Source organism: Euphorbia lathyris, chromosome 9 (assembly GCF_963576675.1).
Source record: "Euphorbia lathyris chromosome 9, ddEupLath1.1, whole genome shotgun sequence".
Classification (NCBI taxonomy): domain Eukaryota; kingdom Viridiplantae; phylum Streptophyta; class Magnoliopsida; order Malpighiales; family Euphorbiaceae; genus Euphorbia; species Euphorbia lathyris.
In genome coordinates, this window is record NC_088918.1 from 27,780,045 (window position 1) to 27,852,133 (window position 72,089).

At 37.4% G+C, this 72,089-nt stretch overlaps 1 protein-coding gene and 1 long non-coding RNA gene across 2 annotated transcripts; one reads left to right on the forward strand and one right to left on the reverse strand.

Moving 5' to 3' along the window:
• Window positions 1-17,473: 17,473 nt before the first annotated feature.
• LOC136206465 (myosin-11) lies at window positions 17,474-28,998 on the forward strand. The gene is made up of 38 exons (XM_065997523.1): window positions 17,474-18,072; window positions 19,138-19,266; window positions 19,448-19,591; window positions 19,729-19,874; window positions 19,959-20,115; window positions 20,222-20,280; window positions 20,528-20,687; window positions 20,773-20,922; window positions 21,010-21,146; window positions 21,238-21,384; window positions 21,496-21,597; window positions 21,708-21,765; window positions 21,844-21,945; window positions 22,142-22,179; window positions 22,488-22,614; window positions 22,697-22,867; window positions 22,987-23,118; window positions 23,205-23,314; window positions 23,445-23,505; window positions 23,642-23,819; window positions 23,951-24,156; window positions 24,257-24,376; window positions 24,480-24,578; window positions 24,992-25,213; window positions 25,828-25,967; window positions 26,143-26,254; window positions 26,346-26,387; window positions 26,505-26,756; window positions 26,844-26,999; window positions 27,091-27,297; window positions 27,421-27,561; window positions 27,674-27,744; window positions 27,833-27,932; window positions 28,014-28,070; window positions 28,167-28,223; window positions 28,316-28,396; window positions 28,477-28,559; window positions 28,641-28,998. Exons 1-38 carry the CDS (start codon window positions 18,070-18,072, stop codon window positions 28,762-28,764), a joined length of 4,581 nt encoding a protein of 1,526 aa, XP_065853595.1. The 5' UTR covers window positions 17,474-18,069; the 3' UTR covers window positions 28,765-28,998.
• Window positions 28,999-48,046: 19,048 nt separating this feature from the next.
• Window positions 48,047-48,624, reverse strand: LOC136206466 (uncharacterized). The gene is made up of 2 exons (XR_010676283.1): window positions 48,397-48,624; window positions 48,047-48,227 (listed from the first exon to the last, which is right to left on the reverse strand). It is a non-coding gene; the product is annotated as an uncharacterized lncRNA (long non-coding RNA).
• Between the last annotated feature and the right edge of the window lie 23,465 nt (window positions 48,625-72,089).

Below are 72,089 nucleotides of genomic sequence, written 5' to 3' on the forward strand. Positions count from 1 at the left end.
AATAATAAAATTGCCCATAGCTATAAATGTTAGAGGTATTTTTGCACTTTATCTTATTATAAAATAAAAAATATGTTACACAAATTAATAAAAATAATCTATATAAAAAATTTAAAAATAAAAAAATAAAAAAAATTATTGAATGCAACAACAAACCTTTATTCTTCCGGTAATTATGTTGTAGAAATATAAATAATGTTAAAGAAAACATATTTTATGAAAATAAGAAGAATAATTTTATCAATACATACACTTTTCAATAAAATATATAGATATAAAATGTTTATTAAAAAAATTAAAATTCACAACTTTAATTGAATTAAAGATGTTTTTTACGGTTGTTGTGAGAAAAGAAACATGAAGTCAACGATAGTTTATGTAGAAGTCAACGATAGTGACTAATCCTCTAACCTTTCCAAAGAGAATTCGTGGTTAAGTGTGAGATGATCTCCATATATATTTTTGGGTAAAGTTTAAATAAAACCCTTGTGGTTGCATTAATTTTCAGATAAAGAACTGTGCTTTATTTTTTATCAAAACGAGGACTGAGGTTTTCAACTTTAGCAAAATAAGGATTTTTTCGATTGATACTATTAAAATCACCTTTAACAACTTCAAAAATGACATATTTTAAGAACTACTAATATTCTAAGCAACTTTAATTCTTCAACTTTTTTATTTCGAGATTATTTAGATGATGTTTGGTAAAGAGAGAGAAAATTAATGTTTAGAGAGAGAAAGTTCTAAAAAAGATGATTTTCTAAAATTGAAAATGTAGTTCCATAGAAAATATGACATTAAACAACTTTAATTCTTGAAAATTTTCATTTTCAGGTCGTTAAAGATAGTTTTAATAGTATTATTAAAAGTGCAAAACCTCAGTCATCGTTTTGACAAAAAGTAAACCACAGTCCTTTATCTGAAAATTAGTAAAACTACAGGGGTTTTATTTGAACTTTCCCTATATTTTTTTAACATTAAAATTCAAGTTTGTGAAAATAAAACATAGCTTTTCTTTTTCTACATTTGTGGTCAATTTATGCACTTTAATATACTAATTTTTATACATCACGTGCAACCAGTCTAGCCAAGTTCCACGGAACCTCTACAACTAGTATAATTTTATTTTTTTTTGTTACAACTAGTATAGTATAGTTTATTAATATTGATATTGCATAGATATATACAATTGATCAATTATTGAAATTAAAGATATTTATCAATTTGCTATAAAATAAATATATTTATCAAATTGATTAAACATATATATCAAAGGCATATTCCAAGATCAAAAGGTAAGACAACTAAAATAATTTCTAAAATAAAATAAGGTGTACACACTTCTTTAACATTGCTAGTAAAAAAAAATTAAGTCATAAATAATATAATTGAGTTGATAGGTCTCAATTCACACAGGATGAATGTTGTTGCTTCTTCTATGTACATGTCCTGTGGAATAAAGAGAAATTGCAAGGTTTCACCACTTCTAGAGGATTTCGTCAAGAGAGTCTCTATTGCCTTATTTATTTGAGCTTTGCCTTAGTCATCTGATCAAAGATCTACTCACAACCAAGTATGCTAGTGTTCTTTTAGAGGCTAGTATTGATCAGGTTTTTTCATTCGAAATGTTATTGATAAGTTTTGTGACCGTTCTATACATCGAGTGAGTCGCTCTGAGTCTAAGTTGTACTGTTCGCTTAATGTTTCTGATATTATCATTAGGGGATCTATGATGTTCTTGGCTTTGAGATACCGGAAGACCTGGAAGTTTACTTAGGTACGCCTTTGTTACATAATCGGGTCAATAGTGATACATCTAATTTCATGGTTGATACAGTCTCTTCTCACATGGCGGGATGCAAAGCTAAATGTCTTTTGTTTGTTGGTAGAGTTACTCTTATCAAATTTATTGTGTCGGTCATTCCTAGCTATTTTAAGCAAACTATTGTTTTGCCTTTGAGTATTTATAAAAGATTAGATGCTTGTAATCAGGACCAAAGGCCCAAAATTTACTAATATGTATATATATTGAAAAAAAAGTTATACATCTCTAAATAAATACTCTTCGCTTTAATTAGACATATTCATTTAATTGTTATTTTATACTTTACTTAAAGGGATTAATTATAAAACTGGCTTAATTGATATACATGTTTACATATTTAGACCTATTACAACATGGCTTACCAAACTAAATATTTTCAAAGTTAACTTTCCCGAAATAGTCTTAATACTATATATATTATCACTTAACACAGAATCGTAAATTGCAAAGCACAAGCCTCCACAGTTAGGTTTAGGGTTTATGAGAATAACATTCACAGTTAATTTAATTGTGAAACAATTTGACTTTGCTGCTACATTAATTGCAAAGAGAATTTCTTTCACAGTTTTTTTTTTTTTTGCGATACAGTTGTTTGAACTATGAAGCAATTTTTTTTTACTAGTTTTATTTAATTTTGTTTTAACAATGTTTTTGTTTCTCAACAATTGAACGACCAATAGAAACAGAGGGAAAAGTCATGACATACGTGGGTGGTGTGTTATAATTCCCCTCCTCTTCCGGTTCCTGATCAGATGGCGAGTGGTGTGTTATAATGCTCGCTCCAAAATTTTGCATAAGAGGTTGAATGTTTAGTGGCACTGTCAAGGGTGTGGGGTATGCGTTGGGATGCGGTTGTGCTTTGCAACCTGTCTATCTGCTGGTCAAATTCCAGAATGCTCAATCCTACTGTTTCCTCCCAGAGCCATCGTTCGCCTCCAAATGAAAGTTGTCTGCGACCTGTGGCTCCTAGCAAAACATCCCAAGCTTGTTGAATTTCCTCCTCAGAGAGTTGAACAAATTTCTCACAGTGCCTATCGAGGTGGTTGATCCTTCCACAAATGGAGCAAAAAGTGGGTAGCTTCTCATATTTAAATAGATATGTTAGCAAATCTACCTCTAATTTGTGAACTTTCTTCTCCCATTTTAAGGGTTGATGGATGTCGATTAAAACCTAGAGTCTCACGTAAACGCGATCAAATGGCTGCTAATTATTGGGATCATAAGCCAGTAATTGTACTATATAATTACCCAATGCTTGACCCACTGTCTCCGAGTATAAAACTGAAGTTAGACCGTGAACCTGAATCCATAACGCAACCTGATGTAGTGGGACGTTGAGCAGGTGTTCTCTAGGTCTAATTGCTTACAACACAAGCAGACTATTATCAAATGTCCACAGACCCCTTCCTGAACCCATTTGATATCATGCGGATGAAAGAAACGAAACAACAACAGCCTATTGCCTAACTCAGTGATCGTCAAACCTCTTCGGGACGCCAGAGGCTGGCCATTCTGTGTTTAAATACATTGAAGTTGTAGTTGTTGAAACACCTTTCCACATGATTTTGATTTGACAAAATTATTTAAGTAAATGATAAAAAATATTCTAACACATTAAATTTAAATGCTTTGATTTATTCACACTAATGTGTTTGTTCAATGTTGAGTTTAATGATTTATAAGACATTAAGATAAAAAGTCTAAAGGCCCATAAGAGGAAGTCAAGTCCAAGTCAGCAGATCAAGACCTCACGGCCCAAGAAGATAAAACGCAGTCGTATCAAGTAAAACGACGACTCAACATGGAGAAGGATCGAGAAGCCTTCTAACAAAAGCTTCAAGATGAAGCTGCTGAGTTGAATGACAAGAAGTACAAGTCAGCGGCAGAACAGAATCAACTTGGAGACAAAGTATTTCTACTTTGGGTAAAGTTCAGAAGGCGCAGGAAGCTGTCTGGAAGACTTTGCCATAAATGTCGAAATATTCTGTTTATCTGACGAAAAGCTGCTGAGCACTGCCGTAGACAGAAGATGCAAGAATCTCATTGGCCAATGACATTGAGCACATCCTGAGTGACAACGACAGGAAGCCGTTAGCCTCCAACGGTTATTTTGAAATTCGAAATTACCGGTGCTTGAAATGTCACTATATAAAGGCCTCTCAATTGCTTCATTCGATGCAGATCTTCAATTAGTCGAAACGCTGACCAAATTCATACTTGAAGTTCTGTGAGAAAAGCAAAGCAAAATCTTACACCAATTTCCAATCATTGTGTAAAAGTCTAGAGTGATTTCATTCATCTAAAGTGTCTTAGCAATTGTTGTTTAGGACAAACACTTTATCATTTCTAGAAGAATAGAAAGGAGAAGTTGAGTACTCGGTTATAGTACTCAGCGGTAGTTATAGGAGTGAGTAGAGGTATAGAGGAAGGTACTCTTGTATACTCAGCTTCTATTGTAAAAGGTTTCGTGCTCTACCTTTAAAGAGCTCAGTAGAGAATTCAAAAAGCTCGGAACGCGTTCCGGGGACTGGACGTAGGCGGAGAGGCCGAACCAGGATATATCTGCTGAGTAACATATTTCTAACCCTTAAACTCCTTTATATATTGATTGCTATAAAACTGACTAAGTAACGAACTCACGCTGAGTTGAGTGCACTAAGAAGCTGAGTTCAGGAATAGACTCAAAGTGCTATCTACTGACTCAAAGAAAGAAACAGTCTTAGTCACCAGTTGACTAAGCTTGTGTCTTAAAACTACTTAGCGCCGCTGTGTAAACCTTTTCTTGAGAAAAGAAGTCAGCCTTAACGGACACAATTTTAAATAGTTCCTATCCCCCCTTGGAACTAACCTTGTCACGTTATACGGGACCAACAAGTGGTATCGGAGCTTAAAAGCTCACTGAGCAAGATATAACTATCTTGAGCTGATCCCCACAATGGCTGAGAACATCACTCGTTTCCTCCCAGGAAATCAGACAACTCAGATTTTACCTGAGGGACTGTCCATTACTCGGCCTCCTCTGTTCTTCGGGTCTAACTATACCTTTTGGAAGAACAGAATGAAAAATTTCATTCAGGCAACAAATATGAGTGCATGTCTTTCTATAGTCCAAGGCCCATTTGTTCCTGTTGAAACCATTGACGGCCAAACGGTTGTTAAAGCTGAGACTAAGTGGACAGAAGATGATCTCAAGAAGCTACAAAATCATGATTCGGCTATAAACATGCTTCACTGTGCGTTAGATGCTGTAGAGTACAACAAGATTTCAGGTTGTGAGTCAGCGCAGGAGATCTGGAAGAAACTGGAGGTCACCTACGAAGGAACCAACAAAGTTAAGGAGTCCAGGGTGAACCAGCACATGAGGTTGTACGAGCTGTTTGAAATGAATGATGATGAAGGAATCTCTGAAATGAACTCAAGATTCACAAACATTATCAACGAGCTCAAAAGACTTGGCAAGATCTTTACTGAGGAGGAGCAAGTCAAGAAGATACTGAGGAGTCTTCCTAAAAGCTGGCAAGCCAAGAAAACTGCTGTTGAGGAAGCTCAAGACTTAACCACCTATAAGTATGATGAACTCATTGGCTCCCTGCTGACCCATGAGATCTCAATGAAGAACTTTGATGTGAAGGAGAAGTCTGAGGACAAGAAGCAAAAGTCTCTTGTCATGAAAGCTGACTCCACTGATGGGAGCTCCACAGACGATGAAGAAATGACAATGTTCACTAGAAAGATGAAAAGGCTGTTCAGAAAGAATGATAAATATTCCAAGAAGCCTTACAAGGAGTTTGACAAGTACAAAGCTGAGTCCAACGACAACAAGTACAAGAAGGACAACTCAAAGCCCATCACATGCTTTGAATGTCATCAAACTGGCCATATCAAATCAAGTTGTCCTACCTTGAGGAAGGAAAAGAAGAACGGCAAGAAGGCAATAGTGGCAACCTGGAGTGATAGTGATGAGTCATCATCATCAGAAGTTGATGCCACTGAGTCAGCAAAGATCTGCTTCATGGCAGATGAGCTTGCTGAGCCTTGTATTTCTGAGCATGCTGACCCCTCCATTGCATCTGACGATGAGGCACACTCAACTGAGGTAATATCACTACCCTTGCTCAGAAATGAAATGATTAATGCCCTGAGTGACCTCTACACACTTGTCAAAAAGTGTAACAAGAAGGTTAGAACACTCAGCAGGCGATGTGACGAGATTGAAGAGGTCAAACTGAGTGACCTTCGATATCTTCTCCAAGACAACTCAACTTTGCATAGCAACGTAGAAATTATGCATAAGTTTGTCTCTGAGGTCCAATCAGATTCTAAGAAACTGAGAAAGGACGTCACATCCATTCAGAACCAATTCAAAGTTCCGAATAAAAGAAATATTACTCTAAACACTCAGTACCGAAGTACTAGTTAGCAGAGATGGAATCCTCAGCGGAATGTCCAATGTGACTTCTGTGGGAAGAAAGGACACACCACAAAGGTGTGTTGGTATGCTCAGCACCAGGGTGCTGACTAGTCAGTGAGATATCCTAAACGGAAGGTCAGCTGTGACTTTTGTGGGAAAAATGGACACACTGTCCAAGTGTGTCGTCATAAGATTAAATATGATGCTTTACCTACTGAGCCTAACAAACAAGGACCCAAAAGACTTGGGTACCTAAAGATAACTAGCTATATTGCAGGTAAGCCTGAGGTGTGCTGAGAAGTCAAAGATGTGGTACATTGACAGCGCATGTTTGAGGCATATGACTGGTGATGAAACTCAGTTCATCACATTTGTGCGTAAACGAGGTGGAAGCGTAAGTTTCGGAGACAACAAAAAGGGTAAGATAGTAGGGTCAGGAACCGTTGGTGGTAATCCTGCTATTGAGTCAATCTCCCTAGTCAGCGGACTCAAATATAACTTACTCAGCGTAGCTCAACTATGTGATAATGGGAGAAAAGTTATATTTGATGACACTGGATGTAAAATACTCGAGGGTAAAACAAATGAGTTGATTTTAACTGCCCCTCGTATTGATAATGTCTTTATGCTGAATTTGGAAAAGAAATTTTCAAAAAATGTATGCTTAGTGTCAAAGGAAGAAAATTCCTGTCTATGGCACAGGAGACTTGGTCATGTAAGCATGGACCTCCTGGCCAAATTAGCAAGAAAGCAATTAGTTGAGGGACTGCCAGAACTTAAGTTCGAAAAAGATCAATTATGCAACCCTTGTCAGGCTGGAAAACAAACCAAACAATCTTTTCATAGTAAAAACATCGTCTCAACTAAGCGTCCATTAGAGTTGCTACACTTGGATCTCTTCGGACCAGTCCAGCCGTTGAGCCTGGGTGGTAGGAGATTTTCCTTGGTCATTGTAGATGACTTTTCTCAGTACACTTGGATCATCTTGCTGAGTAGCAAGGATGAAACCTTTGAGACGTTCTCAACTTTAGTAAGAAAACTTGAAAATGATAAAGACCTAAAGTTAGCTCACATCCGAAGTGATAATGGTGGAGAATTAAAAAACCGACAGTTTGTTGAATTCTGTGAAGCTAGCGACATTGACCATAATTTTTCTGCTCCTAGAACGCCTCAACAGAATGGGGTCGTTGAGAGGAAGAACAGAACCTTGATTGAAATAGCCAAGACAATGCTGAGTGAGCATAGGCTTCCAAAGTACTTTTGGGGAGAAGCTGTCAACACAGCTTGCTACATACTTAATAGGGCTCTAGTCAGACCTATATTAAAGAAGACTCCTTACGAACTTTGGAAAGGACGAAAGCCCAACATTGGATACTTTCGTGCCTTTGGTTGTAAATGTTTTATTCTAAATACTAAAGACAGCCTTGCTAAGCTTGATTCAAAAGCTGATGAAGCTATCTTTTTAGGCTACTCAACAAACAGCAAAGCATATAGAGTTTTCAATAAACGAACTCAGGTCTTAGAAGAGTCAGTACACGTTGAGTTCGATGAAACTAATCTTGCAGGAAAAGACAAGCAGCTGACTGAGGATGATCCATACTCAGCACCCGCTGACCACGAAACAGCCGCTGAGTCACTACCTCAAGGGCTGACCAAAGGTAAAAGTGAAACTCAAATTGTTTTCACTGACTAATCTACACCTGCAGAGATTGTTGAAACACAACCAGCTCAAGACATCACTCTACCAAAAGAAATCAGAATAGCAAGAGGTCACTCAGAGAGTGCCATTCTTGATGATGCTGAAAACACCCTGATGACAAGAAATCAACTCAGGAGATACCTCAGCAACGTAGCATTCGTCTCAGTTCAGGAACCAAAGAACTTCGCTGAAGCTGAGAACGATGAGTTCTAGATGAGTGCAATGCAAGAAGAACTTGATCAATTCAGAAGGAATGAAGTATGGGACTTAATGCCAAATCCAAGAAGCCAGAAGACCATAGGAACAAGATGGGTATTCCGCAACAAGCTGGATGAACAAGGGAACATGGTCAGGAACAAAGCAAGACTTGTAGCTCAGGGCTACAGTCAGTAAGAAGGTGTTGACTACGGTGAGACCTTCGCCCCAGTGGCAAGGCTAGAGGCTATAAGAATTTTATGTGCATATGCAAGTTATATGAATTTTAAATTATTCCAAATGAATATTAAGAGTGCATTCCTTAATGGAGTTATAAACGAGGAAGTTTATGTTAATCAGCCTCCAGGGTTTGAGGATCCTAAATTCCCAAACCACGTTTATAAACTCAAAAAGGCTCTGTATGGTCTCAAGCAAGCACCACGTGCTTGTTATGAGAGCTGACCAGTTTCCTGCTGACTAGAAATTATGTCAGAGGTAAAGCTGATACAACCTTATTCATTAAGAGGAAGGTTAAATATACCCTACTGGCTCAGATATATGTTGATGACATTATTTTTGGTGCCACTAACGAGTCAATGTGCAAGGAATTTAGTAAGCAGATGCAGACTGAGTTTGAAATGTCAATGATGGGAGAACTCAACTTCTTCCTTGGACTTCAAATCAAACAAGGGAAAATGGCATCTTCATCAGTCAAACTAAATATGCTAAGGAGATATTGAAGAAGTATGAACTTGATAATTGCAAGCCAATATCTACCCCTATGGGCACTGACACTGTCCTTTGCGCTGACGAAAATGGTAAGTCAGTAGATAGCAAGTTGTACCGAGGTATGATGGTCTCTCTACTCTACTTAACTGCTAGTAGGCCGGACATTCAGTTCTCAGTATGTTATTGTGCTAGATATCAATCTAACCCTAAGGAATCTCATTACATAGCTGTAAAAAGAATCCTTAGATATTTGCAAGGCTCAGTGAATGCAGGTTTATGGTATCCCAATACTTATGATTTCACACTCATTGGATACACTGACGCTGACTATGGACGAGACAAACTTGAACGAAAAAGCACCTCATGAGGATGTCATTTTCTCAGGAGCTGTCTTGTGTCTTGGTTCAGTAAGAAGCAGTCGTCAGTAGCTCTGTCAACCACTGAAGTTGAATACATTGCTGCTGGAAGCTGTGTTGCTCAAGTCCTCTGGATTAAGCAACAGCTAGAAGATTATGGTATTCAGACTAAAACAATTGAAGTCAAATGTGACAACAAAAGTGCCATTGACCTATCAAAGAACCCAATCCAGCACAACAGGATGAAGCATGTCAGCATAAGACATCGCTTCATTAGAGACCATGTACTCAAGGGAGAGATCAAGCTGACCTATGTCCCAACGGATGAGCAGCTTACGGATATCTTCACAAAGCCACTGGCTCGTGAGCAATTCAACATACTTAGAGAAGCCATTAGTATGTTTAATCCTCTTCAATAAATTCCAAAGTATAATATGTGATATATGCATGCTGAGCTGATTACCATGCTGAGTGATTTATGCTAAATATATAACTATCACATGCTGAGTAGACATACACGCTGAGCGGTTATCTTAAACTGAGTGACTAATCACACGAATTATACCTTTGCGTAGAACTGACTACTCAGAACATTAAACGTTTAGAATTCTTAACACTGAGTAAAAGATCCGTTGCACAAATTAATGCTAAAACACGCGAATTAAATAGCCACCTAGGATGATGTAAGCGCAATAATTAGAAAATACATGCGCCGATTATGTCATAAATGACAGAATCTTTGTCGGTTGAATATCCCAAGGTCAAACTGCCACCTCAACGCTTCAGATCAACTCGACACCTCTATAAATAGTGGATGAATTCCCACTTGTAACTCTTTACGCTTTGAAATCTCTAGTATTCATATCTTCTCTTTTCTAAAAATCCCAAACTTCTCAAATCTCTCTAAGAATCACGTCTAACGATTCTCAGAACGTCTCCGGTGCCGGTTACTATGATAACCGATCCGATGAAAACCCTCCATCTCCTGCTCAGCAGGAATATAGCGAGACTCCCACCAAGTCTCAAGAACCTAGTCAGTGTGATCACTCTAAAGTCACTACACCGAGCAAGAAAACTCAAGCTGACCAAGCTACCTCTTCGAAAGGGAAACAGAAGTAGGATAAGGGAAAGAAACCAATGGAATGTACCTACTCCTTGGTATACAACAGCGTAAGAGGATATAAGGTTGACCACTCCCGCTGGTTCTCACAGGGATTTGTGAAAGCTGAGAAACCCTTCTGTGAGTGGATCTCAAAGAACGGCTGGACCGAGCTGTTCTCGACTCGAGAAGCTACCTACCCTGAGTTAGTGAAGGAATTCTACGCTAACCTAAGAGCCACTGATGATAACCGGGACTATATGGTCACCAAGGCTTAAGGGAAGGATATCTTCATCAACCCTTCTTACCTTGCCTCACTGCTAAAACTCAAAAACGAAGGAGCTAAACTTAGAAAATCGGGTGACCAGGATAAAATTAATTATCCCACTGAGTTTTGCAAACCTGCCGGTCATGTTGGGGAAATCTCGAGCACCTCCATGGGTCAGAATCAAAAGATGGCCCACTACATACTGACCAACTTCCTCTTCCCCAAGATCAACGGCACCTCCTCAGCGTCGAACTTCGAGCAATGCTTCATTTGGCATATGCTGACCTACTAGCCGCTCAACATGCCAGTCTTCCTCATAGGTGCCTTTCAACGCAGTACTGGAACTCTTAGATTAGGCTCCCTAATCACCAGGATCCTCAAAGATCACCAGGTGAGTTTGGTGGAGAAAATCCACACCTGGGGTACAGAAATTACTGCGGCTGCATTGTTCGGCTTGGTCTACGACCAACCGATTGTCTCTAAGAAAGGAAAAGGGGCAGCTGTTCAGGAAACCGAGGGGATGCTTACCAGAGAAGGAAAGAAAGGGAAGAGAGCTCAAGCTGACAAGCACGACAGAAAAAGGAAAGCTGTTCAGAGCTCTTCCAAAGACGCTAACGCTCCACCGAAAAAGATTCGGTTTGTATCCAAGGGAACTAAGCCTCAACAGATCGGACCTAAGTCAGCAGAAAACCTCAAAAGGAAAGCTGAGCCTGAGGAAGAAGAAAAAGAGGACACTCCTGAGCAACCACTGAGAAAGAAGAAGAAGATCTCTTCTGGGTTAAGTCCTATCAATGCACCTCCACTTGACGTCTTAATCTCTGAAGACTCACATTATGTGAGAAGTCTTGGCATTGATATTGAGCAACCACCAGTTGAACAGGAAGAAGAAGAACTTGGTAATCTCGGAGGTCAGTTTAACACTGAGGAGATAGTGGACGATGAGCAACATGAGACAGCAAATGTTGAGCAACATGAACCAATCAACACTGAGCTTGTTGAAGAAGAAACTGAGCCAACAGCAAATGATCAAGCTGATCAAAGGGCAACTTCACCTACTGACTCAATTGAGTCCATTCCTGCTGACCCCTCTCCTCAAAAGACTAAGAGATTAAGGAGACTTAAGAAGAAGGCACATAAATCCCCTGTCATTGATCTTATGGATGACTCACCACTGCGGGATCCGATCACTGACCTTTTAGATATGCAGTTCAAATTCTTCTCAAATCCCACTGAGTCTCCACCAGAGCAATAGGAAAAGCAAGCCTCTGTTTCTAACCCTAAGGAACATGCCGACTCAATTGCTACTCTAAGCCAAGGTGATACCGAGCAAGTACTCGATATTCCTGCTCCTCAACATACTGAGCTAGCTAAGGAAACACCTGCTCAGGTCAGTGCTGAAATTCCTTAACTTCCCAAATCCAGTCAGCTTCAGCCTGAGTCTGAGCAAGTACAAAATTCTGCTGATCAACCACTTACACAATCACAAGTGCAGAATATCAATTCAAGTCCAGCCGCTGATCATGCCGGCACTTCTAATATTGAGCAGAACCAAACACCTCCACCATCCGATTCTACTCGTACTCCGGCAACTGGGCCAAATAATGATGGATCCTACTCTTATCTGAATGCCTTTGAGTCTGGTCGAAGAATCATTGACTCAGCTCAAGCTCTTCTTCAGGATCTTCATCAAACCAACGCCGACGCCGCTGGGTCAGTTCCTGTTGAGCCAACTAAACTTTCGTCTGTCACTCAGCTTCTCACAGAAATCAAAGGTCTTAAGGATCTTCTGAGTGTCATGACTTCTTTACAGTCTCAACAACCCAGGCAGGAATCAATAACAAAGCTGGCCGAACTCCAGCTGACTATGGTCAATCACTTGAACTCTCTACATGGTCAATTTCATACTCTGTCAGCTGCGAACACTATGTATGCAACTTCTGCTGAAGTTCATCAACTCTTCAACCAGCTTCACTCTGAGCAAGCCAAAACCAACCACCAACTCTCTTCCTTAGGGATGTAAACGGGGCGGGGTGGGGCGGGGATTTGGTTTCCCATCCCCGTCCCCGCCAACTAAATGGGGACAAAAAGTGTCCCCGTCTCCGCCCCACGAGGATCCCCGCGGGTACGGGGAATCCCTGTTTACCCATTTAGTACAAAATTATCAATTATAAATTCAAAATCACCTAAAAATTGAAATGTACCAATACCATATTCATAATTCCATTTTAAAAAATACCAAATCACACAATCACCTAAAAATACCAACAAAATTATCCATAATTCATAATTCCATAATTACCTAAAAATACCAACAAAATTATCTACAATTCCATTAAAAAGAAGTACCAAATTACATAAAAAAAAACATTCCTTCATAACTTCGTTTTTTCTTGATCATTCCGTTGGGTTTGAAGATGTCGTTGCTTGTGCCACCTCAAAGGTTCATTTTGCTCCATGGATTTATCAATATCTAAGGAACACTTTGAACCTTTATTGAAAATATGATCTCTGGCAAATTGATAATAAATGTAAAACACAGAGACGATGAACCAAACAAAAATTAAAATCCAAGGAAAAGTCTACTATAAATGTATAACACCAATTTTTTTCACAACCTCAAATTACCTTTAACATGAAAAATTTAACAAAAAAAAAATGTTTAAACATCCAGTGCTGTGCCAAGCCGCTTGAAATTGTAAAGAGATACAAAAGCAAACTCATAAATGGATCATTAACAATATAATAAAAAATTCTAAGATTGATAACCTGAATAACTGTATCTGATGCATAATTAATAACGTTTAAGAATGGTACAAAGTTTAAGAATGATTGCAAATCAACGGCATAAAGCAATAGATCAAACTTCCCAATTATTATTTTTATCTTGGCTCACCAGCAGCAGGTCTGGACAACAAAGAGTTTCTAATCCAACTATTATATTTGACAACATAAACAACTATTGACAATTAAAATAGAGCCTATGAACCAAACAAAAATTAAAATCCCTCGACTGTCTATTGACAATAGTATTTCGAGGTTAACCTTGTATAGTCTACGACTCCTTATTAAGCAAAATAGAATAATTTACACCACAGATTACATCACTACCTATGTACACATTGATAAACAAAATTATATTGTGGTTCTTCTCAGTTAACTTCATATATGCAAGAGATGGATTATGTATAGCACATACAAGCCATTTTCTATAAGCATATCAGGCAATTAAACTTTTTCCATTTGATACCCATTGGTTGGAACTAAAATAAAACTAAACCAAAGATATGAAAATAGACATTACAGTCATAAGTCATCAAAATAGGATTTAAACGGGGTTTAATAAAGGGGTTTAAACGGGGAATCCCCGTCGGGGCATTACTGGTACGGGTACGGGGATCCCCACGGGGCGGGGATACCATTTCCCGTCCCCGCCCCGTACCCGCCTACGGGGACCATATTGGTCCCCGTCCCCGTCCTTGCCAAAAAAACCGGGGGGGGGGGGGGGGCCCGACGGGTACCGGTATTCCCCGCCCCAGTTGCATCCCTACTCTTCCTCCTCCCAATGCTCCATTGAGCAAATTAGTGAGGTTGTCCGTCTACTCAACTTGAGTAAGGAAGAGATGGAAATTAACCAACTTAAGACAAATGAGCTTCTGCAACACTCCCAATCCATCTTCAAACACGTGCATCATTCAAATGCTCAACGTCAGTATTATGACTCGGCACTGCTTAAAATGTTTCATCAAGCCTTTGCCATGCTGACTGACAGTATCACTTGGGTTGGGAAGTCTTAAGAATACATTCTAAGTATGCTCAGTGCCTCGGTCAGGGTTCCCCGAGATATATTGGATGATGGTATTCCTGTTTTTGATGGTATAAATGAAAGCACGCGCAAGCTTAAGGAATTCTCTGTACGGTTAACTCGTGCTGCCCTCAATGATACCTTCATTCCTCCTCCACCAGATGCTGGCAAAACGGGGGAGAAAGAACAAGCTGAAAGAACTCAGCATACAGGAGAAGCATCTGGACGTCAGCAAAAACAAAAGGGAAAAGCCAAAGAGTATCCTGTCCAGATCAACTACAAGAAAAAATAGCTTGACTAAGATTGCTAGACTTTGATTTTAAAACTTATAGTCTTTTCCTGATGTATTTTGTTGTGCTGACCATTAATCCAAAACTATGCATGCATCTACCTTTTTCATATTGACCAATCTTATGCGATGCTTACTTATGTTTTGTGATAAACTTTAACGCATCTTCATTAAATCAACTGTGTTAATTGTCTACATTGCTTTATGATTGTCTGCTGTGTTGATCAATATGTTGACCTCTTTTTATATGTCCTTTTAACTAAAACTCATTGAACAAAGATATACTCAGCGCTCTCTGATATCTAAATCTTCCGCATAAACTGAGTTAAAAAGAATATGTTCCATGAGCTGACCTATTTCTGAAAACTGACCTTAGACTTACTTGATTAAACCTTGAAATGTTTAAAGTAAAACTAAGTCAGTAGCTCAATGCTTACGGGGGAGTATCTTGAGTAATATAAGGTCAACTATCATGGGGGAGCTCAACACTGAGTTCTTCACTGCATATTTTTGCCAACATCAAAATGAGGGAGTTTGTTGAAACTCCTTTCCACATGATTTTGATTTGACAAAATTATTTAAGTAAATGATAAAAAATATTCTAACACATTAAATTTAAATGTTTTGATTTATTCACACTAATGTGTTTGTTCAATGTTGAGTTTATTGATTTATAAGACATTAAGATAAAAAGCCTAAAGGCCCATAAGAGGAAGTCAAGCCCAAGTCAACAGATCAAGACCTCACGGCCCAAGAAGATAAAACGCAGTCGTATTAAGTAAAACGACGACTCAGCATGGAGAAGGATCGAGAAGCCTTCTAACAAAAGCTTCAAGATGAAGCTGCTGAGTTGAACGACAAGAAGTACAAGTCAGTGGCAGAATAGAATCAACTTGGAGACAAAGTATTTCTATTTTGGGTAAAGTTCAGAAGGCGGAGGAAGCTGTCTGGAAGACTTTGCCATAAATGTCGAAACATTCTGTTTATCTGACGAAAAGCTGCTGAGCACTGCCGTAGACAGAAGATGCAAGAATCTCATTGGCCAACGACACTGAGCACGTCCTGAGTGACAATGACAGGAAGCCGTTAGCCTCCAACGGTTATTTCGAAATTTGAAATTACCGGTGCTTGAAGTGTCACTATATAAAGGCCTCTCAATTGCTTCATTCGATGCAGATCTTCAATTAGTCGAAACGCTGACCAAATTCATACTTGAAGTTCTGTGAGAAAAGCAAAGCAAAATCTTACACCAATTTCCAATCATTGTGTAAAAGTCTAGAGTGATTTCATTCATCTAAAGTGTCTTAGCAATTGTTGTTTAGGACAAACACTTTATCATTTCTAGAAGAATAGAAAGGAGAAGCCGAGTACTCGGTTATAGTACTCAGCGGTAGTTATAGGAGTGAGTAGAGGTATAGATGAAGGTACTCTTGTATACTCAGCTTCTATTGTAAAAGGTTTCGTGCTCTACCTTTAAAGAGCTCAGTAGAGAATTCAAAAAGCTCGGAACGCGTTTCGGGGACTGGACGTAGGCAGAGAGGCCGAACCAGGATATGTCTGCTGAGTAACATATTTCTAACCTTTAAACTCCTTTATATATTGCTTGCTATAAAACTGACTAAGTAACGAACTCACGCTGAGTTGAGTGCACTAAGAAGCTGAGTTCAGGAATAGACTCAAAGTGCTATCTCCTGACTCAAAGAAAGAAACAGTCTTAGTCACCAGTTGACTAAGCTTGTGTCTTAAAACTACTTAGCGCCGCTGTGGAAACCTTTTCTTGAGAAAAGAAGTCAGCCTTAACGGACAAAATTTTAAATAGTTCCTATCCCCCCCTTGGAACTAACTTTGTCACGTTATACGGGACCAACAGTAGTTATAGTCGGTGAGCAGAGTTCTGGCAACACATAATCCAAAATCCTTATTAGGTGCCCTCTCATCAATTCCTTCAAATAGCAATCCCCCGTCGTGAAGCACTAAATTCTCAAGTTTTCCCTCCATTGACGCTATTTGAATCATTAATCTTAGCCGATGAAAAATAGATGAAAACCTAGAAGGAATCTAGGAAAACCTCAAGAGAAGGAAACAACTCTATAAAGGAAGGAGCGATAGACAGAGAAGTTTAGAATGCTCCCCCGAATCGAGAGGCTATCCTCCTTCACCCTTTATCATAGTCATTTTACGAGAATCTTTGGCTGTAGGAAAAAAATGAAGACATCCAACCCGTAATCGCAATGATCCAATTGCAAGAGTGAAGCTCTACCAACTGAGCTATATCCCCCGATCGGGTTGTCCTCCCAGGTCTCACCGGTGTAGCATGTAGGTCGTGATGTGCCTCGAGACGGCCGTCTCCTGTCCCCCTACCGGCGGGAATCCGCTCCCGGGTTGTCTCTCTGCTGCGTCTAGCCCGTTGAGAAACCTTGTTGAGGTCTCGATAGTCTACACAGACCCTTACTCTGCCGTCTTTCTTCGCCATAGGGATGACTCTCGTAAGGAGCAAAAACCCTATCATTCTATTATGTTCAATGTTAAAATTTATTTTGTTTATATTATTTTTAGAAAGTAAATTAAGAGTCTTTAGAGATACGTCTACGATATATTTGGCCAATTTTTTTTTTTTTTAAATTCCAACTTCATTGTCTCTTTTATTTAAACTTTATTGTTAATATAATATAAAATTTAATTAACAACCTTTATATCACCAAGTTATATTTGAGGTGCCATGGATATATTTTACCTTTTATTTATGACAAAAATGTGAGAATATATCGATCCACCGGATGAGGTCCATGAAAGTAGAGTAATATGATATGAGTGACAGAAAGTGAAGAAATTTCCGTGGAGAGAGGAAGAGAGTAGTGAAAGAGGAGACCTGGTATACTGAAATAGTAACCACGAATTGGCGCGAAACCAAAGGGATGAAAACCGAACTCAAAGGCCCTTTCACAGAATCTCCTCTTTCTCCTTTCAATCAATGCCATTCTCTTCGGCCCCAACTCGTACCCACAAAAAAACACAACTCTTTCCACTCTCCAATCTTTCCTCTTCCTTTCCTTCCCTTCAATCATTCACCATTTTCATTTTCTTGCACCATACTCCATTATTATTCATCTTACTCCTTTTTTTTTCTTTTCTATTCCAATTTGGGAAACTGGGTATCATTTCTGCACTTGTTTTTCCAATCTGCAGTAGCCAATGGCTACTGGGTCGTTTTTGTTTTTAATCCGTGTGATCCAGTTTTCATGAAGTTTTGTTTTTTAATTCATTCATGTTGGTTTCGAAACTGTATGGGCTTTTTATTATTTTGTGGCCTTGGGATCTTTGTGATCAAGGTGTAATTTTGAGTTAGGGGATTTGATGCAAGTTGCTTAGTCAGGTGATTCATTCAAAGGCTTAAATATGGTAAGTGAAAGAATTATTATTTTGCTTTTGGTAGAGTAATTCAATTATCTCTACCTGACACCTCGTTATTGGAGTTTATCATGCTTTAATTATGTGAATAACGATCGTTTTCCCTTTATCCAAGTTCATAAATCCCAATTTTTTACTGAAAAATATAAGATATAGGTTCATTGCTAAATTCATATGTGCATGTCCTAAGGTTCTTTAATTAGTGTGTTGGATACTAAGATGTTTTAGCTTAGGAAAAATAAATCACTAGTTGTAGGGATGAGAAGAAAATGGGAAGATGAATTGGAAGGGTGACTTAATAATGCAACATGATTCTGGTGACCACTGAATAATGTTAAATATGGGAAAGTACTTGTGATGAACTTTGTTGCACGGATGCTCCTCTTTAATAGTGTTTCTGTGTTTCGTGTCCGATTTCATTTGAAGGCTATTTTATGAAGGTTATGTTTTAGAAATAATGTTTCCTGGTGTCCGTGTCCCTGCAACATAGGTGATGAAGAATGCTTGTGATCTGATTAATGTAGTGGATTTCAACATTAAGTCTTAGTGGTACATGGGAAAGTTTCTATGGTTCTTAGTAAGAAAATGTTCATAATAGCGGTTCAAAGTACTAATTTGGTTTCTCATGGAGAGAAATCTGCTTGCAGCCAAATGAGCTATTTTTTTTTAACTGTAGTCTTTAGGCTAAAGATGCCACATGGACAAGCATGGAAGATCATCATAAATTTTCATAAATAAATGAAATATTAAGCCCAACAATACTACAATAAATACTTACATCTAGAGGTTGTTCAATGACAATTTGCATCAATTCAAATGAAAGAGAAACATCAAGAAGTTTAGGGTTCGAGATAGATAGGTAAGGACTGATGGAATTAGACATCATTAAGAGCTCAAAAAGAAAAAGCTGAGTCTAGAACATTGTTTTTCTATGGATAGGTCATATTAGTTTTGATAAGAGTGTTAAAAATCCTAAGACTAGTGATGGTGTTTTAGATTGATTTATTTCCCAGTTGATGCATAGAAGGTTCATAATTCAAAGCATATATGCTGCAGGCAACTACTGTGAATATAATTGAAGGCTCTCATTGCTGGGTTGAAGACTCAGAAGACGCTTGGATTGATGGACTAGTATTAAAGATTACTGGAAAAAATGTCGAAATCGAAACATCAGGTGGAAAGAAGGTAAATATATGCTTACAAATTGAGATAAAGAGGAAATATAATTTTGTTTTCCAGATTTCACATGTTTATAATGCTAACAGATTAGTTGAAATAAAAGGAGTCTTCTCTTCTTTTTTTTTTTGGGTCTTTTTCTTCCTTGTGGTTTTCTGATATAGTCTTTCCTACGTTTGATAATTTTAAGATTACGGCAAACTTGTCGAAAATATACCCAAAAGATACGGAAGCTCCTGCTGGTGGAGTTGATGACATGACAAAGCTTTCTTATTTGCATGAGCCTGGAGTTTTGGAAAATCTAAAAACAAGATATGAACTGAATGAAATCTATGTAAGTTCTTACTGTCCCTTGATATCAATCAAGAGAAATGATTATAATGGATATTGAGAGAAGGGAAAAGAAGAAAACTCTTTCTGTCTGCAATCACTGATCTGTGAAATAATGTAACTTTTCTGCTTCCCTTCCAGACTTACACTGGGAATATTCTTATTGCTATTAATCCATTTCAAAGACTGCCTCATATTTACGATTCTCACATGATGCAACAATACAAGGGAGCACCATTTGGGGAGCTAAGTCCTCATGTTTTTGCAGTTGCTGATGTTGCATACAGGTTATTATTGTCAACATTTTGTGTAATTCAAATTAGTTTCTTTACCTCTAATGTGCTAAATAGGCATTTTTTTGCTAAAATCAGGGCAATGATCAATGAGGGAAAAAGCAATTCGATTTTGGTCAGCGGTGAAAGTGGTGCAGGAAAAACTGAGACCACAAAAATGCTTATGAGGTACCTTGCCTTTTTAGGTGGTCGAGTAGCTACTGAAGGAAGGACAGTTGAACAGCAAGTTCTTGAAGTATGTCTGGAAGCTTTGCTTAATTTTGATGAACTTTTGCCATTGTGATTGTCTCTATTTGATAATATTCTTTTGGTTTCTTATAATACTTCTGCACTATCTGCAGTCAAATCCAGTCCTTGAAGCTTTTGGGAATGCTAAAACTGTTAGAAACAATAATTCCAGGTCTGAAACTTCTCCGCTAACAGAAAACATGATGTGATTACATCCGCTTCATATCCACGACATGCAATACAAAAGATAATATCAGAAAACTCATTGCATAAACTTTATAAGATCTTTAACTATGATAGATAATTTAAGTGGCAATTGATCTCTTATCATTAACATCTAATGTTTCGTTAAAAGGTTTTAGACTTGAATGTGTTGGTCACTTGACATTGATGTTCTCCTACAATTAATACTGGTGCAGCCGTTTTGGTAAATTTGTTGAGATCCAGTTTGATAAGCATGGAAGAATCTCAGGAGCTGCCATCAGAACTTACCTTTTGGAGAGATCCCGTGTTTGCCAAGTTTCTGATCCTGAGCGAAACTATCACTGCTTTTACCTTCTTTGTGCCGCACCACAGGAGGTAATCATTATGATTCTGAAGTTAGTGCGGTTTTAATTTGTTTTCATTTCATAAAACTTCCAGCTAAAGTTCTTGTCATTAACAGGAAATTGAAAAGTACAAGTTGGGGAATCCAAAATCGTTTCACTATCTTAACCAATCAAAATGTTATGAGTTGGTTGGCATAAGTGATGCTCATGACTACCTTGCCACAAGAAGAGCTATGGACATTGTTGGAATAAGTGCAAAGGAACAGGTGTGGCTCGTGAACATGCATTCTTACAATTACAGCTACCAGTTGGACGCGCATCTTACTGTTTAGCACTCTTTCTCTATATCTCAGGAAGCAATTTTCAGAGTTGTTGCTGCAATCCTTCACCTTGGAAATATCGATTTTACTAAGGGAAAGGAAGCTGATTCATCAGTTCCAAAAGATGAGCAATCCAAATTTCATCTTAAAATGGCAGCAGAGCTACTAATGTATGACTTCCATTTTTCATATCACCTAAAGAGCTGGTTTTTTAGATTTGAACACTTTCAAAGAGACTTAATGTATGAACACCATTTTCAGGTGTGATATTAAGGGCTTGGAAGATGCACTATGTAAGCGTGTTATGATCACCCCTGAGGAGGTTATCAAGCGAAGTCTGGATCCTCAAAGTGCAGCTATAAGCAGGGATGGTTTAGCTAAGACAGTTTATTGCCGCTTGTTTGACTGGTAAAACAATTACTGTATGAGGTATCTGTGCCTCATATAACCATGAGATACATCAAGCGAGATGAAAACTGTATAATCCTAATTTTCCTTCTTTTGTCTGGTAATGGACAGGTTAGTGGATAAAATTAATACGTCGATTGGACAAGATGCTACTTCAAAATGTCTGATTGGGGTCCTTGACATCTATGGTTTTGAAAGCTTTAAAGCTAACAGGTAACCACTAATCAGAAATAACATAACCTAGTAACTCTCATGCATTATATTAGGTACTGCAGGAAATTGCTTGCAAGTTTTGGATAATAATTTACTACCCGGTTGTGCAGTTTTGAGCAATTCTGTATTAACTTTACGAACGAGAAGTTGCAGCAACATTTCAACCAGGTAATGATTACATAGCATTATAGCCACTCAGATTTATCAGTTTCTTTTACCTGATGAAGGATCGGTAATGGCTTTCAGCACGTCTTTAAAATGGAACAAGAAGAGTACACTAAAGAGCAGATCGATTGGAGCTACATTGAGTTTGTTGATAATCAAGATGTCTTGGATCTCATTGAGAAGGTTATTCCTTCACACAATTTTAAATATCATTTTTAATTTTAACAAATTTTCTCATTTGTCATAACCTAAAATCAGACAATGCATTACTATTTATCTTTTCCCTCCAAATGCTTAACTGGTTTGTGAGCTTATTCTATACTTTTTACATTTGAATTACCATCTTAAGTATGTAATCTTTTATTTTGGTATCTTGCAGAAACCTGGGGGAATCATTGCCCTCCTTGATGAAGCTTGGTATGTGTAAAGAACAATTGAGAGATTAGAAAATGTTCTTCTATAGATTATTAATGAATAGTTATAGGTATTTATACACGAGGTAAAAAGCTAAACAAGGAACGCTAATAAAAGCTAATAAATTTACACCTATTGACTATTGACTATTTATATCTATTCACACTGTAACAACTCTTTTATTTGATTTTCGGTCTTAAAAATCTTGGGTCTTATAAATTGTTTTTCTATCTACTGATTAAACCTTGTAAGAAGTTTTATGTTGCTCATATCTGCTGCATGTAAATTCTTCCTTTATCTTTGTTTTTCAGCATGTTTCCAAAGTCAACACATGAAACATTTTCGAATAAGCTATATCAGACGTTTAAAAGTCACAAGCGTTTCATCAAGCCGAAATTGTCTCGAACAGATTTCACCGTCGCTCATTACGCAGGAGAGGCATGGCTCCTGGATCTTGGTTTTTCTGTAGTGTAATCTGCTGTTGAATTACTATAACTTTCTCAGAGATCTTTTTTCTCAGGTGCTCTATCAATCTGATCACTTTTTGGACAAGAACAAGGACTATGTGGTTCCTGAACACCAGGATTTGTTGGGTGTTTCCAAATGTTCATTTGTAGCAGGCCTTTTCCCTGCACTTCCAGATGAGACGAGCAAATCTTCGAAGTTCTCTTCCATTGGCTCCCGTTTCAAGGTAATGTTGCTTCTGTAATCTTTGTGACTGCAAATAGTTTTTACCTTACAAAAAAACAACTAATGCAATTTTATGGACCATATAATGTCATTTCTCATACTGCAATACAAATGATGCAGCTACAACTACAATCACTAATGGAAACTTTAAATTCAACTGAACCGCACTATATCAGATGTGTAAAACCAAACAACTTACTCAAGCCTGCCATATTCGAGAACATTAATATCATGCAACAGTTGCGGTGTGGTGTAAGTTTAATTTTGGTATTTGTTTATCTGAAGATTATTCTTGGGCCAATGCATCTGATTTTTATAACCTCTGGTTGTCCCATTAGGGAGTTCTGGAAGCAATCAGAATCAGTTGTGCTGGATACCCTACTCGCAAACCTTTCTTTGAATTCGTAAACCGATTTGGGCTTCTTGCTCCAGAGGCTTTGGAAGGAAAGTAAGTACCTAGTTTAGGGTAATCTTCAGCTTTCAGGACAATAATTCCTGTAAAATATAAAAGATTATAACTTATTGCTGGCTAAGCATGAATATAGTGGATTTATTTGTTATAAATTCATTGTGAGCAGCTACGATGAAAAGGTTGCCTGCCGAAAGATTCTGGAAAAGAAGGGACTTCAAGGATTTCAGGTAATAGTTAGTGTCCTTTATATGATTGTTTGTATCTATCTATCCGTGACAAAATAATGACGGTCCACTCATCCATATTTTATGTTCTTTGATTAAAGATATGCTTATTCAATTCGCCTCAAAAAAAAAAATTCAGGTAGGAAAAACAAAGGTATTCTTAAGAGCTGGTCAGATGGCTGAATTAGATGCAAGGAGAACCGAGGTACTCAGTAATGCAGCAAAAACCATCCAACGGCGAGTACGAACTCATTGTGCTCGTAAACGGTTTATTGCACTGCGGAAGGCTGCTATATACATACAGGCATTGTGGAGAGGTGATTCATCTTAAAACCATACTCTGTGTGTATATATACATATGTCGCTCATACTTTTTCTGTTCTGTTCCCACCGTCTTCTATTTTGTACTCATTTTTTTTTTATAAAAAAATAAATTTGTGTTTTCTAGGAAGACTTGCATGCAAAATTTTTGAAGGCATGAAAAGGGAGGCGGGTGCTATAAAAATTCAGAAGCATGTCCGCAGGTATGAAGCCAGAAAAGCCTACAAGAACCTACATGTCTCTGCACTTCTCTTGCAAACGGGTTTGAGAGCAATGGCTGCTCACAAGGAATACAGATTTAAGTTGCAAACTAAAGCTGCAATTATTATTCAGGTTATACCTGCAATAAGTTTACATTGTTTGGAGGCTTTACTTTGTGGCATATCTGATTTGTCAAAAATGTTACTCTTTTACTTGGAATAACAAAATGCAGACCCGTTGGCGTTGTCATAGAGCCTTTTTGTACTATAAGAGGCTGAAGAGAGGAGCAATTGTGTCCCAAACCCGATGGAGGGGAACAATCGCCAGGAGGGAGCTTCGGAAGCTCAAAATGGTCTGTATGCTGGTTTTCTGCAAATGAGTAGTTGGAAAAACTTTCAATTCCTGCAACTTTCAACTTAAACTGGAATACTTGCATAAACGTTCAATTCCTGCAGGAAGCAAGGGAAACTGGTGCGTTAAAAGAAGCAAAGAATAAACTTGAAAAACAAGTAGAGGAACTCACTTGGCGGCTACAATTGGAAAAACGTTTAAGGGTGAGCTTTCTACTTTACAGATGGACATTATTAGTGAGCAGGATAAAGGGGCGGCCCGGTGCACTACGCGTCCCCGCTAAGCGAGGGTCCGGGGAGGGGTCCCACCACAAGGGTGTACTGGGGGCAAGCCTTCCCTTGTCAATTTTTTGACAAGAGGCCGCTCCTAGGACTCGAACCCGTGACCTTCGGTCACACGACAACAACGTCTTACTGTTGCACGAGGATATTTATAAAAATTATTTTTATGCTTCTTTTTCTACAACTGCATTGAAAACAAGACATCAATTTAGAATCTAAAAGAATGGTATTCACTCTTTGGAGCCCTTCTGATTTTGAACCTGAAGAATTGACTGCCGTTTATTGATAATGTTTGATGATCACAATGCTTATGCTAGTCTTTTAACCTCGTGCAGACTGACTTAGAGGAAGCAAAAGCACAGGAGGCAACAAAACTTCAGCATACCATGGAAGAAATGCAAAAGAAGATAGATGATGCAAATGCATTGATAGTAAAGGAACGAGATGATGCGATGAAGGCTATTGAAGAAGCACCTCCCGTTATTAAAGAAACTCAAGTACTCATTGAAGATACAAAGAAAATTGAATCTCTAACAGAAGAAGTAGAAATCTTGAAGGTTAGATTTTATGTCGCAGTCCATTATATATCTTCTGGTAAATCAAATATATGTAATATCAGCCAAATGACAGACTATGCAGTAGCGAATATGTGAAAATGCCGTATGATAATATGTGTCTTAACTAAATGCGTATTGCTGACTGGTCCAGTTATTTTTATCTGATAGTTATGTTTGGTTCACCACTGCAAAGTGACTAATGGGTTCAAACCACTGAAAAACAGTTTAAATAGAGCTGGAAATAGGACATTTTATTATCTAGTATCGGTGCCTCCATATCAAATTTGAGACTTCAAATGGGGTTTTATTATAATAGTAGGAACTAGGCATTATTTGAGGTCCAAACTCCTGGATATGACCTCAGAACAACTTTGGAGAAGACTAATATTTTGAAAATTCATCACAAAGGGAAATGAGTTTGTCATTGGGAAATGTGAAGGTTAGGACTATGATTTTCTCTGTACTTTATTGCTAAAGTTCATGATACTGTCTGAGCTTTATGTAGGTGTGCATCACTATACTGATGATTCTTTCTTTTGTTTATTTTAGGTACGTAGCTGCAGAATGTTATCATTTCATATAGTTGATTTGACATCAGCTTTGTGTGCCTGCAGGCATCAGTGGATTCTGAAAGACAAAGAGCTGATGATAACGAAAAGAAATACAATGAAGTCAAAGAGAATAGTGAAGAGAGAACGAAAAAATTAGAGGACACAGAGAAAAAAGTTCAGCAGCTTCAGGAATCTTTGCAGAGGTAATGTAAACCCTACCATTTTATTTATATTCTGCCAGGATTTTGTATCAGATAGTAAAATCAAGTACAATTTTTTATGTTCAAGATCCAACCAATTATCTTACTATGGGCAGAAAGTTACAGCGGTTAACAATTTTCCTCGTGTAATTAACTAGCTCACGTACTTTTGTATTAGGCTAGAAGAGAAGATTACCAATTTAGAATCAGAGAATCAAGTTTTGCGGCAACAGGCTGTGTCCATGACACCCAGCAAGTTCCTTTCAGGACGCTCCAGATCAATTATGCAGGTGCGTTTTCGTTAGATGAATATCTAGTGTGTTTTTGTTTTATGAACATAATATGACGTAAGAGCTTTTCCTTTCATCTGACTTTTTGCAGCGGGCTGATAGTCATATCCCATTGGATGCAAAGACAAGCATGGCAAGTTACCTACTTGAATATACACATCTCCAAATAATGAAAAAGACCTGACATTTTCTTTGTCTGGCTGAGCTCTTTGTTGAGTTTTTAATTAGCTTACCTGCTTAAATGGATCAGGAATTGCATAGCTCTTCGATGAACCACAGGGAGTCTGAAGCAGATGATAAACCACAAAAGTCGCTAAATGAGAAACAACAGGAGAACCAGGAGTTGCTCATTCGTTGTATTGCACAACATCTTGGCTTTTCAGGGAACAGGCCTATTGCAGCCTGCATCATATACAAATGCCTTTTGCAGTGGAGATCATTTGAAGTTGAACGCACTAGCGTCTTTGATCGAATAATTCAGACAATAGGCCATGCTATTGAGGTATGAAATGCTGAATCTTATATCATCTACCATTTTCCTTTGTCCTACTCAGAAGCTGCCTCTTCTAACATGTTATTTTCATACCAGACCCAAGATAACAACGACATATTGGCCTATTGGTTATCCAATGCATCAACGCTTCTCTTGCTACTTCAGCGCACATTGAAGGCCAGTGGCGCAGCTGGAATGACTCCACAACGCCGTCGATCTTCATCTGCTACTCTGTTCGGAAGAATGACACAGGTGAGGATAAGTCTTAAAATCATAGTCATAGGATGTTGATAAGAAATTTCATTTCCGTGACTTCTTCTATTGTGTTGTTGTCTTCATTTAGAGTTTCCGTGGAACTCCACAAGGAGTCAACCTTTCCTTAATCAACGGTAACATTAGTGGAGGAGTGGATACATTGCGCCAAGTTGAAGCGAAGTACCCAGCTTTGCTTTTTAAACAGCAACTTACAGCCTATGTGGAAAAAATTTACGGAATGATTCGAGATAATCTGAAGAAAGAAATTTCTCCTTTGCTCGGATTGTGCATCCAGGTACGTTACTTATAATACATGGAAACAGAGTTGCTAAATAGTTAAACTGATCAATTGCGGCTTTTAGTTACTTTTTTCGCAATACCTAGATGATTTTCTGTTTGAAATATAATTCAAAAATAGGCACCAAGAACATCCAGAGCAAGCTTAGTAAAAGGAGTACGTTCAGTAGCTAACACTGCAGCCCAGCAAGCCTTGATTGCTCACTGGCAAGGAATCGTTAAGAGCCTCGGAAATTTCTTAAACACTTTGAAAGCAAATCATGTAAGCTTGTTGCATATTCAAATGATCTTTCCGCACATGATACAAAACATCTTAACAAATTAAAAATGAAATTCCTAATTTTTTTTTTTTCATTTTTGGTGATTCTATATAGGTACCCCCATTTTTGGTTCGAAAGGTGTTCACGCAAATATTTTCCTTCATCAATGTTCAGTTATTTAACAGGTATTTTCACAAAAATTTCACTGCTAGAATGGCCACAACAAATAGCTTATTTACTTGCATACCTTCTTGCCTTCTTTCCTCTGTGCAGTCTTTTGTTGAGGCGAGAGTGTTGTTCATTTAGTAACGGTGAGTATGTGAAAGCTGGATTAGCTGAATTGGAACATTGGTGTTACAAGGCAACAGATGAGGTAATCCGTCTTGTCCTGTCCTTTTACAAATTCAGCTTGTAACAAATAATTACTGGCATATACTGAAAATTACAATTGCAGTATGCAGGTTCATCCTGGGACGAACTCAAGCATATCAGACAAGCTATAGGGTTTCTGGTATCTTTATGTTCTTAATTAATCTAGCACCACATTTTTGTAGTAGTTTGACGAGGAAGAAAACACAAGCATATAATTTATTGTTTTTCTATGCAGGTCATACATCAAAAACCGAAAAAAACATTGGATGAAATAAGTCATGACCTGTGTCCGGTGAGTAATGCATAGCCATTGATATCATGATACCTGTGAATAAATTCATTGTCTTTCTTATATCAAATCAAACTTGATTATTTCTTTTACAGGTTCTCAGTATACAGCAGCTATACCGGATAAGTACGATGTATTGGGATGACAAATACGGAACACATAGTGTATCCTCGGAAGTAAGCATTTCACAGTTTCACTGCACAATTTATCTTGGTCACAATTGATCATAACTCTTTCATCTGAATACTTCTTGTAGGTTATATCGAATATGAGGGTTTTGATGACAGAAGATTCGAACAATGCTGTTAGTAGTTCTTTCCTGTTGGATGATGATTCAAGGTTAGACTTCTTCTCCCTTGTTCGATCTTCTCTTACATTAATTCGACATCAACTTACAGAATTTCCCTTTCCCTGATGCAGCATTCCGTTCTCAGTAGACGACTTGTCGAAGTCGATGGAACAAATTGACATATCTGATATTGAACCTCCACCGCTTATTCGCGAGAACTCAGGATTTAGTTTCTTGCTGCCACGTTCAGATTAGACAATATGATCATATAGTGCACAAAAGAAAGATGTAAAGTGGAAGTGCAAGCTCTACAGTTTTTGATATGTCTTTGTGGACTTCTTTTGCAACTTTTTTTTAGTTTGCTACTTAGAAGGGATGTCTTTAGTCCCTCATTCATGTAGTGAATCTTTTTGGTTTTGTTGTAGAAGTAGCTTATATTTTTTTTTATAGGTAAGAAGAAAAAGTTAATAAAAGCATCATTTTTTCTCTTGATCTGCAATCAATACATATACTGTTACATTATAAGGATCTAATTGAATAGCAATAAGAAGATAGATGTTCAAATGAAGGCTTGGTAAACATCAGTTCCCTTAACTTTCTGAATATATAAACTAAATTAGTTTTTATTATCATCCTAATTTGATTCTCCTCATTCAGATTGTTACAAGCCTATGAAAATTAGAATTAAAAAAGGGTTATTAGTTAATAAGATTATGCAATCAATAATATGTCTTTCACTACAAATTTTATAAAAAAATCTGCACTACAAGAAATACGGATTTAAATTGTTACCTCTTTCTCTACATATTCTAATGCAAAATTTCCCCATATGCTTGCTAGTTTAAACCCTTCATATTGATCAGCAAGTCCTCTTTTTCTGATAAGGGCATCAATACGATCAATCCGGCAAAAATCTGAAACAGGACTCACGCGGCATGTGGAGACACTAACACACTGTGTGAGCAATTGAAGTAAGGAGGAAACAATGGGGAAAAAGCCACAACGTGTGACCTTCCCACACGTCTTGTGAACGGGCACCAAATGTTTCTGCCCGAAATTGATTAATTCACACGATGTGTCACCTATTCAACACGCCGTGTGAGTTAAAACAAAGCCAGCCAAGTCCACTACCAAGAACCAGCCATATGTCGACTCCGTCAGCTTATTCACGGTGTGGACCATCAAGACCTAGCCACACACCGTGTGGCCAAACTTCGTGGCCAAGTATCTTCAGCCTGTCACTTATCCTGCCACACCTTATTTACTGTTTTGCCACTTTGTATTTGTTGTTTGGCATTAAAGTTTATTTACTGATTTTCCATCAACATAATTTCTCCCGTTTTACCACTATTATTTAGGTTAAACTTGTAATACCTAGTAAAGACCCCTATTATTTGGTCTTTTCTTATCTAGGTTCAGGGAGGTATTTACCCAAACATTTTGTAAGGATGTAAATTCTTTATCATTAGAAACACATTTTCCTCTTGGAAGTAAGGTTTTTACCTTGAACTGAGATTTTTTTCCTACTAGTTGAGCTAGTGAAGAGTATTTTTCTTTGTTTCTTTAAGATCCAAACAATCATTATCGTCACTGATCTGTATTAGTTGGTATCAGAGCCGGTCGTTTTCCTAACACGAGACTTCTTCGGTAATGGTTCAACCTAGATCCTCACAAAAAGCTATGGAAGCACAAGATAAGAAGATAGAAGATTTGAGAGCTGAAATGAGGGAACAATTTCAGGTGCAAAGCGAAGAACGGAGACACAGATGAGCAAATGAGAGAGCATCTATGGAGAGACTCTAAATAGAGGTGTGAAATATGGTCCAACAACCTGTGGGAAGGCATCAAAGGAGAAACGATGAGATTTCGATTCCTCAACCCTAACGACAACCAACACCAACACCACTGTCACCTCCACCAAGGAGGGATTTGGTGCTACCAAACTCGCACCAAAAGGGCCCAAGGGCTCATGAGGTAAGAAGACCAAACTTTGTAGTTATGCATAACGAAGATAGTGATATTGATGGATATGATGATGTTGGGAATGTTGAACATGTTGGCTGTAATGATAATAGAAATGTTGAGTTGGTTGGGAGAAATCTATATATTGGTGTTGATTATGCTAGGGACGGACATACTGGTAATTTGATAGGGATGATGCGTTTAAGTTGAAAGTCGATTTGCCTTCATTTGGGGTGAGTTGGATATTGAGGGGTTTTTGGATTGGTTATCGAAGTCGAACGGTTCTTTGAGTATGTGGAGATTTCAGAACAACGGAAGGTTCGACTGGTGGCTTATCGGTTGAAGGGAGGTGCTTCTGTATGGTGGGATCAGTTGAGGGAAGAAAGAAGAAGGGTTGGTAGGGAGCCGATTAGGTATTGGCTTCAGATGAAGGCGATGTTAAGGGATCGATTTTTAACGCCGGATTATGAATAATACATCTATAATGCATATCGAGGATGCTCCTAAGGTAACAAGAGTGTCCACGAATATACTTCAGAGTTTTTGAGGCTTTCGGCAATGGCAAACTTATCAGAAACTGAAAGCCAAAAGACCTTTTAGGGGAAACATGTTACAAGTTCTAGTGGGATGAAAACTCCAATTGTGGGAAAGGCACCGACTGCGGATGTGAGACCTTTTAGGGGAGCACCACCACCTCCTAGGTGTAACAACCTTTATGCTAAGCCAACACCCTTTAAATGCTTCTGATGTAATGAGATGGGTCATCACTCAAATGAATGTCCAAAGAGGCAAAGTGCCAATGTGGTTGAGTGTTATGAAGACGATGATGAGGAGGTCTTTTGTGAATCGATTGATGAAGAGGATGATGGGGAATTTGATGATGCACGTGTCGTGCATGTAGTGAGGAGGTTGCTAGTATCGAATCAGGTTGAAGAGCTCCAAAGGCATCAATTATTTCGAACTTATTGCTTGGTGCAAGGGGAGAGGTGCAATGTAATCATTGATAGCGGTATCCAAAAGCATATCATTAGTAATACCATCGTCAAAAAGTCAGAGTTGGTTACGGAGGCCTATCCTAGCCCATATAGTATGGGGTGGATCAAGAGTGTGGTGAGTTAAGGGTGAACCAAATATGCAAGGTGTCGAGTGCCATTGGGGACAACCAAGATGAGATTTATTGTGATGTTGGGGACATGGATGAATGTCATTCACTCTTGGGGAAACCTTGGCAATTTGATCGGGATGTTACCCGTGCTGGGAGGATAAACACTTATCTGTTCATAAAGGAAAGGGTAAAGTATGTCCCCACCCATATATTGAGGGAACCAAACCCAAAGAACAAAGAGACTTTGATTATGTGCCTGACTCACTAGTCATTATCAATAAGTGTGAGGAAAGTCAACTTGTCTATGTAGTAATGGTGAAAGCAAGTGGAGGAACGAAGGGCGTAGAGGAAAGAGAAGTGACGAGGGAAGTTAGTGCAATGCTTAAGGAGTACAAAGATTTGTTTCTCGAAGAACTTCCATACGGATCACCCTCATTGAGGGAAATCCAACATCACATTGATTTAGTGCCCGAGACTGAAGGAAAATAGGCAAACGTTTGGCAGCGGAAATATAAAAATTTTAACCTTTTTCCATTAACCCAATATACGTTAATCGTTATTTCATATAAAGAGGGATAGAAAGAAATACCTTTTGATGTTCTATCTACAGTTGCAATCGAAGTGCCCACAACTCTTACTTCGAGTTCCCGAGCACACGACAAAACACAATTCAAAACCAAGTTAGAATTCAACCGTATGAAAAGCAATTAAGAATAGATTGCCTCTAATTAATCAACACAAGATCAAGGAATAGAGAAAGAGATTGATAATCAATTGAAACGGAAGGAAGCGGTGAATAATCTCGTCCTCAACAAGGGGGTCGAAATTCTTCTCTTCGGTAGACACTGTGTTAGCCGAAATTTACATATAGGGGGGTATATATACTCTCTTGTATCTAAACCCTAGTTAGATAGAAATAGGTTACTGAATAAGAATTTAATTCGGAATATAATTCTTATTTATTATCTATAATTATACCTAAATATAAAGATCATAATAATAACCTTTTAGGATAATAATAGGAGCAATTTAATCTCATTAAACCTCCTAACTTATTTATCCTTTAATGAATTTAATTCACAATCATAATCTAATTAGGATTGCTTAAAATCAAATTAATTTCTTTATGTAATTTATACATAAAAATCGCCCCCCCCCCCTATTTACTGGACCTTAGTGGACTCAGTTGGGCTTCCATCAATTAATTAACATCTGTTTCTCTTTTGGGCTCCAAGTCTTATGTGTGACCCATTAGGTTCTTATTGCTTCTAGCCGTATGCAACTATTAAATTAATTTTCTCGGAATTATATTTAATCTTTGCATAATGGAATGAGTACGCGAAATGTGATTAGCAAATCTGAAACATTCCCCCAGAGCTATAAGAAGACAGGTTGATTCTGTCGTTGACCTTTCCGTATTAGTTACATTATAATTCGATCCTTTATCAACTACATCCTTGAACTGAATCTTATGACTATGGATAATGTCAAGTCACATATAGCGAGACGTTCGTTTTACTTGTACAGGACGAGTTAACTCCAATTAGATAGGTTAAGTGAAATCTGTATTTCAAGTATTAAGTTATCACCTTGCAAGGATTTAGAGTCAAGTCTTCCACAAGCGATCCTTGGACGTATCTCCCATTTATCGGGAGTGACAAATGCTCAATCCAATGTATAACTATCCTGCAATTACTTCTTGTGATACCCAATGTCTGTCGTTCACACCCCAGAGTCATCTCTGTTATGGATCGTGTTACAACAGGATCAAAGCATCACATTCCATAATCCAGAATCACTAATTAACATTCCTTTGAGTATGAGGATTACTTATACCTATTAATACCAATGAGATGAACAGGTGACAAGGATAAATCTACCCATCCTGTTATCTCAAGTCGGGTCCCCAATCCTAATGAACTCCCTTTTATTGGATCCATGTAACTGTTCAGATATCTGCATATCTGAAGCTTGTGAGATCAGCTTTCTGTCTCGACAGAAGACATTATTACATGCAAGTCTCAACAGTGATATGTCAATCCTATTTCTAAACATATTACTTGACTTGGGGCAGTTTTAAGTTTATTAGTTTATGATGAACTGTGAATAACTCTCTGGGAGGGATTGAAGAATTAAGTCTATGCTTAGTTCGTTATCGATCGTGAATCCAATACTAGAAAGTTTGGTAATATAGCCAATCATCTTGACACAATGTGTCATTACAGATGTGCCCTCTTGCATCCTGCAACGATATAACAATTTTGATATCTCGTAGCGTTCGCACCGAGTTTGTTTCCCAAACAACTCTTTTAGGTGCACGATGATGGAATAGGCATCCATTTCCTCATGTTGCCTCTGCAATTCCGGTGTCATCGATGCAAGTATGATGCATCCCGCATGATCGTCATCAGTCTTATGCTTCTGGTAAGCATCGATCTCTTCGATGGGAGCATCATTAGCTGGGATAGGGGGTATTGATGTATCAAGTACATACCCTATCTTATCGAACTTCAAAACGATTTTGAGGTTGTGATACCAGTCGGTGAAGTTTGAACCGTTCAACTTGTTATCGGTAAGTATATTTTGCAGATTGGTTTTAGTCATGATTTTAGGAGTGTTTTAATTTAACCTGAGAGTGAGAAAGAGTAAACGTATGTTATTCATTTGCTTTAAAGTATATCAATCTAAAATTATAGGTCTTTTAGTTCATTTTAAATTGCTCCCACTATTTTGCCAAATTAATAGCCCTCCATATTAATTCGAAGAATTTCACAAATCCTTTAGTGAGCTAGGATCCTAACTCCTGAGATTTCATCTTGAGTTTGCTCAACAAGCTAGTCTCATTTGTTAGGTAGATTCATGTAATCAATCACATCTTTAATGTGATTCCTAGGTTATTGGGTTACTAACCATATTAGTAACTAATATGTTATTCATATTAATCCCAACCATATTGCCCATTAGTTTATGATAACATGAGTTTGCTCATCCAATTACCATAATCTATTTTAAGTATTACCCCATATTCATGAAAGAACGATTTTCGATAATTCAGGTGTTACCATAAGACCCCGAGCTTGAGTTTTCTCAACAACCCAAATGCCCCCAGTACTGCCGACTGAATTATAATATTAGGGAGGGGCAACCGATTTTAATAACTTGCTTATTTACTTAACTTTTAATTAGTGAGTGATTTTTATTTTAAGTCTCATAATCTAACTTAGTCTTGATTTGCTTTAGCATACATCAGACACATACATTGGTGTTATGGACATATTATCTAAATTATTCCATCGAGCCAGAGACGGAATAAAAGGCCAAACCTAAGGAAATACTAACTATTACATATTTCTCTTTAGGCCATCCGTCTTCTCCATGGCGCCTTGAAATTACATATTAATTTCTATACTACTAAAGAAAACTTCAATTAACTTGAAGGGAATTAGATGAGAGGAGAAATTACAATACATTGTAGACAGGCAGGACTCGCAGGCCCTATTTCAAAAATACCAAAAGACTAAATAGAGGGTCCAAATATGTCCATAACTCCAAACATACATAGACTCAATTAAATAAATTTAATGGGTTGATTACATAAAATACTTATGTAATATTTAGGTTAATCACATTAACTCATCAAATTAACTTTCATCCAATTTTAATTCTAACAGTTTCGTATCTTCTATATTAACCTTTTAGATTAATACAACTATACAAAACTTTATTTATGCATGTCCCAATTATTTTGATTTCAATTCATTTGATACTTTTGATTTACAAATAGGTAAAACAAACTTTTAAATAAATTCTTTTATTCGATAATCAAAACAGAAAACTATTAATTTTTGAAACATATATATATATAACTATATTTAAAAACCATATTTTAAAACAGTTTTAAAATATACATGTTCCGGGCCGGGCCCCGAACACGTGGCTGCTACCGTTCGGCAGCAGCCACGCGTCTGGTCCGCCGTTGCCTCGCGGCAGCAGCGGCCAGACGTCATGCGATTGCTGCCGCGAGGCAGCAATCGCACGACGGCAGTCGGGTTGCGCCGTGAGGCGCAACCCGAACTGTTGTCCCTTTTTAAAAAAAAATATGTGTGTATATATATATATATTGGTTTTAAAACGATTTTCAGAAAATAAGAAAACTTATTAAAGATTTTCCGTTTTATCTTTAGATTTAATAAAACTAACTTTTATCAATCTAACTATAAAACTAATAATTTTTGTCATAATGATTATCAACCATAATAATTAGGAACATATGCATAATCTATTTTAATTAACAATTAATTAAAACTTATTTATCTTTAGAATCAATTAATCAAAATAATTTCGTTAATTAACCTAACTATAAATATTCATTCAATCTGATTGAAAAACTTCTTAATTTTCATATATGAAATAACGGATTTAACGCAGGCTCTGATACCACTGAAGGAAAATAGGCAAACGTTTGGCAGCGGAAATATAAAAATTTTAACCTTTTTCCATTAACCCAAGATCCGTTAATCGTTATTTCATATAAAGAGGGATAGAAAGAAATACCTTTTGATGTTCTATCTACCGTTGCAATCGAAGTGCCCACAACTCTTACTTCGAGTTCCCGAACACAAGACAAAACACAATTCAAAACCAAGTTAGAATTCAACCGTATGAAAAGCATTCAAGAATAGATTGCCTCTAATTAATCAAAACAAGATCAAGGAATAGAGAAAGAGATTGATAATCAATTGAAACGGAAGGAAGCGGTGAATAATCTCGTCCTCAACAAGGGGGTCGAAATTCTTCTCTTCGGTAGACACTGTGTTGGCCGAAATTTACATATAGGGGGGTATATATACTCTCTTGTATCTAAACCCTAGTTAGATAGAAATAGGTTACTGAATAAGAATTTAATTCGGAATATAATTCTTATTTATTATCTATAATTATATCTAAATATAAAGATAATAATAATAACCTTTTAGGATAATAATAGGAGCAATTTAATCTCATTAAACCTCCTAACTTATTTATCCTTTAATTAATTTAATTCACAATCATAATCTAATTAGGATTACTTAAAATCAAATTAATTTCTTTATGTAATTTATACATAAAAATCGCCCCCCTATTTACTAGGCCTTAGTGGACTCAGTTGGGCTTCCATCAATTAATTAACATCTGTTTCTCTTTTGGGGTCCAAGTCTTATATGTGACCTATTAGGTTCTTATTGCTTCTAGCCGTATGCAACTATTAAATTAATTTTCTCAGAATTATATTTAATCTTTGCATAACGAAATGAGTACGCGAAATGTGATTAGAAAATCCGAAACATTCCCCTAGAGCTATAAGAAGACAGGTTGATTCTGTCGTTGACCTTTCCGTATTAGTTACAGTATAATTCGATCCTTTATCAACTACATCGTTGAACTGAATCTTATGACTATGGATAATGTCAAGTCACATATAGCGAGACGTTCATTTTACTTATACAGGCCGATTTAACTCCAATTAGATAGGTTAAGTGAAATCTGTATTTCAAGTCTTAAGCTATCACTTTGCAAGGATTTAGAGTCAAGTCTTCCACAAGCGATCCTTAGACGTATCTCCCATTTATCGGGAGTGACAAATGCTCAATCCAATGTATAACTATCCTGCAATTACTTCCTATGATACCCAACGTCTATCGTTCACACCCCAGAGTCATCTCTGTTATGGATCGTGTTACAACAGGATCAAAGCACCACATTCCATAATCCAGAATCACTAATTAACATTCCTTTGAGTCTGAGGATTACTTAGACCTATTAATACCAATGAGATGAACAGGTGACAAGGATAAATCTACCCATCCTGTTATCTCAAGTCGGGTCCCCAATCCTAATGAACTCCCTTTCATTGGATCCATGTAACTGTCCAGATATCTGCATATCTAAAGCTTGTGAGATCAGCTTTCTGTCTCGACAGAAGACATTGTTACATGCAAGTCTCAACAGTGATATGTCAATCCTATTTCTAAACATATTACTTGACTTAGGGCAGTTTTAAGTTTATTAGTTTATTATAAAGTTTCGTCTCACTTCATGCTTGTATGAACACTTTATAATCACTTTAAACAAACTTAGGGATTTCCTTTTATTAGACTTATTTAGTTCTTAAAAGAGGTTGCCTTTATATAGTTATGAAACCATATCTTATTAAAACAAATGATGCAAAGAACACTTCATTTACATTAAGTTTATATCCTAGAACAATTGTCTATAGGACACTAAACCCTAATAGAGGCTAGCTTGCTAAGCCTTCCACATCATTGTATGAGTTTGAAGGAAAGTGAGATAATGAAGGAGAAGGTTAAGGATTTAGTGGAGATAAGTCTGTGTGCGGTTCTAGACCTACTCACACCAAAGAAAGATGACTCATGGCATATGTGTGTCGATAGCCAGGCTATTAACAAGATTACTATCCAGTACGAATTTTCCAATATCGCGGCTTGATGACATGTTAGATCAACTTAGTGGGTCTAAAGTCTTCTCTAAGATTGATTTGTAAAGCGGCTACCATCAAATCTGAATCTGAGTTGCAGATGAATGGAAGATGGCTTTCAAGACAAAGGATGAGTTGTATGAGTGGCTAGTGATGCCATTTGGGATGATAAACGCCCTGAGCACCTTTATGAGGTTGATGAACCAAGTGCTCTGTCCGGTGATCGGGAAGTTTGTGGTTGTCTTTTTCAATGACATCCTCATCCATAGCCAAACTCTAGAAGAGTGTGTTGAAGACTTGAGGGTTGTTCTAGATTTGTTGAGAAAGCGCCAATTGTACGCCAACTCCAATAAGGGGGCGTTTGGTTTAAACTTCGGAATCGGAATTGGAATCGGAATCGGAATGTTACGGAATCAGAATCGGAATGACGATTTATTTATTTTGTTTGGTTTAATCCGGAATCGGAATCTGATTACTTTTAAAAGTGTTTGGTTCAAATTTCGGAAATGGAATCAAATCAAAATTAAAATTGAAAAAAATCAAACTTTCTAAAATTTTAATAAATAAATAAAATATGAAAACTATTAATAATAAAACTAACCGAAAAAATTAGTTATAAAAATATTTATAAGTTAAATTAATATATATGATATTAGGTAGAAATTATTTGTAGAAACAATATATTATATTATAAGTAACCAAAAAAAATATATTATATTATATATATCATACACTATAGTATATAGTATTATAACATTTATTATATGTACATGGTAGTTTTTTTTATATTATATTACATATGTTCAGGTAATTATATGCATAGGGTAATTATATATTATATTGCGTATGTGTGTGTATAGGGTAGTTATTTTTTTCTAGGTAGTTATAAAACGTGGTTTTTTTTTCTTCTTTTTGTTATTAAATTTATAAGGAATCGGAATCAAATTTGATTGAAGGAAAAAGAATAAGGAATGGGTGATTCCCATAGTGGGGGTGAATGTGATTCCATTCCAATACCAAAATTATAAAAACAAACATTAACAAAGGGAATCGACCATTTTCATTCCCATTCCCTAGTGAAAAATCCATTAACCAAACACACCCTAAGTGTGACTTTTTGTATGGAGAGCTTGATCTTCTTTGGGTATGTAAGTGGCATCTTGTTCTAGATGGTATTCTGGCAGATGAGGAGAAGGTTAGACCATCCAGGATTGGTCGACACCTTAGAATGTGGGGGACATACGTAGCTTCCATAGGCTAGCAACTTTCTAGCGAAGGTTCATCCGAAACTTCAGCTCTATAGTGGCATCTTTTACAGAATGTTTGAAGAAGGGGAGACTTTAAATGGGAAGATGAGCAAGAGAGTAGCTTTGCATTGATTAAGGAAAAGTTAAATATGGCTACAATGCTTGCTTTGCCAGATTTTGAGAAGCTCTTTGAAGTGGAATGTGATGCTAATGGTGTTGGAGTTGGTGGAGTTCTCATGCAAGAGAAAATGTCGGCATTTCAGTGAGAAATTATATGAGTCACGACACAAATGGGCTACATATGATACATAATTTTATGCTATAGTGAGAGCATCGAAGATATAGGAGCATTATCTTGTGGGAAAGGAATTCGTGCTTTATACCGACCACCATGCTTTGAAGTATTTAGGGAGCCAAAAGCATCCATGCATGCAAGGTGGTCCGCCTTTGTGGATAAGTTCCTATATAAGTTTATTCATAAAGTCAGACAACAAAACAAAGTGGCGGATTCCCTAAGCCGAAGAGTTGCACTTCTCAAGATGACAACTCTTGAAGTGGATTGTTTTGATCATGTGAAAGGGGATTACAAGGAGGATCGAGATTTCGATACTATTTGGGAGAATTGCAAGAGTCAAGTTGGTGAAGGGGGAGTACCATGTGCTTTCTATTTTTTAATTAACCATGAGATGCATCAAGTGTGATGAAAACTGTATAATCCTAATTTTCCTTCTTCTGTCTAGTAATGGACATGTTAGTGGATAAAATTAATACGTCGATTCGACAACATGCTAATTCAAAATGTCTAATTAGGGTCCTTGACATCTATGGTTTCGAAAGCTTTAAAACTAAGGAAATCAAAAGCAAAGGAAAGGACATGCTTATACCTAATTTACCTTAACCCATGTCCAGCCAATAAGAGAGAGAGAGAGAGAGAGAGAGAGAGAGAGCAGATGGATGCTTCCAAGCACCCAACCTTGCACACAGGGTTTAATCGAGAAGCTTGGAGTCAAGAATAGAAGATTGCAGTGAGGATCGCAATTCACAGGGAGGAGTGTTATCGTATGGGAAGAAGTACAGAATCAAAAGTAAGAAAAGATAAAACCCTAATACCTTTATATATTTTTTAATTTATTTTAGATAAAAATAAAATTATTGAAGTTATTTTCCTTGTGACGGAATGAGAGAAAGCGTCTCTAAAAAGACAGCGCACTAACAGAATAACTTCTGTCTCGAATTCCGTTAAGCAGGTTAGCGGGAATTCTCCAGCCAATTAATTTTGACGGAAAATTTCATTCCGTCTCAAATTTTCGTCTCAACGAGTGACAGACCTTTTAGTGACGGAATCTCATCTCGCATTTGTGATGGAAATCATTCTGTCCACAATATTCCATCACAGTTTAACAGTTTTTTACTAGGTACTTAGTGACTCTCATGTTTTATATTAGGTACTGCAGGAAATTGCTTGCGAGTTTAGATAATAATTTACTACTCGACTGTGCAGTTTTGAGCAATTCTGTATTAACTTTAGAAATAAGAAGTTGCAGCAACATTTCAACCAGGTAAAGATTACATATCATTATAGCAATTCTGTTTTATTAATTTGTAATAACCTAAAATTAATCAATGCATTAGTAGTTATTTATGTCCTCTAAATTCTTTAAACTAGTTTGCGGGTGTATTCTACACTTTTTACATTTGAATTACCATCGTGAGTATTTACATCTTTCAAGATAAAAAAGATAAATAAGAAAAGTTATTAACTATTCACATCTATTCAGCTCTTTTCATTTCCATCTTTTTTTTTTTTTTTTGGTAGAAAAGGAAAAGAAAAACGAATAACAACAAACTACCCAGGAATTAGCCTAGGGAAGCTAACCCCAATCCTATCTTCTAAGAGAAGATGAGAGATGAAACTAGGGGAAACAGGAAGGGTAGTAACGCCTAACGTCCCTTCATGGCCCGCCGCCGCCAAGCGATCAGCAACATGATTCTGCTCTCTAAAAATGTGTCTGAACTCTACGAACTCAAAGGAGGAGCAAAGCCTTATAATAGCTTTGATGAGGTTGCGACTGTTAAGACCCATAGAATGATTCTCAGAAATCATTTTGATTGCTTCCAAATTATCAGACTCCACAGAGAGCCTCTTAACACCCAGCCTTTTAGCAAGATTGATTCCAGTAAGAATAGCCCAGAGCTCCGCAGAAAAGGAAGAACCCAACCCTAAATTCTGGGAGAACCCAGAAAGCCAGACGCCCCCTACATCTCTAAGCACACCTCCAGTCGCAATCTTACCGTTACTGAGGCAGGAACCATCAGTATTCAGCTTCACAACCCCCTCTCTTGACCTGCTCCATCCCACGAGATGGACATCACAACACTGAGAGGCTCTGGCAAGGGACTCTCCTTTGAAACTATCGATAATAGAGAAAAGTTTTTTCGAGAAGAAATCAGCTAAGTTTGTCATAAAAACAGTTTTATCTCCAAAAATCTCCTCGTTTCTCCATTTCCAAACTTGGTGACAGATAATAGCAAAGAAAATGTCACCATGCTCCATGTATGGAAGCAACTTTCCTCTAACACCATCAGAGAACCAGTCGACCTCAGAATGTGCCATGAAGGAAGAGAAAATATGGTGTGGGAGAATTTTCCTCCAAACCTCTTTACTATTAGAGCAATCTCTAAGAGCATGGCACAAAGTCTCAATATGGCCTCTGCATCTACTGCAAGCTCCAGAATCAGCCAAGTGCCTTCTGTGCCTATCCGAATTAGTAAGAAGCCTGTCCTTAACGCCCAGCCACAGGAAACTCCTAATACGGAAAGGAACTTTAAGGGTCCAAATCGACTTCCACACATCCGAGGGAGGATCAGATCTAAAGAGAGAGAAAGCTTCAAAGGCCGATTTGCAAGAATAAACTCCATTGTTAGTCAGCGCCCAACAGTGCCTATCCAAGTCTTCCTCTTGATTACTCACCTTCACTCCCCGCATTCTAAGGAGAGTCTCAAGGCTAAAGAAAGTATCAAACTTTGACCAGATCCAGTCCCCTTCCGAGTCAACCACATCGGCAATCCTCCAGTTGCGTATATCACTAGGCGGGGGGGAAGAACACACCTCAATTAACGGTTTATCCCCAATCCAGTTATCAAACCAGAAACTAATGGACTTACCATTCCCCACCTCCAGGCCAACTCCCAAGCAGAACTCATCAAACACAGCACTAAGTCCTTTCCAGAGGAAGGAACAATTAGCAACTCTCTCTTTCGGGCCCCCGAAGATTTTGTCTTTCCGATACTTACCACAAAGGAGGCGAACCCAAAGAGAGGAGGGGTTTTGCCACATACGCCAAAGGAGTTTCATTAATAAAACTTTATTATTATCCTTTGCTTTCCTAATACCCAGACCCCCAGAATCTTTAGGCTGGCAAACCTCACTCCAAGGCACAAGATGGATCTTCCTGCCCTCCGCAGCTTTCCCCCACAGGAACCTACGGTTAATCTTGTCAAGATCATTAAGCACAGGATCCGGAAGCTTACAAGCCTGCATGATGTGATTGGGAGCAGCACAATTAACAGATTGAATTAACGTGAGGCGGCCAGCGAGAGACAGAGTCTTGGCTTTCCAAGTGGCACACTTCGAATTAGCTTTATCCAAAGTCTCTTTGAAGGAGCCTTTAGACACACGCTCACTATGGAGGGGAACGCCCAGATACTTCCCAAGAGAATCAGTAAGAGGAATACCTGAGAGATCACTTAATCTCTTACAGACTCTCTGATTCATATTCTTAGAGCACATCATCCTAGATTTCTGGATATTAAGCTTCTGCCCAGAGGCCGAACAAAAACAATCCAGAATATCCATAATGACTCTCAACTGCTCCTCATTACCCTCAAGAAAGATAAGGACATCATCTGCAAAGAATAAGTGAGTCACCTGGGGACAGAAGCTGTTGATCGCCACAGGGTGGAAACTCCCATTATCAATCGCATCCTGAATCAGGTGAGAGAGCCTCTCCATAGCAATAACAAAAAGGAAAGGGCTCATAGGATCCCCCTGACGGATTCCTCTGCCCGGGGAAAATTCCTCCGACATATCCCCATTGACCATAACTTGAAACACAGGAGAAGAAATACATACCTTAATTAAACTTCTCCAGCTGTCCGGGATTCTAGCTCTCTCAAGGCTCTCCATCAAGAAATCCCAATTAATTTGATCATAGGCCTTCTCTAAATCCAGCTTCAGAGCCACAATGCCTTTCCTCCCCTTCCTAATCTTCATCGTGTGGACCATCTCTTGGGCGATCACCACATTATCCATCATTTGTCTACCAGGCACAAAGCTACCCTGATTCTGACAAATGATCGCAGGAAGAATGCCACGGATTCTATTAGCCACAATCTTTGTAACAGTTTTGTAAAGAACATTACAAAGACTGGTAGGTCTCATATGCAAAAAGGAAGAAGGCTTATCAATCTTAGGAATCAGAACCAGGAGGGTTCTATTAACCAGCTCAATATCCTTCGAACCACTGAACACCCCCAAGACATCTTATAATTTTGCGTTTTATAGATTTTTTTATTTTTTTATTATCTGCTAATTGAACCTTGTAAGAAGTTTTCTCTTAACTCATATATGTTGCATGTAAATTCTTCTTTCATCTTTTTTTTCCAGCATGTTTCCAAGGTCAACACATGAAACATTTTCAAAATAGGCTATATCATACTTTTAAGCGTTTTATCAAGCCAAAATTGTCTCGAACAGATTTCACCATTGCTCATTATGCCGGAGAGGTATGGCTCTTGGTTTTCTGTAGTGTAATACATAGTTGTTAAAGGCGAGCCGAGGCGATAAGAGCAAAATATCACCTTGAGGCGAGGCGATCGCCTCTCGCACGTGAGGCAACCAACAAATTAGAAAAACACAAAAAATTAAATTAACTTAAAAAATCAAAATACATATAGATTTTACTTTTACACAGCTTATACACTAGACTCATAGAACTATTATTTAATTGTGATGAAATCCTCCACTATTGTTAACACATGCCACTGTTAAATTAACTAAAAGAATTAAAATACATATAGATTTTACAGCTTATACACTAGACTCATTATTATTTAATTGTGATGAAATCCTCCACTACTTAATACCTGGCAATGTTAAATCCAGCCACCACATTGTCACCACTACAAGCTACCTCCACTACTAGGGATGGCAACGGGTAGATTACCCGCGGGTAATGCCATTCTCAAACCCTTACCCTTTTATTTTTTAATTACCCGTACCCGTCTCATACCCTTTTATACAGGGTACGGGTAGTCCCATTAGGGTCGGGTAGTGCCGGATACCCGCGGGTATACTACCCGTTGCCATCCCTATCCACTACCACCTACTCATCACACCTCCTTTAACCCACAACACATCATAACAACAACAAATAAGGAATCAAGATTAAAAATTTACTACATGGCAACAAAAAAAAAAAATTTCAAAATTCAAAGCAGGAGAAAATATCTTAGAAAGATAAAAGAGAAGCTCTTCAAGTAAAGCAACATGGGGCTCTTGAAGAAATAGATGTAATAGAGATATAACAGCAAAATTCTATTGAAAGGCAAGGAATTTCACTCACTATTTGAAGCTTTTATTGTTTCTTATCATTTATTTGAAACCTCACCCTTAAATCTTTCTTTTCCCCCCTTAAAAGTTGGCTAAAATGCCTCAGATGCAAGAGGCGATCGCCTTGATCGCCTCTCGCCCAACGAGGTGAGGCGGTCGCCTTTAGCATTTTGCCGCCTTACAGGGCACTGGGGCAATGGAAGGATCGCCCCAGTCGCCTCTCACCTGAGGCGACCGCCTTTCACAACTATGGTGTAATATGTTGTTGAATCAATATAATTTTCTCATATAACTTTTTTCCGTAGGTCCTCTATCATTCTGATCATTTTTTGGACAAGAACAATGACTATATGGTTCCTGAACACAAGGATTTGTTGAGTGTTTCCAAATGTTCATTTGTAGCAAGCCTTTTTCCTCAACTTTTAGAGGAGATGAGCGAATCTTCGAAATTCTCCTCCATTGGCTCTCGTTTCAAGTTAATGTTGCTTCTGTCATCTTTGTGACTGCTAATAGTTTTTTATCTTACAAAAAAAATGCAATTTTATGAACCATTAATGTCATTTCTCATACTGAAAGAACTTCTTCTAGTTCCAAAACTGAAATTGATTTGTTATAACATAAATGATGCAGCTACATCTGCAACAACTAATGGGAACTTTAAATTTAACTCAACCACACTACATTAGATATGTAAATCCAAACAACTTACTCAAGTCCGTTATATTCGAGAACATCAATATCATGCAAACCTATTAGGGAGTTCTGGAATCAGAATCAAATATAACGGATACCCTATTCGCAAACCTTTCTTTAAATTCACAAACCAATTTAAGCTTCTTGCTCTAGAGGCTTTGGAAGGAAAGTAAGTACCCAAATTAAGGCTAATCTTCATCTTTTAGGACAATAATTCCTATAAAATATAGAAGGTTCTGGAAAAGATTATAACTACTTCATCCATGCTTAGCCAGCAATAAGTTATAATCTTTTCCAGAATCTTTTATATTTTACACAACTTATTGTCCTGAAAGCTGAAGATTAGCCTAAACTACTTACTTTCCTTCCAAAGACTCCAGATCAAGAAACCCAAGTCAGTTTGTGAATTCAAAGAAAGTTTTGCAAGTAGGATATTTAGCGCAACTAATTCTGATTGCTTTCAGAACACCCTAATGGGACAACCAGCGGTTATAAAAAATCAGATGTATTTGCCGAAAAATAAAATTCAAATAAACAAATAGCAAATTTACACCTACACCACACCACAACTGTTGCGTGGTATTGATGTTCTTGAATATGGTAGAGTTGGGTAAGTTTGGTTTTACACATCTAATATAGTGAGATTGAGTTGAATCTAAAGTACCCATTAGTTGTGGTAGTTGTAGATATATCATTTATGTTATAACAGACCAATTTCAGTTGTGGAACCAGAAGAAGTTCTTGTAGTATAAGAAATGACATTACTGGTTCATAAAATTGCATGAATTGTGTTTTTTAAGATAACAACTATTAGTAGTCACAAAGATGACAGAAGCAAGATTACCTTTGAACCGGGAGCCAATGGAAAAGAACTTCGAAGATTTGCTCGTCTCATCTCGAACTTGAGGGAAAAGGCTTGCTACAAATGGACATTTGGAAACACCCAACAAATCATGGTGTTCAGGATCCATATAGTCCTTGTTCTTGTCCAAAAAAGGACTAGGTTGATAGAGGACCTGAGAAAAAAGATATATGGGAAAATTATACTAATTCAACAACAGATTACACTCAAGAAAAATCGGGATCCGACTTCAATCTATTTTCTTTACGTAAGAGAGGCAAAATGTATTTTTCCACAAACTTAGTGACTTGTTTTAACTTATCCTAAACTTGGTCAAGTTTAGTTTTACTATAAATAAGAGATCCCACCTCTTTTCAAAAAAAAAAAAAAGAGATCCCACCTGTGCTCAAGTTGGAAACAGGATTTTAGAGTGTTTGTTTGGCAACAAATTAGGGGAGACTAGAAAGAAAGAAAGAAAGAGATCTAAGCATTTAACTAGTGAGAAAAAGAATGAATTCATAAACTTTGTAATAGTTTTTAAAATATCAATATAATTTCATGTTTCTTAATTTGGTTTCAGCTAAGGATTTTTATTTATAATTTATATACAAAAGTATAATGCACTGATTTTTGTAAACTTTAAATATCATAGTTCACAAGTTTAAATTTTTACTACTAACCATTTATTAATTTTACTAACTTTATTTATATATTAAATATAACCTTTTATTTTATATAAAAAAATATAACCTTTTATAATTTTATTTATATTTATTCTTCTCTAATTCCTATCATTTATATGTTCTTTACATTCTAAAATTTCTTTCCTTTGGTTCTTTATATTCAAAAAATTCCTTTTCTTTTAACAAAAATACTATAGGTTTGTTTTTGAAATCCTTTATTTTTGTTTTGAAGTTCACAATAGTATTCACCGTAACTTTCCGTAGTCTCCCAATTTTACCTAAATTAAATTTCTACCATTTCTCATTTTTATACCTATTACATCCATAAATTAAAAAAAAATACAATGAACTAACAATTAATAATTACTTCAAAAAAAAAATTAATAATTAAAATTTTAGAATTAATCTAGATTAGTCAAAGTTATTAAAACAATGATTAAGTTGCAAAAATGCTCCTAATGTTTTTTTTTTATCATGAGCAATTTTACCCTATCGTCTAAAATGATTCAATTTTACTTCTAACGTTAGTAGTCAACAGCAATTTTACCCCTAACGTTGATAATTTGAATCAATTTTACCCCTATAATAAAACACAGATATTTTTATTCTTTATTCTGTACCAATCGCATAGTAATTCGTTGTAAAAAAATTCATATTTTTTATAATTTAATAATAAAATCGAAGATTAATATTTATAAATTCGGTGAACTTTTTGAATTTTTTTCCCGATTCGTACAACACCAAAAAAACAATATATTTTTATTTATTTATTTATTTTTCACATCCCAATATATGTTTTGTGAAGTACATAGATGCAAGATTCATGATCGATCGAGAAACAGTTTGATGAATTATTTTTTAAATTAATTTAATTTATCAACGTTAAGGGTAAAATTGCTTTTGGCTTCCAACGTTAATGGTAAAATTGGACCATTTTAGACGTTAGAGATAAAATTGCTACTTTTTTTTTTTTTTTTTTTTTTCACCTTATCCTTCCTATAAATAAAGTCATTTTTTTTTCTCTTTTTACCCATTCCACCTTCAATGTATCTGTCACTTTTTTCCTTTACTTGTCGATGATCATCGGAAAATTTCGGGAAGCTACAAAATAGAAAAAACTCAGAACATTAAAATGATAGATCCAAAAAGGTACAAGTCTCAAGAACAAAATAACTAAGATCTAAGTTAAATAAAGAAAAAAAGCAAAAAGCATAGATTAGTTATGGTGGTTGTATTGTATTTTATTATTCAATGGATTCGAAGAACGAACCTAAAATGAAATCGCAGAGTTGAGAAGATGAGAGGCAACAGTTCGAAATTTCAGCCAAGAGAACGAGTTTCCTTCAGATTTTGACAGTCGAACACCGGTGGCCGGCCGACGAAAAGGTGAGTCTGTGGTGGTTATAGTAATTTCGGTCATGGATGGCGAGTATAGAGATTCTGATTTGAGAGAAGAAAGAAAGAGAAAGAGGAAGAAAAAAAGAAGAAAAGAGATGAAGGCTGCTACACAAATGAGGCTAAGAACCTTAAAATCCAAATTTATAACCTAACTTTTTATATTCACAAATGTACCCTAATAGCTTTTAATTATTTTAAATTAACCCTTACCTTGTTTTATTTCTTAATTGTAACCCTGTCTATTTTTATTTCCTTTAGTTAAGCTCTTTTGTCCCAATTTCGGCCAAACAAATCTAATTAAGCATACTTTTTCGGGTTCTTTCTTTATATATTCAATTTCCAGTAATTTTAATTTCATTCATATTGCATTGATTTAAATAATTTAAGTTAATTTTGAATACATATATTATATTAAGTTACTAGAAAATTTACCATATATTATATTAAGTTAATTTTGAATTCATATATTATATTATATTCTTTACCATATATTATATTAAGTTACTAGAAAATTTATTTTACTCATTTACTTTTTTTTTTCTGAAACGTCCTTTATTTGAGTTTATTTCCTAATTTAAATTTGAATTTTATCTAAAATAATAGTTATTAATTCTCTACCTAAAAATCAACAAAATTTCCATATTCAATTAATTAATTAAAAAAAATTAAATGTAGTTTCTCAATCTAAGTTAATTCTTTATTTAGGTGAATTTTTCCATACATGTTAGGGCTCGTTTGGTTCGCGGAATAGAGGGGGAATAGAATAGCCTATTCCTAAAGAATAGCTATTCCCACATTTGGTTGATTTTTTTTTATGGAATAGCTATTCCATGGAATCCCTATTTATTCCTTGATTTCATGGAATAGCTATTCTTCAATTTAGGTTAGGAATAGCATATTCCTAATATTATATTTTTGTAATTTACAAAATTATCCTTCATTAAATCCTCAATCTTCTCTCTAATCACTTTCCCAAATCTTATAAATTTTGGTCAATCCATAATTTATATCATATAAAACGTGAAAAATGGAAAAATGACGAAAACGTTAAAAAAATGTAAAAATACGAAAAATATGAAACACGAAAAATGTGAAAATGTTACAAACACGAGAATATGCAAAAAATAAAAAACGCAAAAAACATGAAAACGTGAACAAATGTGAAAAACACGAAGACGCAAAAAAAAGCAAACACACGAAAACACAAAATAGGAATAGCGCGAAAAGGTGACAAAACACGAAATATTAAAAAACGTGAAAAATAAAAACACAAAAATGCGAAAAAATACGAAAAATGCTAAAACACAAAAACGTGACAATATGTGAAAAGCATGAAAATACGAAAAACGCAAACAAAACACGAAAACGTTAAAAACACAAAAATAGGAAAAAATAGGAAAAACATGGAAAAACGTGAACAACGCGAAAAAGTAACAAAATACAAAAACGCGAAAAAAAACAAAAAGGGAAAAAACCGAAAAACTAAAACGTGAAAAATCGAAAAAATGCAAAATAAAACACAATAACATGACAAAACGTGAAAAATACGAAAACGTGAACAAACGGAAAAAACAAGAAAAATTGAAAAACACGAAAAAACATTAAAAAAAACGTTATAAACGCATTTTTCGTGTTTTTAACACTTTTTCATGTTTTCGTGTTTTTCGATTTTTTCACGTTTTTCATTTTTTTTTCACATTTTCGTGTTTTTCACTTTTTTCATGTTTTTGTGTTTTTTACAGTTTACACATTTTTTGTGTTTTTTCATATTTTGCGTGTGTTTTTTTTTTGTGTTAACACGTTTATATGTTTTCGCGTTTTCACCCTTTTCCACTTTTATCTCATTTTTTTCTTTTGTTTTTGTGTTTTTAATGTTTTTTTTTGCGCTTTTACATTTTGTTTTTTTACCTCTCTTTTTTCGTGTTTTTACAATTTTTCCGTTTTCATGTTCTTATTGTTTTTTCGTGTTTTTTTCGTCTTTCGTGTTTCCCATTTTTCTATTTTTTATATATTTTTTAAAATAATATATATTAAATATTTGAATAATTTATAGTAAAAAATTAAAATTTTAAAAGAAATAAAAAAGTACATTTGAGGATAATATTGTCTTTTTAATAAAAAAATTATCTATTCCATTCTACATTATTCCACCAACCAAACATAGGAATAGTAATTCCTAAGAATTTCTATTTCATTCTTTGTTATTCTATTCCTTTGGAATAACCATTCTATTCCATTCCATTCTATTCCGCGAACCAAACGGCACCTTAGGATTGTTATTAATTGGTTCTTACTTTACTAAATCAAAATAAATCAATTCGAGTTGTTATTTCGAATCAATTAACCAAATTAATCTAAATCGATATAAACAGGACATTTGGATTCATCTAAAAGTGTTATTCATTGAAGTTCATATTTTATTTATCGTATATGTGTGTCGAGGGTATTTATGAAGTTTTGAGGCTTGTATTGTGGTTTAAAAAGAAATGGATGAATAATTGGTTTTAAAGGGGCTACACTAAACACAATGTAAAAGGGTTTTTGGCCAACAAAGAAATGGTTCATGTATCACAAGGGGCTAAACATGTCTTTTATCATTTTATCTCCTAACTAGACTCATGTGGTTTTGATTTAAGTGTGGCACGAGACATTAATGTTATAATGCAAGTACGACTATCAAGAAGAACAGTTTCAGCAAATATTTTCTATTTAATTGCTCTTGTGAAGGGTTCAAAGATATCTTAGAATATGACTTTTTGTTCAATAAATGGTTTTCAAAAATCAAATTGATCAATACCGACAATGCATACAATTATATTTCTCAAAGCCCAAAAGATCATGTTCAAAGTTCACAAGTGTTCGACCTTTATTTGCTAAGCACTTGTTCGGATAAAAGACTGCCAATTGATGAAATTTTGTCCTATTAACTATTGCGTATAACTTCAATCTTTTGACAATTTCAAAGACCAAAATAGAAATCCGAAAATATGGGCATGTTATCGCGACTCAACAACTAAGGTAATAAAGAAACAACAACAAAACAACAACAACAAAGCCTTAGTCCCGAAATGATTCGGGGTCGGCTATGATGAACCATCATATAAAACCGTGAAAATCAAGTCGTGTCAGCGACACAGATTCGCTCCCTCCACTCCGTCATATCCACTACCATATTTTCCTCAATTCCCAATAAACTCATATCACTCTCGATCACCCTCCTCCAAGTTTGCTTAGGTCTTCCCCTACCCCTCACCACTACATCCCTTTGCCACTCTTCGGTTCTCCTAACCGGCGCATCAAGCGCTCTACGTCTCACATGGCCAAACCACCTTAGTCGGTTTTCTCTCATTTTATTCTCAATAGATGTGACCCCGACTTTTGTCCTAATTATTTCATTACGCACCCGGTCCTTTCTCGTGTGACCACACATCCATCTCAACATACGCATCTCCGCCACCGACATCTTATGGATGTGGCAGTGTTTCACTGCCCAACACTCCATACCATATAACAATGCTGGTCTAATTGCCGTCCGGTAGAATTTTCCCTTCAATCTATTAGGCATGCCGGGATCACAAAGGAAACCCGTAGCACTCTTCCACTTCGACCAACCAGCTTTAATCCTATGAGCAACATCTCCATCTACTTCTCCATCCGTTTGGATAATAGATTCTAAATACCGGAAGCAATCCGAGGCCTGAACAACTCTCCCATCTAGGATGATTGTCCCTGCCTCCCTACTCCTACGGCCGCTAAACTTACACTCCAAATATTCTGTCTTACTTCGACTCAACTTAAAGCCTCTAGATTCTAGAGTTTGCCTCCATAGTTCCAACTTCATCTCCACTCCTTCTTTTGTCTCCTCAACCAACACAATATCATCTGCAAACAGCATGCACCATGGTATACCATCTTGAAGTGAACTTGTTAGTTCATCCATAACGATGGCAAAAAGAAATGGGCTTAGTGCGGAACCTTGATGCACTCCAATCGTAATAGGAAACTCTTCAGTCTTCCCAACACTAGTACGTACACTCGTGCATACTCCCTCATACATGTCCTTTATGATGTCAATATATTTCCGCGAAATGCCTTTCCTTATCAAGGCCCACCAAAGTACTTCCCTTGGTACCTTATCATATGCTTTCTCCAAGTCAATGAAAACCATATGCAAGTCTTTCTTCTTATTTCGATAGTGCTCCATTAATTGTCTCATTAGATGGATGGCTTCCATAGTTGATCTTCCCGGCATAAAGCCAAACTGGTTTTCCGAGATCTTCACCGTCCTCCTTAGCCTTTGTTCAATCACTCGCTCCCAAAGTTTCATAGTGTGACTCATTAATTTGATTCCCCGATAGTTGGCACAATCTTGGACATCGCCTTTGTTCTTATACAAAGGGATTAAGGTACTTTTCCTCCATTCTGATGGCATCTTATTGTTTCTCCAAATTTTGTTGAAGAACGTCGTCAACCATTCGATTCCTCTTTCTCCCAAACATCTCCAAATCTCAATAGGGATGCCATCAGGTCCTACTGCTTTCTTCAACTTCATCTTACTTAATGCCATTTTGACTTCACCCTTTTGAATTCTCCGCAGGCATTCATGATTTATCATATCGTGATGGATACTTATATCTCCAACATCTTGTTGGCGATCTCCATTAAATAAGTCATCAAAATAGGACCTCCATCGTTCCTTGATATCCTTATCTCCAACTAGGACTTTCTGGTCCACATCCTTCACACATTTAACTTTTCCGAGATCTCGCGTCTTCCTATCTCTCATCCGAGCAATTCTATATATGTCTCTTTCCCCTTCTTTCGTATCCAATCTTGTATACAGATCCCGATTCACCTTTGCTCTAGCATCTCGTATGACCTTCTTTACTTCCCTTTTAGCCTCTTTGTATTTTTCGTAGTTCTCGTCACTCCTACATTTCCCCAATAGTTTATAGGATTCTCTCTTACTCTTTACTGCTTGTCGTACTTCTTCTGTCCACCAAGATGTGTCCTTACCCGGTGGCATGCTACCTTTAGATTCCCCTAGAACTTCCTTCGCTACTTCCCTTATACTATGCTCCATCTTATTCCATATCGAATCTATATCTGAATCCATATTGCAAGTCCAAATATCTTTTTTGGTCATCTCATCCACAAATTTTTGTTGATTCTCCCCTTGCAATTTCCACCACTTAATCTTAGTCTCTACTTGAGGTGTTTGTTTTCTTATACATTTCCTACTTCGAAAATCTAGCACCACTACTCTATGTTGGGTTGTCGTACTCTCACCAGGGATCACCTTACAATCAATATAACTCTTTCTCCAAGCACTCCTTACTAAGAAGAAGTCAATTTGGCTCGCATTACCGCCACTCCGATAAGTCACTACGTGGGATGTTCTCTTCATAAACCATGTGTTCATGATACTCAAGTCATAGGCTGATGCGAATTCCAAAATATCATTTCCTGCTTCATTCTTATCTCCAAAACCATACCCTCCATGAACACTCTCAAACCCATCTCGCCTAGAACCCACGTGTCCATTGAGATCACCCCCTAGTACCATTTTTTCATCCCTAGGAACCTGTTGCACCACTTCCTCTAAGTCATCCCAAAAAGCTTGTCTTATAGACACATCTAATCCTATTTGTGGCGCATATGCACTAATGACATTCACAACCTCATCCCCTATCACTAGCTTAACACTCATAATTCTATCGCTCTTCCTAGACACCGCTACTACCTCATCAATATACTCCCTATCAATAAGAATACCTACTCCATTTCTACCCTTATCCTTTCCTGAGTACCAAAGCTTATAACCCCAAGGAGCTATCTCTCTAGCCTTAGCTCCAACCCACTTGGTTTCTTGTAGGCATAATATATTTATTCTCCTCCTCTTCATAACATCTACAATTTCAGCTAATCTTCCTGTCAAAGAACCTATGTTCCATGTCCCAAAGCGTAACCTACTACCCTTACCCCTACCCCTACCATTACCGTGGACTAGCTTATTTACCCGCAACCCTTGCATATTTGACACCACCCCCGGGTCCTGGGGTGGCGCGCCGCTTCGGGGCGACGACCTAGCAACCCTTGCACATTTATCACTACACCCGGGTCTAGGAAGTGCAGCGCGTCGCTGAGTAGGGAACGCCCCAACGGTATTTATATTATGGTTCATGTCATAAGATGTGACTAAGTTTTACGCTGGCCGCCACAAACCTACCGCAACCCTCCTCCTTTGTCCGGGCTTGGGACCGGCTGTAAAGGCCACCAAGTGACCCTCACAGGCGGAGTTACCAAGTGACTAAGGTAATAAAGAAAACGGTAAATAATTTAAACTAGAAAGCAAGAAACTAAACTAGAAAATAGTAAAGACCCTAAACTAGAAAGCGATAAAAAAAAAAGCAGGATTTAAAAGATGGCTTCTATTTGCACTCTTCCTGACACTTTAAGCATGTATTTACTCCTAAAAACGTATGAAAGTAAAGTGAAAAATAAGTGAAAAGAGATAAGGATATAAGTACTCCAGATCTTTGGCGGTTTATTTCTGGACGATCGTCACTTTCGGTGTACAAGATCCATTCCTTGCTTAAAATGTGAGCTTTCTGGAAGAAAAAAAATCAAAATCCATTATAATAGGCTCAACATATACAGGGGGTTTTAGCGTTTCATTGTAGCCAAAATGTTGGGCAAATCGAGTCACAAAGTGACTGAATCCCAATTTAGATCGTTGTTTCACCACCATCTCATTCATGGTGGAAAATACGATCCTTGGCAAATTTACAATGTGGCCTACCTGAAAACAGTAAAGTAGCAAAAGCTCAGTATTTTCTATTTTGTAACTGTCACCCTTACCAGTGATAGAATAACAAATAAATTTATGCATCAGACGGAGGATGGGATCCTTAATAAGTTTATTTTTCTAACCTTTGGAGCCTGTCTCGACACTACTCGACATTTCATGCCAAATAGATTTATCAGATACTCCTTCCAACCAATCAGTTATTCCCTCTGCGGGGAGGCCAAATAACTCACAAAATATATTTTCAGTGACAGCGTGTCAGTTATTGAATATATGGAACTTAAATACGAGTAAGTTTCTACCTCTAAATTAGGTAAATCAAACCACCGAATATAATAAGCAATATGCTGAATAAGATTGTAAAGTCCAATTTTTTCTAACAAATCAAAGTAATGGACAGTGATACTCAACCAGGGGCAGATACAGGGGGGCCCGGGCCCCTCCGGCCGCTGGAACTAACATGGTTACGAGTAGTTTCGACCCCCCTAATATTAGTGTATATAGATTCTATGTAGTAATATTTCTCTGTTTAGAGGTAGATAAGATGGTTAAAAATATTTGCATCTTTTTAAAAGATCCTATGTTCAATTCCCTCCAACCTCAATTTATTTTAGAAAGTGTTTATTTATTTAAATTTTATTTTTCAATAATTATAAAACTATGTTACCATTATTAATTAATTTATTTATTTTCATAACATTTTTGAACTCATTTTTTATTATGTCTTTTCCATTAAAAAAATTAATTTCTTATTTTTGAGACTCAAACAACTTAATTTCTAAATTAAATTTTAAAATTTTAAAACTAAAAATAAAAAAAATAAAAAAATATTATAATTTTTTTAGAAACTAGTATTGAACTAATAAAAAAAATTAAATATATCTCATTACGTGTTAGACTTGTCCAATTCAAAATTTCAATATTTTGGACCTATTAGGTACTCTCTAAATCCAAATTTCTAATTTATTTAGGCTTGTTAGGCCTTTTTTAACTAAAAGGTTGGGACGCGAAGGAAGGTCGGACATCCCAACTAGGTTGGAACCTCCAGCACAAACCAACAACCCGAATATTATTAAAAAATAAATAAAAAATTACAAAGAATCAGGAGGGGAAAAGAATGAAAAAATAGGAGTTTAAAGGAAACGAACATGAGCTAAACCACAAATATCATCAAACACAAAAGGTTGACAGAAGTAAGGAGCTGACGTCCACTACACAATCGACGAAGCTGTCTTGCCAAAATTTGCTAGCCTATCTACCGCTTGGTTACCCTCCCTGAAAATGTGTGTGTTCCGGCAGTTCATAGCGGAGACTCGGGCAAGGCATCTGCACCAATCCTGCTTAACTTTCCAAGGGACCTCCACGGACTTTGAAATAAGTAAATTAACAGCATAAAGAGAGCCCGATTCAATCGATAGGCAATGCTAGTCCCTTTCCCAAGCCGTATCTACGGTAAAAACAATAGCGAATAACTCAGCAACATGCGCGTAGGTGTCAGAAATTGGGAACGCATAACATCCCCTGACGAAACCCCTGCAATTTCTGAAAATACCTCCCGCACCACCCATTCCGGGCGCACCAAACACGGCTCCGTCCGTATTAACCTTTATCCAACCAGCTGTCGGTCGAAGCCATCACACAAAAAGATGATCCGGAGCTGGTAGAGGACGCTCACGTGGGTGAAACTCACAAATAAGAAAACGCAGGCTACGTTGCAGATTTTGGATCGAAGGCAGCTCATCTTCAAAAATTGCAGAATTCCTGGTCTTCCAAATAAACCATAAGCTGGTAATAATTGCATGATTCCATCCAAGCCTCATCCCACGCCTAAGACGCACAGCCCGCACTGATAAGAAAAATTCATCAAAATTCATACCGCGACAGCAATGCACACCAAACAGATTAAAAACCATAAACCAAAGGCTCGTGGCAATCGGACAGTCAACAAAAAGATGATCAATTGTTTCAATACTGCACTTGCATAGCTCACACCTTGAGGCTATTTGGAATCTGTATCCCTGGAGGCTCGTTTGAACCGAAATGCGCTTATTGATGATAAACTAGCAGATTACCTATCTTCTAGGAGGAATAGCAGCATTCCATAGGAAACGATGCCAGTCGACAGTAGCAGCACTTCGAAGGAAACGGTATCGCTCACGCACTGTTATCTTGCCAGAAGCCGATGGCTTCCACACGCAGGCGTCTGAATCCTCAATATTTTGAGTAATCTGTCTGATATTAAGTTGAATATGTTCGGGCAGCTGCTGTAAATTGGTCCATTCATTATCCATTCGGAAATTGCTGATAGGCTCAAAAAGGTTGTGTTGAACCTTAACCGGGATTTCAAGCTGATCCAAAATTGATGGGGAGATCCAGAGATCCGTCCATAAATTCAGAGAAGAATTACTCCCAAACCACCAAACCATCTCACTCCTAATCTAACCAATAGTGTCTCGCATAGAAGACCAAATCGTAGAATTTAATATGTACCTTCGAGGGATCCCTAAATGCTCAAAAAACCTCGACCGTAACAAGGAGGGGATGAAAGATTTATTTTGGATTAAATCCCAGTTAAACTTCCCGATCAAAGCAGAGTTGAAGAGCTTAAGATCCTTGATGCCTAAACCACCCTCATCCTGTCTATTGCAAAAAAATTTCCACGGAATTGTAATCAGCTTGCGAGTGTCTCTGTTGCCCGTCTAGAGGAAATTTCTGACAGCTTTGTTGATTTTAGACAGAAGGGCAGCAGGCCATCTGTAAATCAGAAATGAGTGAATCAAAGCACCTGTCAAAACCGATTTGATAAGAGTGAGGCGGCCCGCAAAGGAGAGAATTTTCCCCCGCCAGAGACTGAAATTAGCTAGGAATTTGTCCACTAGAGGCTGCAGAAACCATGGTCTTGGAGCTCATTGGAATAGCGGCACGCCAAAGTAGTGATAGGGGAGAGAAGCTTGCCTGATACCCAAGATATTCATCAATCTGCCTCGACGTTGATTGCTGATATGATTCCCAAAAATGGCATCTGATTTATCCCAATTTACCGGTTGACCCGAAATAGAGGCATAAAATGCAAAAAGCTCCCGAACATAATGCATATTGCTAACCGTAGCTTTCCCAAAGAGAAACATATCATCCGCGTACAGAAGGTGCGACAGAAAGATGGAAGTCCCGGAATAGCCCATCGGAGCATACTTGCCTTCCCTCACAAGACCTGCCATCCAACGGCTGAAGAAATCTTCAGCCAAACCAAAAAGAATAGGAGAGAGCGGATCCCCCTGGCGCACACCGCGAGAACAGGCAAAGTAACCTTTATTGCCCCCACTGAAAGCAATAGAGATCCGAGCAGATCGGAGGATTTCAAGGATCCAGTTTCTGAAATGCAAGGAGAACCCAAATGCTTCAAGTACAGCAAGCATAAAGTTCCAGTCCAGAGTGTCGAAGGCTTTCTTAATATCTATTTTCAAAGCCATATTCCCACCATAGCACTTCTTTTTTAACATATTTATCCCCTCAGAAGCCGCTGCAATGCAATGATGTATGCTTCGACCATTAATGAAACCAAACTGGTTATTAGAGACAATCCGTGAGGCAATAGGCGCCAATCTATCAGAGAGAATTTTGGAAATTATTTTATAACTGAAATTCCCCATAGCAATGGGCCTAAATTGGTGAATTTCATTAGCGCCCTCAACTTTTGGAAGAAGCGTCATGATACTGGAATTCATGCCTGGCAGCATGTAGCCCATGTCAAAGAAACCCTGAACCATGTTGCACACATCAGTGCCGATAATTCTCCAAAAATGCTGATAAAACACTCCTCCATACCCATCCGGGCCCGACGAACTGTCCCGGCTCATGGCGAAAACAGTAGACCGAATCTCATCCTCTGATGGTCGACGCAAGAGCTGACTGTTAGCCTCATCAGTGACGTAGGGAGGGATTACAGCTGCGATGGCAGGATAATCAATATTTAGAAGATCCCCAGTGAATAAGGATGAATAATAGCCAACAGCATGTTGGGCAATAACATTCTCATTAGAAGTTAAGACCCCATCAATAATCAAGCTATTCAGAGAGGAATGCACCTTTTTGATTTTGATAGATCTATGGAAATAGCTTGAGTTTCTATCCCCCGCAGCTAACCATTTTTCTTTGCTTTTCTCACGGGCCAATAGCTCCTGTCTGTATAACTGAAGGTCCAGCTCCTTTTGCGCCTTGGCTTCCAGGTCTCTCCTCTCCTCATTCAAACCAATATCAGAAACAAGTTTTTGAATGTTTTCTAGACCAAGTTTAGCCGCGGAAATGTTCGAATCCACTCTCCCAAAAACATCCCTATTCCAAGCACGAAGCTTGGGCTTTAGAGATTTTAACTTATGACACAGAAGCTGAGCCGGAGGTAATGATATGTGCGAGTCTTGCTAGTGATCAGCAACCAGCTTATTAATCGAGTCTGCAGTAGTCCACATCTCGAAAAAAACGGAACCGCGGCCTCCTAATAATGCCCGTCGTGCAAGAGAGGAGGAGCGGACAATGATCTGAATGGTGACGAGGCAGAATGGAGCAGTTGATTCTATCCCATGAATCCACAAATTCCTCATTTACAAGAACTCTATCAATTTTTCTCTCCACATTCTCAGTTCCCAACCTGCCATTAGACCAAGTGTATTGAGGTCCAGTGCTATCAACCTCCACCAGGCCATTATTATTGATAAAACCACGAAAATCTCTACAACTCACCTCAGACGGAGCCCTGCCAGTTTTCTCATGAGCCCTAGTCAGTGCATTAAAATCCCCCATGACCACCCTCTTGCTGCAAGCTCTAATATTTCCAACAGAATTCCAAAGGAATCGACGTCTCCCAAAAAAATTGCTACCATAAACAAAGGAGAATTGAAAAGATTCATTACCCAAGGAAAACCTTATTGTGATATGTTGTTCATGCTCTGCAATAATTGTGTAATGATTGAGATAACCAGTACGACAAAAAACCCAGATAGAACTAACCGGATTACTTCATATCAGCTCCAAACCAAGCGAATTCCAAAAATGATGAGGGATCCTGTCAAAATTCACCATAGGTTCAGAAAGGCAAACCAGGTCGGGGCGGTTAACGTTGCAAATAAGCTTTAGAGCCCTCTGAGTATCACGGTTGCTGATCCCACGATAATTCCAGTATAACACTATTATATAAAACGGATTGGGAGTCTAATCCGCACTCTAGAGCGGGAATCCAAATACATACCAGTGATTTTTGCTTTATGGTTTTTTCTGGTTGTAATCCAGTCAGAGGTTCCGGATTCAGGAATGAAGGAAATTAAGGCTAAGGTATAGCAGCGGAAATATAAAAATTTTAGCCTATTTCCTTTTAACCATAGGATCCGTTAATCGTTATTTCATATAAAGAGGGATAAGAAGGAATACCTTTCGATGAACAATCTACCGTTGTTAAAGAAGCGCCCACAATTCTTCTCCGAGATTCCAACTACAAAGTTTAATACGGTGAGGCTAAGATGAATTCAACCCTTATGAGATGCAACCAAAATAGATTGCCTCTAATAAACCAACACAAGATCAAAGAGAAAGAGGGATGAATAAGATTAATCAATCGATGGAATGCCGAATTAATTCTTGTCCACGAACTTGGGGAATAGAATTCTTTTTCTCTCTTAATTAAGCAATTTCGAAAATCACTTAAGGGGAGGGATATAGGCTTAGTCGAAATTCCTTAGGGGGAGGGGTATATATATTAGCTTGTATCTAAACCCTAGTTAGATAGGAATAGGTTACTTAATAGGAATCCAATTCGGAAAAGGATTCGTAATTATTATCTCATTATATATCTAATATATTTAGGATAATAATAAATAACCTAATTGGATAATGATAGGAGAATATTAATCTAATTAAAAATCCTAATTAAATTATCTCTTAATTAATTTAATTCATAATCCTAATCTAATTAGGATTAATGGAATAAAATTAATTCCTTACTAACATATATAAATTTCGGCCCCCTCCTAGTATTTGGGCCTTACTGGCCTTAATTGGGCTTCCATCTATTAATCATATCCATCTCTCTTTTGGTTCCAAGTCTTATGTGTGATCCATTAGGTCCTTACTACTTCTGGCCGTATGCAACCTATTAAATTAATTTCTTCAAGAATTATATTTAATCCCTTGCATAACGGAATGATGTACAGAGTATGTTATTGGCAAGTCCGTAATCATTCCCCCAGAGTCCGTTAAGAAGACAGGTTGATTCTATCGTTAACCCTTCCGTATTAGTTACGGTATAATACGATCCTTTATCAACTACATCCTTGAAGTGAATCTTATGACTATGGGTAATGTCAAGTCATATATAGCGAGACGTTCGTTTTACTTGTTATTGGCCGAGTCAACTCAAAAAGATAGGTTAAGTGAAATCTGTATTTCTACTCTTAAGCTATCACCTTGCAAGGGTTTAGAGTCAAGTCTTCCACAAGCGATCCTTGGATGTATCTCCCATTAATCGGGAGTGATAAATGCTCAATCCAATGTATAACTACCCTGAAATTACTTCCTGTGACACCCAACCTTTGCAGTTCACACCCCAGAGTCATCTCTGTTAAGGATCGTGGGACCACAGGATCAAAGTCTCACATTCAGTAATTCAGGATGACCAATTAACATTCCTTTGAGTCTGAGGATTAGTTATACCTATTAATACCAATGAGATGAACAGTTGACAAGGATGAATCTACCCATCCTGTTATCTTAAGTCGGATCCCCAATCCTAATGAACAACGTTTCACCGGATCTATGTAACTGTCCAGATATCTATATATATGAAGCTTGTGAGATCAGCTTTCTGTCGGACAGAAGACATTGTTACATACAAGTCTCAACTGTGATATATCAATCCTAAACATATCACTTGACTTGGGGTGGTTTTAAGTTTATTAGTTTATTATAAAGTTTTGTCTCACTTCATGCTTGTATGAACACTTTATAATCACTTTAAACAAACTTACGGATTTCCTTTTATTAGACTTTATTTAGTGCTTAAAAGGGATTGCCTTTATATAGTTATAAAACATATATCTCATTAAAACAAATGATATAAAGAACAATTCATTTACAATAAGTTTGTATCCTGCAACAATTGACTATAGGACACAAAACCCCAACATACTCCCACTTGGACTAAAGCCAATTGTTTCTAAAACTTATCCCAGTAGAAGTTAAATGACGATCATGTACTTTCTGGGTTAAAGGCTTTGTCAACGGATCCGCAACGTTGTCCTCTGTAGGTACTCTTTCTATTCTCACATCTCCTCTAGCCACAATCTCTCTTATGATGTGGTATCGCTTTAGGTAGTGCTTAGATGCATTATGAGACCGTGGTTCCTTTGCTTGCGCAATGGCTCCATTGTTATCACAGTACAGAGTAATGGGATTGACAATGTCAGGCACCACACCTAGTTCTGTAATGAACTTTCTAATCCAAACTACTTCCTTTGCTGCTTCCACAGCAGCGATGTACTCTGACTCGGTCGTAGAGAAAGCTACGCTTCCCTGCTTGGAACTTTTCCAACTGACCGCGCCCCCATTTAGGATAAACAGGTATCCTGATTGGGATTTAAAATCATTCTCATCTGTGAGATGACTAGCGTCTAAAAATCCTTGTATTTTCAGATCTCCTTCTCCGTACACTAGAAACATATCTTTAGTTTATGTTTTTGACGGCAATCCAATGCTCGTCTCCCAGATTCCCTTGGTAACGACTCATTACAGATAACGTGAACGCTACGTCGGGTCTAGTGCATAGCATAGCATACATAATCGAACCGATCGCGCTGGCGTATGGGACTACAGCCATACGTCGTTTGTCATCATCAGTTTTAGGACATTGATGATTGTTTAACTTTACTCCATGTACCATGGGTAAGTTACCTCGTTTCGATTCAAGCATGCTAAACCGATTTAGCACCTTTTCAATGAATGTAGCCTGTGAAAGACCAAGCAGTCTACGTGACCTATCCCTATAGATCTTTATACCAAGTATATAGGCTGCTTCACCGAGGTCTTTCATTGAGAAGTTACCAGATAACCATATTTTCACTGACTGTAATAGAGCAATGTCATTTCCCATTAACAGTATATCGTCCACATATAGTATGAGAAATGCTATAGAGCTCCCACTTGCTTTCTTGTAAATGCAAGCTTCTTCGCAATTTTGTTCGAAACCAAATTGTTTTATGGTTTCGTCAAAACGCTTGTTCCAGCTTCTAGATGCTTGCTTGAGTCCATAAATGGATCTCTGAAGTTTGCAAACTTTATTTGCATCCTTTGATATGAAACCTTCAGGTTGCATCATGTATACATCCTCAAGCAGGTTTCCGTTTAGGAAAGCTGTTTTCACATCCATTTGCCAAATCTCATAATCAAAATGAGCGGCAATTGCAAGCATGATTCTGATTGATTTGGACATAGCAACAGGAGAGAAGGTTTCGTCATAATCAACACCTTGTTTTTGACGATATCCTTTCACTACCAACCTAGCCTTGTAGGTGCTAACCTTTCCATCCATGTCAGTCTTCTTTTTGAAGATCCATCTGCACCTAATGGGTTTTATCCCTTCGGGTGGATCAACCAAAGTCCAAACTTGGTTAGTATACATGGAATCCATTTCAGAATCCATGGCCTCAAGCCATGCTTTAGAATCTGGACTAGTAAGAGCCTCTTCGTAGTTTTTGGGTTCATCGTCTAACACGGGAACCTCGTTATCATCTCCCACTAGAAAACCATATCTAACTGGGAGTTCACGAACTCTTCGTGATCTACGAATAGGTGCCACTGGAGTCCCATCTAATGGGACTTCTTCGGGTACCTCGACCGCCTCCGTTGTTTCAGTCGGTGTTTCTTCCTCTTGAACTTCATCGAGTTCAATCACGCTTCCCTTTTGTGTTTCTTCGAGAAACTCTTTCTCTAAGAAGGTTGCGTGTTTGGATACGATTACTTTCTGATCATCTGGATGATAGAAGTAATATCCCATAGTTTCCTTAGGGTATCCGATGAAGAAACATTTATCAGATTTAGAATCTAATTTGTCGGACGCAACGCGTTTGACATATGCTGAACAACCCCATACTCTCATGAAAGAGAACACGGGTTTCCTACCAACGAACAATTCATATGGCGTGGAACTAGCGGATTTAGTTGGTACTCGATTTAGGGTGAAGAGGGCAGTTTCTAAGGCATAGCCCCAGAACGTCTTTGGAAGTAAGGCCATGCTCATCATGGATCGTACCATATCTAATAGGGTACGGTTTCTCCTCTCGGATACACCATTGTGTTGTGGCGTATAGGGAGGTGTCCATTGTGAGCATATCCCACATTCAGTTAGATAATTCAGAAAATCATCAGAAAGATATTCGCCACCTCGATCAGATCGAAGTGTTTTTATTTTCTTTCCTAATTGATTTTCCACTTCATTCTTGAAGCATTTGAACTTGTCAAAAGCTTCTGATTTGTGCCTCATCAAGTAGATATAACCATAGCGAGTATGATCATCTATGAAGCTAATGAAGTATCTGAATCCTCCTCTTGCTTGGACTGACATAGGACCACATACATCTGAATGAATGAGTCCTAGAGTGTCTGATACACGCTCACCTTTATTGCTAAAGGGTGTCTTCGTCATTTTACCTTTTAAACATGATTCGCATGTTTCCAATGATTCAGAATCGATTGGATCTATAAGCCCATCTGAATGTAGCTTTAGCATGCGTCTCTTGTTTATATGGCCTAAACGACAATGCCATAAGTAAGTTGAATTATCTAGCTTATGTCTTTTGGTATCAATTGCAAAAACAGGAGTTTTATCATCTAACACATAAATCCCATTTTGTGATATTCCTGAAAAATAAAAGATCGAATCTTTATAAAAATTGCAACTATTGTTCTTTATTGAAATATGAAAATCGTCGTCAACGAGACGGCTAATAGAAATAATGTTACGAGACATCTCAAGAACGTATAAACAATTCCTTAATTCTATTACAAGCTCAGAGGGCAAAAGTAAAACATAATCTCCAATTGCGAGGGCGGCAACTCTTGCTCCATTTCCCACTCGCAAGTTTATGCTTCCTTTCTTTAGTTCTTTAGTCTGTTTTAGCTCCTGCATATTTGTACAAATATGAGATCCACATCCGGTATCAAGTACCCAAGATTCAGACAATGAAACCGTATTTATTTCAATATAGAACATACCAGACGCTGAAGCACCGTCATTTGCCTTCTTGTGGAAGGTTAGGTACTCCAGACAGTTTCTCCTCCAATGCCCAAAATCACCACAATAGTGACACTTTCCTTTGGGCTTCTTTGGTTCTTTTCCCTTTGTTTCGGTGAGCACAGCCCCCATGCATTTATCAGGATGGTTTGGATCGGGAGCGACCCCTTTCCTTTTTCTCGATCCTTCAATAGCAAGGGCCAACAATTCCTCGTTTTCTTTTATACTGGGCTCGACTGACTCGAGCATATGTGCAAGCTCTACAAGAGAGGTTTGCAAGCCACTCATATGATAGTTCATGATGAATTGTGAGTAGCTCTCAGGGAGGGACTGTAGAAGTAAGTTTTCACTTAGTTCATGGTCCATCGCATCTCCAATACTAGAAAACTTGGTTATGAGGCTGATCATCTTGGCACAATGTACCATCACAAATGTGCCCTCATGCATCTTGCTTTTATATAACTCTTTGGTTATTTCGAAGCGCTCGCACCGAGTTTCTATCACAAATAGCTCTTTAAGGTGCTTGACTATGGAAGAGGCATCCATATCTGAATGTAGTTGCCTTTTAACTTCCGGTGTCAATGATGCAAGTATGATGTCCCCCACTTGATCATCATCAGCTTTATGCTTCAAGTAAGCATAAACCTCTTGGTAGGGAGCATCATCCATTGGGTAAGGGGGTATCGGTGTATCAAGTACATACCCTTTCCTTTCGAACTTCAAAACAATTTTGAGGTTACGAAACCAGTCGGTGAAGTTTGAACCATTCAATTTGTTATCGGTAAGGATGTAACGCAGATCGGTGTTAGTCATGATTTTAAGAGTGTGTGTTTAAACAAAACCTGAGAGTGAGAAAGAGTAAACGTATGTCATTCATTTGCTTTAAAGTTTAACAATCTAAAATTATAGGCCTTTTAATTTATTTCAGATTGCTCCCACTATTTTTCCAAATTAATAACCCTCCATATTAATTCGAAGAATTTCATAAATCCTTTAGTGAGCTAGGATCCTAACTCCTGAGATTTCGCCTTGAGTTTACTCAACAAGCTAGTCTCATTCATTAGGTAGATTCATACAATCAATCACATCTTTAATGTGATTCCTAGGTTATTGGGTTACTAACCACATTAGTAACTAATATGCTATTCATATTAATCCCAACCGTTTTGCCCATTAGTTTATGACAGCATGAGTTTACTCATCCAATTATCATAATCTAATTTAAGTATTACCCCATATTCATGAAAAATGATTTTCGATAATTCAGGTGTTACCATAAGACCCCGAGCTTGAGTTTACTCAACAACCCAAAGGCCCCCAGTACTGCCGGCTGAATTATAATATTAGGGAGGGGCAACCGATTTTAATAACTTACTTATTTACTTAACTTTTTAATGAGGGATTTTATTTAAGTCTCATAATCTAACTTAGTCTTGATTTGCTTTAGCATACATCAGACATACATACATTCACATACATTGGCGTTATGGACATATCATCTAAATTATTCCGTCGAGCCAGAGACGGAATAAAAGGCCAAACCTAAGGAAATACTAACTATTACATATTTCTCTTTAGGTCCTCCGTCTTCTCCTTGGCGCCTTGAAATTACATTTTAATTTCTATACTACTATAAGAAAACTTCAATTGAATTGAAGGGAATCAGATGAGAGGAGAAATTACAATAGATAGTAGAAAGGCAGGACGCGCAGGCCCTATTTCAAAAATACCAAAAGACTAAAAGAGGGTCCAAATATGTCCATAACTCCAAACATGCATAGACTCAATTAAATAAATTTAATTGGTTGATTACATAACCGGCTTATGTAATATTTAGGTTAATCACATTAACTCGTCAAATTAACTTTCATCCAATTTTACTTCTAATCGTTTTGTATCTTTATATTAATCCTTAGATTAATATAACCATATAAAACGTTGATTATGCTCGTCCCATTTATTTTGATTTTAATTCATTTAACACTTTGATTTACATATTGGTAAAAACAAACATTTAAACGAATTATTCATTCGATAATCAAAACAGAAAACTATTAATTTCTGAAACATATATATACCTTTAACATAAAACGATTTTAAACCTATTTTAAAATCAAGTGGGTATCGGGCCGGGCCCGAGGGCGGGCTGCTGCCGATTGGCAGCAGCCCTTAGGGCACGCAGGGCGCTGCCGCCTTGCGGCAGCGGCGCCCCTGCGCCGCGTGACAGCGGCCAGTCGCGCCGTTGGGCGCGACTCGGGCTGCTGTCATATTTTTTTTTTATAATAAATATATATATATATATATATATATATTTATATATACATCAGTTCTAAAACAATTTTAAAACGGTTTTCAGAAATAGGATAATCTACAATAGATTTCCGTTTTATCATTTAGAATTAATAAAACTAATTTTATCAACCTAACTATAAAACTAATAGATTTTGTTATAATGATTATCAACCGAAATAATTAGGAACATAAGCATAATCAGTTTTAATTAACAATTAATCAAAACTTTATTTATCTTTAGAATTAATCAATCAATACTATTTGTCAATTAATCCTAACCATAAATATTTATTCAATCCTATTGAAAACTTCTATATTTTCATATATGAAATAACGGATTTAACGATGGCTCTGATACCACTGTAGGAAATTAAGGCTAAGGTATAGCAGCGGAAATATAAAAATTTTAGCCTATTTCCTTTTAACCATAGGATCCGTTAATCGTTATTTCATATAAAGAGGGATAAGAAGGAATACCTTTCGATGAACAATCTAACGTTGTTAAAGAAGCGCCCACAATTCTTCTCCGAGATTCCAACCACAAAGTTTAACACGGTGAGGCTAAGATGAATTCAACCCTTATGAGATGCAACCAAAATAGATTGCCTCTAATAAACCAACACAAGATCAAAGAGAAAGAGGGATGAATAAGATTAATCAATCGATGGAATGCCGAATTAATTCTTGTCCACGAACTTGGGGAATAGAATTCTTTTTCTCTCTTAATTAAGCAATTTCGAAAATCACTTAAGGGGAGGGATATAGGCTTAGTCGAAATTCCTTAGGGGGAGGGGTATATATATTAGCTTGTATCTAAACCCTAGTTAGATAGGAATAGGTTACTTAATAGGAATCCAATTCGGAAAAGGATTCGTAATTATTATCTCATTATATATCTAATATATTTAGGATAATAATAAATAACCTAATTGGATAATGATAGGAGAATATTAATCTAATTAAAACTCCTAATTAAATTATCTCTTAATTAATTTAATTCATAATCCTAATCTAATTAGGATTAATGGAATAAAATTAATTCCTTACTAACATATATAAATTTCGGCCCCCTCCTAGTATTTGGGCCTTACTGGGCTTAATTGGGCTTCCATCTATTAATCATATCCATCTCTCTTTTGGTTCCAAGTCTTATGTGTGATCCATTAGGTCCTTACTACTTCTGGCCGTATGCAACCTATTAAATTAATTTCTTCAAGAATTATATTTAATCCCTTGCATAACGGAATGATGTACAGAGTATGTTATTGGCAAGTCCGTAATCATTCCCCCAGAGTCCGTTAAGAAGACAGGTTGATTCTGTCGTTAACCCTTCCATATTAGTTACGGTATAATACGATCCTTTATCAACTACATCCTTGAACTGAATCTTATGACTATGGGTAATGTCAAGTCATATATAGCGAGACGTTCGTTTTACTTGTTATTGGCCGAGTCAACTCAAAAAGATAGGTTAAGTGAAATCTGTATTTCTACTCTTAAGCTATCACCTTGCAAGGGTTTAGAGTCAAGTCTTCCACAAGCGACCCTTGGATGTATCTCCCATTAATCGGGAGTGATAAATGCTCAATCCAATGTATAACTACCCTGAAATTACTTCCTGTGACACCCAACCTTTGCAGTTCACACCCTAGAGTCATCTCTGTTAAGGATCGTGGGACCACAGGATCAAAGTCTCACATTCAGTAATTCAGGATGACCAATTAACATTCCTTTGAGTCTGAGGATTAGTTATACCTATTAATACCAATGAGATGAACAGTTGACAAGGATGAATCTACCCATCCTGTTATCTCAAGTCAGATCCCCAATCCTAATGAACAACGTTTCACCGGATCTATGTAACTGTCCAGATATCTATATATATGAAGCCTGTGAGATCAGCTTTCTGTCGGACAGAAGACATGGTTACATACAAGTCTCAACTGTGATATATCAATCCTAAACATATCACTTGACTTGGGGTGGTTTTAAGTTTATTAGTTTATTATAAAGTTTTGTCACACTTCATGCTTGTATGAACACTTTATAATCACTTTAAACAAACTTACGGATTTCCTTTTATTAGACTTTATTTAGTGCTTAAAAGGGATTGCCTTTATATAGTTATAAAACATATATCTCATTAAAACAAATGATATAAAGAACAATTCATTTACAATAAGTTTGTATCCTGCAACAATTGACTATAGGACACAAAACCCCAACAAGGAATTCCCAAGTAGCAAACTACACCGTCCTTACTCGTTGCGTCTTTCCCTGATCTGGTTGCCGTAGTTTGTAAAGTACCTTCTTCAGAGTCTGACTGTTCTTCCTCACTGTATTCTCCCCATTTTCTTGCTTCATCCTGTTTTCTGACTCCTTCAGTACCCGTGTCCGGCTGATGTATTATCATTTGCAAAGGATTGGACGACTCCTCCTCATTCCCAGAGGTAGTATTCTTTATCTGATCCGATTGCTGTTCCTCTTCAACATCCTTTTCATTTCCTGTCTCAATCCCTTTAGCGGTTTGCAAAGGGTTATTACGCTCCTGTTCATCCACCTGTAAGTTAACATTTGCTTTCTGCACTTTCTTTTGCTGATACTGTGGACGATTAATATTTCGCATGCAGGATGCTGAGGTATGGCCAATGGCAGAGCAGGTTCCACACATTGCCGGTAAGTTTTCGTAATCCACATACACCCAGTGCTTATGGTTATCTGTGTCAACACGGAGCTTTGTCTGAATATCCTTTGCAAGGTCAACGTCCACAAAAACCCTTGCATAATGACCAAATTCGCCATTTACCATGTTATGATCAAATCGAACCGGAGTTCCCACTACTCGAGCAATGCTAGCAATAATCCGAGTGTCCCAAAACTCCCAGGGTAAATTGTAAAAACGGACCCACACCTGTGCGGAAGTGGATTTATACGAGTCTGGGTTGAAACCCGGACTCCAAGGAGAGAACCTCATTACACCAGGTTTTAGGGAAATTGGTCCTAGCCCCCAAACAGATTGAATAGCATCACTACTAGGCATAATGATTTGATAAAATCCCCGTCCGAGGGAGATAAGATTCCAATCCATGTTTCGATTCCATACCTGGTTCAATTTTTGTTTCAGCTCTGCGTGTTTCCAAGGGCGATCCCCCTTGCTTAGCGTTAATCGACCGATGACCGAGTGTTGAAAGGACTTAACCCCTTCTTCGTAAATAGCCTGAGGTACTTTGATTGATTTGAAACCCCCTTCCTCTGATACCTCAAATTGAGATGGCGATGGAATTCATGTTGGTGCGATTGATTTTTTCAGGGCATTCGCGAATGACAGCGAAGGCTTCTTGCCTTTACACGGTTCAGGTGATACTAGTCTAGAGAAGGCATGTCGGTCGAATAAATGAGCAATGGAGAAGGACGCGGTATCAGCCATGGCGGAGGCGGCGGCCATGGTAGCAAAAATCGAAGGTAGCGCTAGGTTTTCATCGAGAGCCTCCCAGCTCTCACAAATATCAAAACTTCCTTTGCTTGTTAGGCCTTTCTAAATCCAAATTCCTATTTTTTTTTTAGTTTGGTAGGCTATTTGAAATCAAAAAATTTAATTTTTTTTACATGTTTAGCCTCCCTAAATCCAATTTTTTACATGTTAGGACTATTAAACGAAATTTAGCTTAATTTTGAGAAATTGTACATTAATACTTAAAATTGGTTCTTGATCATTCAAATTATAACATGCATATATACAAAAAAAAAATTAAGCAAGTTCGATTTAGCAATTTTTTTCCCGAACACACGTGTAAAATCGGTCCCCCAACCGAGTAATCTTGTATTCACCACTATACTCAATCGATAACGCATACTGGTGCATGGTTTGGAACACGTTTGAGCTGCTTACTGCTGCCTCCTCATAGGGTTCATGGCTGAGGCTCGCTTTCTCCTTTCTCCTCCTTATGGTGGAGCATATTCTTCTCCTTCTCCTTCAAACATGGCAAGGTTTCTAGGGTTTTGTGGAGATTTGGGGATTTTAGGGATTTGGGGTTTTAAGGAATTTGGGGCGAAATTAACCCTAGAATCAGAAATTGAAGATGGATGAACCTTGGGGGAAGGGATTATGGTGTATTTAGAGGGATGTGGGGCGAAATTACAGGAGAAGTTGAAGTGGAAAGGTTTTTAGAGAGTTGGTTTTGTCAATTTAAAT

Bases quoted from the DNA above. Each gene is read 5' to 3' on its own strand.
- LOC136206465 (XM_065997523.1), top strand. The intron at 23,506-23,641 runs GTAATAGTTAGT...AAAAAAATTCAG, and splicing joins AGGGACTTCAAGGATTTCAG to GTAGGAAAAACAAAGGTATT. The intron at 24,579-24,991 runs GTGAGCTTTCTA...AACCTCGTGCAG, and splicing joins AATTGGAAAAACGTTTAAGG to ACTGACTTAGAGGAAGCAAA.